General features: G+C 41.0%; 1 protein-coding gene and 1 long non-coding RNA gene across 2 annotated transcripts; both read left to right on the top strand.

Moving 5' to 3' along the window:
* The first annotated feature begins 18009 nt into the window (after positions 1–18009).
* Positions 18010–55560, top strand: LOC148037061 (uncharacterized). Its single transcript, XR_015690573.1, has 3 exons — positions 18010–18175; positions 54909–54974; positions 55103–55560. It is a non-coding gene; the product is annotated as an uncharacterized LOC148037061 (long non-coding RNA).
* LOC148037062 (uncharacterized) lies at positions 43383–54902 on the top strand. Its single transcript, XM_087676014.1, has 3 exons — positions 43383–54281; positions 54434–54484; positions 54660–54902. The coding sequence occupies exon 1, from the start codon at positions 49819–49821 to the stop codon at positions 50374–50376; it is 558 nt and encodes a 185-aa protein (XP_087532140.1). The 5' UTR covers positions 43383–49818; the 3' UTR covers positions 50377–54281; positions 54434–54484; positions 54660–54902.
* Positions 55561–72089: the final 16529 nt, after the last annotated feature.

Here is a 72089-nt window from a genome sequence, read left to right as displayed (position 1 = left end):
TTCTTCGTAGAAAGCCATGGAGGAATGTTGTAGTTGACAAACACTATAGGCCACACACTGTAAGAAGTCGAGCGCAGACCAAATGGGTTCACACCATCCATGGCGAGACCGAGCCGAAGATTCCTTGGCTCTCGCGCAAAGCCTGGGAAGGTAGAGTCAATGTGGCTCCATGCGCGCGAATCTGCTGATATTCGTTGCACTCCATCCGTGGACCTATTCTGCACATGCCACGTTGTCAAGCTTGCCATGGCAGACGTGCGAAACATGTGGTTTATGCGGGGGATGAGCGAAAAGTGTGTGAGGACTTTTTGAGGGATGGTCTGCCCTTGCAAGTCCTATCGATACCTATGAGCACCACACTTTGGGCATGTCTCCATAGTCTCGTATTCATCTCGAAACAATATGCAGTCGTTGATACATGCATGGATGTTATTGTAGTCCATGCCAAGCTTCCGTAAAACATGTCGCGCATCATCACGAGACTCAGGCATGGTGCTTGCAGGTGGCAATATATGATATTTCAATAACCTGAAAAAATCATAAAACACCTTGAAAAATCCATCCATGTTTGCAATAATACTGTTTAAAAAAAAAAACAATGAAGTCTATGTGCAAGGTACCTGAATAACTCAGTCACACTCGTATCGCTCCAACCGTATTTTGCTTGCACACTTAAGAGTGCAAGTAATGTCTTCAACCGAGATACTCGGAACCCTTCATATAATGGTATGGATGCTTCCTCTCTAAGCGGGTCAGATGTCTCAACATCCATGGGAATCAATGCATCGATCATTGCCTCCATCTCAGGCTCCAAGATTGTAGGCAAGTCGGGAAGGTTGTCTGTCTCCTATGGCATTGACGGTATAGATGGGCCTTGCGAGTGGTCGATTAGCTCCTGCAATCCATCCATCACACATCCACGAACTCTTCTAATTGGCTGCAAAGGGTGCACTCCCCCTTGGGTCGAGACATCACCCCCCTGGATACAAAATTTACCAACAAGACCCAATCTTATTGTGTATGGTTTTCAATTAGCTTGAGAGTACAATGCATGAAAAATGCTAACTTCAAATTACTGTTTGCTGAAAGTCTGCAATCGCCTGATCAATGATCTCAGATTGAAACTCGCCAAATCGTCGTACGTGTTCTATAGACAATCGGCGTTTTGATCTAATTGCCAACTTGCATTGAGAGCAAGGACATGGGACACGCTGATTAAGATACGACTCGCGGTCTTGAACAATAGGACCTTCTTCGTTTGCCATCTTATCTACATTACAGCGAACAAGGCTTAAATGGATAGCTTTATGGAGATGTACGTCAAGTTGCAAGTTGACCATAAACCTTGCATTGTATATAGTAGTCGAGAGATTTTTCGATGTTATATCTCGGTCTTGTATCATGCTCAACGATTTGTTTGTCCCGGTAGATAATTTTTTGTTATATCTCGGCTTTGAGTATAAGTAATCCATTTTAAAATTAATGCGCGCCATCTATGAAATTTTATAACTATAGTAATAAAATTTATTTCAATCAATTCTACTCATAGTCATAAGACCTGAGAGAAATTATCCTATACTCAATTTAAGTGTTTCTTCTTCTATAACAATAATTTTGGGTTCATTTTGATGAAGTACGTGGCCGTATGCAAAGCACATTGCATACCATTATCAATACGTATATTATCTTAAATTTCCTTCCCTTCCCTCTCCCTCTCCCTCTCTTTCTCTCCCTCTCCCTCTCTTCCTCTCTTTCTCTCACCCTCTCCCTCTCCCTCTCGTTCTCTTTCTCTCCCTCTCTCATTTCCTCCCTCCCCCTCCCTCTCCCTCTCCCTCGCTCCCTCTCCCTCCCCCTCCCTCTTTCTCTCCCTCTCTCATTTCCTTCCCCTCCCCCTCCCTCTCCCTGTTCCTCTCCCTCTCCCTCTCCCTCCCCCTCCCTCTTTCTCTCCCTCTCCCTCTCTATCTCTCTTTCTCTCTCATTTCCTAAACAAGCAAAAAATAAAGTGATTTAAACATCCTCCAAGCAAAAGGGAGAGGGAGAGATACAATGCACTCTCCCTCTCTTTCTCTTTCTATCCCTCTCTCATTTCCTTCCCCTTCCTCTCCCTCTCACTCTCTTTCTCTCTCATTTCTTCTCCTAAACAAGCAAAAAATAAAGTGATTCAAACATTAAACAAGCAAAAGGGAGAGGGAGGGAGAGAGAGAATGCACTCTCCCTCCTTCTCCCTCTCTTTCTCTTTCTCTCCCTCTCCTATTTCCTCCCCCTCCCTCTCCCTCTCCCTCTATTTCTCTTTCTCTTTCTTTCCCTCTCCCTCTCCCTCTCTTTCTCTCTTACTCTCTCGTTTCCTCTCCTAAACAAGCAAAGAAGAAAGTAATTTAAACATTAAACAAGCAAAAGGGAGAGAGAGAGAGAATGCACTCTCTCTCTCTCTTTCTCTCCCTCTCCCTCTCTTTCTCTCCCTCTCTCTCCCTCTCCCTCTCCTTCTCTTTCATTTCCTCTCCTAAACAAACAAAAGAGAACGATTTAAACCTTCAACAAGTAAAAGAAAGAGAGAGGGAGACTCACCAATGAGATATGGCGAGCGTGGGCGGCTTCTCTTTGCAACGAGGGCTCCTCCTCTCATTCGTGAACAATGACGGTGGCGGTGGCGGCGGCGGCAAGTCTCTTCCTCCTCTTCTCTCACAAAGCCTTGGCTCTCTCCCTCGCTCTCGCTCTCAAAAGGCGAAGAAAACAAAATGAAAACGTCGCTCTGGTTTCGGTCGCGCCAATAGCGACACCTATAGCGACGCCGATATCCGCCGTCGCTAATCGGCGTCGCTATTGCCCCATTCCCTTCTAGTGTTTCTCCACTCCTTTCCACTCATAAAAGCTTAAGGCACTCAACTTTAAAGCTTATGATTTTATTTAAGCTGCTTTTCACTATTTTCATTTTTTCTGCTATGTTCTTGTCTACAACTTGTTTGGATTATAACTTAGTCATATGAACTCCAAATATAGTTGTCCAGGTACTCAAAACGATCGGAACACATTTGGTCGACAAGTTAACGTGGGAAGAATTGCAAAAAATCCATCAAAAATTGACAAAAATAACGATTTTCATAAATCGCATCACTTTTCTCCATCTTTTGTCTTGGACGACTTATTCCCTTCAAAATAAGTCACAGTATTTGTTTGGATCCATCTAAAGTGGGAATTAAGTCATCTAAACATGATACTAGATATTTCAAACTATTCTAGTAAACCGGTCATGTTTCCTATAAATTCTGTAGAGATTTTGTAGTTTTTCCATGTGTGGACGTGTAACACCACGCCATTGTATTCATTTGTTATCATTTGGTTTTCAAGAAGAGCATATTACTTTGCAGCAATATGGACTTAGAGTTATTTCCCTTGATTTCACATGCCTAGGCCAAGCGTGCCCTTAGAAAGCAAAGTAAAGGCTCCATGATTTATGTCATAGAGGTTGAGGATCTTAAGATTGCACTTCTTACGCTAATACAAAAGTACTTTCTGACTAGTAAAAAGAATTGTTTCACCAATGACTATCCACCTTAATTGCCACTATCTAGAGGAGAGTTAGAGCATAAGATCGAATTATTTCTTAAAGTCTCTCCTTTGCATAAGGGACTTTATAAGCACAGCCTACTTCACCAAAAGAAAATTCAGTAACAAGTCACTAAACTCCCAGATAAAGGCCTCATTCATCCTAGTTTGTCACCTTTTGGATCACTCATACTTCTTATTTAGAAGAAAAACAAAACATACCGCATGTGCATCAACTATCAAGCACTTAACAAAGTCATTATAAAAAATTAGTATCCTATAGAATGTGTTAATGATCTATTAAATAAATTAAATGGAGCTTCAATTTTTAGTAAAATTGATTTAAAATTAGGATACCATCAAATTCGAATGGGCACTATTGATACTGTTAAAACTGCTTTTTGTGCACAAATTGGACACCATGAATTTGTTATTATGCCTTTTGATTTAACGAATGCACCTGCCACTTTCATTATGCTTATAAACAAGATATTTATTAATTATCAATGTTTTATCATTGCCTTTTCAATGACATTTTGGTTTTTAGTAAATCAAAAAGCAAACATAAAGGACATTTAAATGAGAAAGTGAATATAAAGAACATTTTGATTTTTAGTAAATAAAAAAGTGAGCATAAAGAATATCTAATAATAGTTTTCAATTCGCTAAAAGCTAATTACCTATATGTTAACCCTACTAAATGTGTATTCTTTCTGGAACAAATTGAATATCTTAGTCATACTTTTTTCACCTAAGGTAATAATCTTGACCCAAAGAAAGTGCTTATTATTTATGAATGGTATGTATGTAGAAATGTGCATAAACTTCATTCTTTTCTTAGATTAGCTAGTTTTTACAATAAGTTTGTGCATAATTTTTCTTTGATTACTTTGTCTCTAACACTTTTACTACATAAAAATGCTCTTTTTTGTTGGAGGTCTAGTCAACAAAAATATTTTGATTCTTTAATATATTTATTGACTCATACTCATGCCTTGCAATTACCTCATTTTAATCAACTTTTTTTTTGTTGTCACTAATGCTGGTGGATTAGGAATAGGTGTTGTCCTTATGCAAAATGACCATCCCATTGGCTACAAGGACCACAATCTAAAACCATCCAGGTAGAGTTATATATCACCTATGATAAAGAGTTATTAGCTGTTGTCCATGCCCTAGATACACTACAAGATATAGACCTTATAGCGACGTTTAAAGCGACGAAAATACAATCAACAAAATTTGCCCCCGTCGTCGCAAAAAGCGTCGTTATTGACGACGCCATAGAATCGTCGCTATAATCGTTGCTATATGCGTCGACGCATATAGCGACGATTACAGAGAATTTGCGACGCTGATAGCGACGGCAATAGCGACGCGTGCAGTGAATTTGCGACGTAAATAGCGACGGTAACAGAGAAAAAAAAATTTGTGGCAGGGCAGCTTGCACTGTGTGCTGTATGAGAGCCATACAAAATAGTTTCTGCACTGCTTCATACAAAGCGTTTGCAAACAAAAAGAATGTATACTGAAATCATAAAACTGATGGATGAAATAAATACATGATATCGCATAAAATGCGATTGGTACAATCATAAAACAATATCACTAATACATAGAAAATGTCTACATAGATCGGGCGACTAAAAACTAAAGGTATGTGAGCTCTAAGGATCCAAGGGCGAGCTACAAATCGTCGTCCCCCGAAACCTCTTCCCGCTGTAAAGGAGCATCAAACGGATTCTGCAGAAAAAGAAACAACATATCAATCCACCATGCAATAATGCATTCAAATATCTCATGGTAACTACGGACAAGAAAGATGAGTGACTTACTGGGCCGCCGCGTCTATACAATCGGTCGATCAATGATCTGAGACCGTGCCTCTCCGCATATCGAGTCTCAAGGCCTTGCGGATCACGATTTGTAATGGAGTGCTGCAAAGAAAACAAAATGCTAACTGTTAGAAACATGATTGTCAGTACAAAGAATATCTCAAAAAAACAAATAAGCAAAACAAAAGAGAATCTTACAAACTCCTCCAAATATGTCATGTGGCCGCCACTCCCAAGATGATGTACCGATCCGGCCTCGATTCGTGCCCTCGCCGCCTCCCACTACTGACTCCAACGTCCTGGCGAATTTGTAGCCTCCTCCCTCAGTCGGTGCCAGTCGTCTGCATCTAACCACTCGGGCTTTGGAGCCCCACTCTTGATTGCCTTGCGTGCGTCGGATCGTCTATGTGACATGTATGCACGCATGCAATCCATCATCCAGCCCGTAGAGAATCTATCCACTGCGGCTGGCACTGGGAACTCCTCGTGCAAGGATGCTACTATGTACTCCTTGCTCCCCTCCGGTATGTTCCTCCAATGATCCAGGACGTTGTGCCGAAAAACTTGTTGGCACAACTCCCTCATGCGAGCCATCACCCTCCTCCCCTCATCATTCATGATGATGGCTCCTGACCTGCCATCCACTAGGTATCCATAATCCCTAGGAGTGTGCCTTGTATGGGCCCTCTCCCATCTCCGTCCACGCTCCTGGGCATATCAAGGAGACCCCTGAACATCCGGTGTACCGACGGGGGTACCCTCTCCCGGAGTGCCACACAAAGGGGTGCCGCCAGAGGGTGTGCCACCAAAAGGAGTGCCACCAGAGGGGGTGCCACCAAAAGGAGTGCCACCAAAAGGCGTGACATCTGCCGACGGCTGCGCAAAAGCCGGAGTAACTGGAGTGGACGTCCCCACAGGTGTGACAAATCCTGGCGGTGACCGAGCTCCAGCTGAACGACGAGACGGAGACACCGCGTCCGTGTCTCCACAGCAGCACCCCCCTAATCCTCCTGCAGTCGCAGTCCCTCCCTCTGGCCCAAGTCGCGAGCGTCGAGATCATCTACTCGAAGCTGAAGCATCTGATCGCGCCGAAGCTGATCTAGCAGAGCGCCCTGACGAAGAACGAGACAGCTCCTGATCTGCTATCTCTCTGAATCTCGCGAGCTGATTTGGAGACATACGTGCCATCATCTCCTGAAACTCCTCATCGCTCATCCCTCAACTCATCCTGAAAATGTCGATACCTGCACATATGAAAAATAATGTTAGAAAAATCAATTTAAACTATACAAAGCACATTAATAAAATCATTTTTGAAAAATCCCTCTTAAAATGCATATCTTATCTACCTTTATGGAAGATCTAAACAACGAATTGAGTAATACAATTCTCCAAGAATGAAGTATTCTATGGTCCCATGTTAATCTCCTGACACAACTCTGCATACACTGAAAGGTCGATAGACATGTCACCACAAAACAACGAGTCTATCTCGTTCTCAAAAAATTCTACGACTTCTGTATTTCCATCATTGTTAGCCGATGCAGGCTCCAAGCTTGCGGTGGCCTCCACCCCTTGTAATTTCGATCCCTCTATTTGCATATTTTCTTCATCTATGCTTGGAACATCGCTTTGATCGTATACTCTCGCACCTCGAGGAGTTGAAGGTATAACATACCACCATCGAGGTTGTCGGGGATTTGAATAGAAGATTATCTGTTCACAAACACTTACAAATCGTCTTCAAACCATTGTGACATAAACCATGTCATATTACAATTAGCAAGCAAATGCCTAGTTGCACCTGTTCACAATGGGCCGGCAACACAAAGGTGTCGCGCAAATCCATCCATTTTTTTTCGGAATCTATTTCGAGAAATCCAGATGGACCTCGTTGAACTGTTGCGCCAGCTCCTCCAAGTACCACTTTGAACCACTGCACGTCGAATATTATCATGGAGAAGCTACGGTAATCCACCGTAATAATACTTTGCAAATTCCCAAAATACTCCATCTCATCCACAACCGTGTTCGGATCCGTTGCTCGTCGCCGGCTCTCTTGCTCAAACCTTGCCATGACACCACAGTCCATTGTGGAGCGCATTTTGTCAATACGCTCCACCCGAAAATGCCGTCCGCGCGACCACGCTGCACTATATATTTTGTACTGCACATTGAAACACTCAAATTAGATGTAGCAAGCAAATTTAGATACGACACATTCTAAACCCCTCATTACCTTTGGACTATATCCCCTCGAGAACTCCCACTCCTCCATTGAGACCTCTGTCCCTTCGCTGGATGCTGCGGTCAAGGCTCCATGCAACCATCGTGTTGACATAAACCGCGGCATCTCCTCCATGCCTTCGGGATATCGAATCGGTCGGTGACGCGTACTGCGTCGGAATTCAGCTCGTGCTTCCTCTCGATCTTGCCTTGCAATCTGGTACTTGGCGAGCCACGTCTCCATGGAGGCATGGTGCAACATACAAAAGCGATTCACCTTCTCTTCCATTGAGGCATCCATTCTTTTTTCTATCCCATTTCCAACCACCATATCTCTAGTCAGCCTATCATCGTCCTTCAGCGTCCATAGCATTTCATTGTCTGGTTCCACCGTTGGTAGCCATTGTGAGATATGCACTAACGCCTCTGACACCAACCAACCTTCCGCCATGCTACCTTCCAGACGAGCTCGTTGTCGCACAAAGCCTTTCAGGGTTTTCATGAAGCGCTCCAAGAAGAACATCCATCGCGTATGGACAGGTCCAACAATCTCCACTTCATCCACAAGATGCACAAGAAGGTGAACTTGTATCGTGAGCATGCTAGTGGGCAAGTATTTCTCAAAGAGACAGACCGTCTCAACTGCTCCCCGCCTTGCGGATTCAATAGAGGACGTCTTAATCTCTTTCTGTGAGATCCATTGTACCAAAGTCGACAGCTTGTAAATGGCCCCGCGAATTTCTGGAGTTAGGCATCCCGCGATCGCGATCGGTAGGACAAACTGCCACAAATGAGAAGGCATTAAGAATAATGGTCACTTTTCAAATTTCAAAATGTCCACGCTAATTAAAATCCATTCTGTTCACAAACCTGACATATCTTATGCCAATCATGGGATTTTAGCCCAGAAATCTGGTCATCTTTAGAAAATGCGGACCTGAGAGAACGCATCATACCCGTCGGAGTGCGGATAGACTTGATTACTTGCTTCACAATGCGCTCTTCTTTGGTAGACAAAACCCAGGGAGCGCGAGGAAGCTGCACTCCCCCTTCAGCACTCGACTGCGGCCAAAGCGCCTCCATCTTACCTACCTCCTTTAAATCCATTCGTGACCCTATAGTGTCTCTCTTTCCTGTGATGTGGTCCCATAGCAAGCTGCCCACATTTTTTAAAATATGCATGGGATCCAACAAGTGGTTGACCTGTAAGTGGGTCCAATATGGCAACTCGTAGAAAACTGAGAACCGCCGCATTCCATTTGGATGTGAATCCGGGTTTACCATTTTCAGCTCGTACCAGCTTGCAGCGTTCATACGTGCTGGAGGTCGTCCAAGAAAACCTTCCCTGAGTTCATGATCCTCCGGCAAGAAAGCGGCGTGTCCTTGATATACCATCTTCTTTATGGTTCGTGACCTTCGGGAGTCTAAATGTGGCCCACACAATGGACATGCTTGATAACCTGAGGTAACGAGACCTGCAAGGCGATCCACGACCTAGTGAATACTTGATTGAATGAAATAAAATATAGATATTACCGGCGAGAACAAAGGTCTGCTCACCTGAGCACTCTCCCAATCCCGGAAAGTCATGCATCGTCCACATGAGAATGGCTCGAATGTTGGCTGACCGCCGACCATCGCGCCTGCTCATATCTTGCACCGTGACCCCCTCCTCCCACAAAATCTTAAGCTCATCGACTAATGGACGAAGATACACATCCATATTTTTTACTTTGTAGCGGCCCGGGACGAGCAAGCTAAGGATGAGATGTCCTTTCTTCGTAGAAAGCCATGGAGGAATGTTGTAGTTGACAAGCACTATAGGCCACACACTGTAAGAAGTCGAGCGCAGACCGAATGGGTTCACACCATCCATGGCGAGATCGAGCCGAAGATTCCTTGGCTCTCGCGCAAAGCCTGGGAAGGTAGAGTCAATGTGGCTCCATGCACGCGAATCTGCTGATATTCGTTGAACTCCATCCGTGGACCTATTCTGCACATGCCACGTTGTCAAGCTTGCCATGGCAGACGTGCGAAACATGTGGTTTATGCGGGGGATGAGCGGAAAGTGTCTGAGGACTTTTTGAGGGATGGTTTGCCCTTGCAAGTCCTGTCGATACCTGTGAGCACCACACTTTGGGCATGTCTCCATAGTCTCGTATTCATCTCGAAACAATATGCAGTCGTTGATACATGCATGGATGTTATTGTAGTCCATGCCAAGCTTCCGTAAAACATGTCGTGCATCATCACGAGACTCAGGCATGGTGTTTGCAGGTGGCAATATATGATATTTCAATAATCTGAAAAAATCATAAAACACCTTGAAAAATCTATCCATGTTTGCAATAATACTGTTTTAAAAAAAAAACAATGAAGTCTGTGTGCAAGGTACCTGAATAACTCAGTCACACTCGTATCGCTCCAACCGTATTTTGCTTGCACACTTAAGAGTGCAAGCAATGTCTTCAACCGAGATACTCGGCACCCATCATATAATGGTATGGATGCTTCCTCTCTGAGCGGGTGAGATGTCTCAACATCCATGGGAATCAATGCATCGATCATTGCCTCCATCTCAGGCTCCAAGATTGTAGGCAAGTCGGGAAGGTTGTCTGTCTCCTATGGCATTGACGGTATAGATGGGCCTTGCGAGTGGTCGATTAGCTCCTGCAATCCATCCATCGCACGTCCACGAACTCTTCTAATTGGCCGCAAAGGGTGCACTCCCCCTTGGGTCGAGACATCACCCCCCTGGATACAAAATTTACCAACAAGACCCAATCTTATTGTGTATGGTTTTCAATTAGCTTGAGAGTACAATGCATGAAAAATGCTAACTTCAAATTACCGTTTGCTGAAAGTCTGCAATCGCCTGATCAATGATCTCAGATTGAAACTCGCCAAATCGTCGTACGTGTTCTATAGACAATCAGCGTTTTCGTCTAATTGCCAACTTGCATTGAGAGCAAGGACATGGGACACGCTGATTAAGATACGACTCGCGGTCTTGAACAATAGGACCTTCTTCGTTTGCCATCTTATCTACATCACAGCAAACAAGGCTTAAATTGATAGCTTTATGGAGATGTACGTCAAGTTTGCAAGTTGACCATAAACCTTGCATTGTATATAGTAGTCGAGAGATTTTCCGATGTTATATCTCGGCCTTGTATCATGCTCAACGATTTGTTTGTCCCGGTAGATAATTTTTTGTTATATCTCGGCTTTGAGTATAAGTAATCCATTTTAAAATTAATGCGCGCCATCTATGAAATTTTATAATTATAGTAATAAAATTTATTTCAATCAATTCTACTCATAGTCATAAGACCTGAGAGAAATTATCCTATACTCAATTTAAGGGTTTCTTTTTCTATAACAATAATTTTGGGTTCATTTTGATGAAGTACGTGGCCGTATGCAAAGCACATTGCATACCATTATCAATACGTATATTATCTTAAATTTCCTTCCCTTCCCTCTCCCTCTCTTTCTCTTTCTCTCCCTCTCTTCCTCTCTTTCTCTCACCCTCTCCCTCTCCCTCTCGTTCTCTTTCTCTCCCTCTCTCATTTCCTCCCTCCCCCTCCCCCTCCCTCTCCCTCCCTATTTCTCCCTCTCCCTCTCCCTCGCTCCGTCTCCCTCCCCCTCCCTCTTTCTCTCCCTCTCTCATTTCCTTCCCCTCTCCCTCCCTCTCCCTCTTTCTCTCCCTCTCCCTCTCTTTCTCTTTTTCTCCCTCTCCCTCTCTATCTCTCTTTCTCTCTCATTTCCTAAACAAGCAAAAAATAAAGTGATTTAAACATCCTCCAAGCAAAAGGGAGAGGGAGAGATACAATGCACTCTCCCTCTCTTTCTCTTTCTATCCCTCTCTCATTTCCTTTCCCTTCCTCTCCCTCTCACTCTCTTTCTCTCTCATTTCCTCTCCTAAACAAGTAAAAAATAAAGTGATTCAAACATTAAACAAGCAAAAGGGAGAGGGAGGGAGAGAGAGAATGCACTCTCCCTCCTTCTCCCTCTCTTTCTCTTTCTCTCCCTCTCCTATTTCCTCCCCCTCCCTCTCCCTCTCCCTCTCCCTCTATTTCTCTTTCTCTTTCTTTCCCTCTCCCTCTCCCTCTCTTTCTCTCTTACTCTCTCGTTTCCTCTCCTAAACAAGCAAAGAAGAAAGTAATTTAAACATTAAACAAGCAAAAGGGAGAGAGAGAGAGAATGCACTCTCCCTCTCTTTCTCTCCCTCTCCCTCTCTTTCTCTCCCTCTCTCTCCCTCTCCCTCTCCTTCTCTTTCATTTCCTCTCCTAAACAAACAAAAGAGAACGATTTAAACCTTCAACAAGTAAAAGAAAGAGAGAGGGAGACTCACCAATGAGATATGGCGAGCGTGGGCGGCTTCTCTTTGCAACGAGGGCTCCTCCTCTCCTTCACAAACAACGACGGTGGCGGCGGCGGCGGCGGCGGCAAGTCTCTTCCTCCTCTTCTCTCACAAAGCCTTGGCTCTCTCCCTCGCTCTCTCCCTCGATCTCGCTCTCAAAAGGCGAAGAAAACAAAATGAAAACGACGCTCTGGTTTCGGCCGCGCTTTTTTTCCCTGCGGCATCGCTATATGCGTCGCAAATGCGACGCAAATAGCGACACATATAGCGACGCCAATTGCGACGCATATAGCGACGCCTATAGCGACGCCGACATCCGCCGTCGCTAATCGGCGTCGCTATTGCCCCATTCCCTTGTAGTGATATCTAGAAAAATTACCTTATTGGCTTAGAAGTTTTAATAAAAATAGATTAGCAAGCCATAAAACACATTTTATCTCAGTCATTAATTTTTTATAGGCATATTAAATGGGCTTCCTTTATTCAAAACTTCCATCCTATGATTCAATATCAACTAGAACATGCTAATGTTGTAGCTATTGCCCTTAGCTACATCACCGTATGATTATGTTGCTACTCATCATATTCTTGGTTTTGACAATATAAAAATTGTTTATTTAAATCATGTTTTTTTAGCAGCAATTCAATCTCTTGATTATATGATATTTACTTACCCTTTTGATCCTAATTTTTGTGACGTATGGAGTCAAATCATAATTGTAACATTACTATTTTCAATTATTATACTCTTGTTAATGATTTTTTGTATTTCCAAAAGAAATTATGTATATTTGCATCATTTAGAGTCATGGCAATACAGAAAATGCATGCACCACCCTATATGGGCCATAGAGGTATTCAATCTACTTAAACTGCTTGCAAATAATTTTTCTATTGGCCTAACTTAAAACATGATGTAGTTCAATTTGTATCTCAATGTCTTATTTGTCAAATGATTAAATGGTATCATGGCAAAATATTTAGTTTACTCATGCCTTTATTCATCCCTATCGGTTAGTGGGATGAGACTTCCATGGATTTCATCATTGGTTTATCCACTGCTTCAACCCATAATGATATGATTTGGACCATTCTTGATAGATTTACCAAACAAGTCTATTTTATTCCATGCAAAAATACTTTAATTACTCCTCAAGCCACTATGCTTTTTATCAGTATTATATTTTTGCACCATGGTTTTTCCCAAATTCTTTTATCTAATCATAGTCATTACTTATTTAACAATTTTTGGGTTGCTTGATTTAAGAACTTGGTTTCTAAAATGGATTTCACATCTACTTTCCATCATGAAAGTAACAGTCAATAGGCTGAGGCTATTAATACCACTATCTTAGATCTCCTTTGATCTTATACGATTGATCAACCTAATTACTAGGACCAATATCTACCTATTTTATAATTTGCTTATAATAAGACACCATACTCTGCCAACTGGCCAATAACCATTCAAGATTGTGTATGGTAAGAAATTGCATATTCCAATGACTACTATAGCTGTTGATATTCCTACTATTGGTACTTTGGCATCTAACTATAAGAAAAATTTAAAGGATATCACTAAACACATTAAAAATCTCAATTGTACTCCACTATTCGAGCCAATAAGAAGCGTAGGGCCATTAAATTTAATAAAAATGTTTTCGTATGATTATGCATAGAAAAGCACCGATTTCATATGATTGTGCATAGAAAAGCACTAAATTGAATAAAAATGATTTCATATGATTGTGCATAGAAAAGCACTGATTAAAATCTATTGATGGTCAAGCATCCAAAAATCAAGTTGGCCCCTTGCTATTACGACCCATTCATATTGTACACAATATTAACTGTAATATTTTCCGATTGGGTATCTTCGTAGGTAAATCCATAACTCTTCATATAAGATTATTGAAACCCTTTAGAGATACACCTCCTATCACCCTTGTAGTTGAATATCCACCTTTATTAGATGAGGATACTTAGATTTTAGTTCCTGAAAAGATAATAGGCAATGGTTTGACCACTACTTAAACTATTAATGAATATCACCAATATCTAGTCAATATATAAAAACCATTCTTTTGAGGGATCCCAGTGGACTCAAAAGTCATATTTATCCCTCACTTGTGATTCTGTAATTGCTACTCACAATTTGCAATCATATTAAAAGTCTGAAAGTCATAGAGTTGTCACATAGAGGTAGTGACTTATGAAAATCCACAACTATATTATTTTACTTTTGAGGCATATACACATTTATCGCATTAAGAGACTACATAAATCTTTTTGTTGTCTTTATTAATTTAGTACAAATTTACCACCTTGAGGTAGTATTTGCATGTGGTTGGCCACCCTTGTATTTATTTTAACCAAATGAGGACAATTGCTTCTTAATTCCTCGATACGTTATCAAAATTTCAAGAAAATAAGATGATGATTTGATTTATTTTTGTGGATTTTCAATATTGTTTAATTACCACATGATCATAGCTTGTTGTGCATAAGCTTGCATGTGACACTAGTTACTTAGGCTTAATAGTTAAATGGCAAGGACTAATGTGACTTGTACTTGGTATGCCAATTTATTAATTGCAGATATTATTTTTCAAAGAGCATTTATGATACACAAGGGATAGTTATTTATTAGATGATTTAGCAACACACAAGTATTATATTATTGATACATGCTCCTTAGCATGATGTTTGTATACACACAAGCACTATGAATTTTCTTGAAGACTAATTTATCAAAGCTTAGAATTATTATTTTATTGATATATATATTGGATAGATTAGGATTAATATTTTTAGATATTCTCTTTAGAAAGATAGTTTACTTTGGAGAAAAGAATTGAGAAAGAAGAGCCATGCAAGGAAGATAATATATTTTGCCTTATTTTTTAGATCTCATCTTTAGGAAAGAGTTCACTATGGAGAAAAGAATTGAGAAAGAAGAGCCATGCAAGGAAGATAAATGATTGGGTTTATTTTGGGATGTCTTTTGTATTTTGAGCACCAAGATAATAAATTTAAATAAATGCATGCATGTGGATATGCTCACCCATGCATGAGGGAAAAATTGTACCCAAATGAGTCTCTCATGAACTCTTGTCTCTTGACTCTATTCTTTTGCAATTAGTGATTCTATAAACTTTCATTAATTTTGTGCAAAACTATAGTGAATTAATACAACATCCTTATCCTTGGCTTATGAATAGTAGTACAAGAGTGTTGGGAGGGTAAGAACACTTGGACCAAGTGTCTCATTGAGCTCCAGCATTTATCTAAAACTCAACTTTTACCTACATTTATACTCATTTGTGAAAAGACTCACCAAAAGGCATGGTTTGACAAAAACGTCAAACAAAGAGATTTCGAGAAAGGTGACCTAATATTAAATAATTTCATCAAGGAACATAAATAAAATATGAAATTTAGAGGACTCTGCTCCCTTTCATATACGTTAAATTAGCAAAACAAGTAATTGGGGCTTGAAACTTTAGAAGGTGAGGGAACTGGCTTATTCAATGGAACTCTCATTAATAAATATTACCTGCTTATCCACTAGTTACATGAACCACTCACCACCAATAGCTTCTGCAAAGTGAGTATCACAAAAAGTGACTCTAAAGACAAGGAATTGATGCAACATGCTTATATTAGGGTCAAAGTCATTGCACAAAGAAAGTACATCCTTGATGCTCTCATTGATGGGGGAAGTGATTATAAAATTTTGACACAAGGTGTTGACACAAATTGGGCAACCTCAATTGATCCCAACAATTGAAAAATTTAGTCCATGTGGGGGTAAATCATACACCCTACTGGGAAAGTGTAAAGTTATGCTAAGCATTAAGATTGAACACCCTTGTATGATTTTTTATGCACTATCAATGTAGAGGGAGTTGCAAAGAAAATCCTATCAACTAGAGCTTTTAGATGATAGAACAAGTGTAACATTGATCACAACACTCAACACATGCTTCTAGCCTTACTTAGTGTAAAGATCATCATAACTTTCAGTATGAGTAATCACATTTCTATGAAACATAAATTGTCACCAATGTCTTTAGCAAAACTTGCCGACACCTTTTGTGAGGCGGGTAATGCCTCACTTAAGGACTTACGAAAATCACAAAAAACAAATGAAAACCAATGAGTAATGTACTTAAACCAAAAAGTGCCAAAAATAAGTAAATCCCTAAGGCAAAAATCAATTGCAATTAGGCTAACCCTCTTACAATATGTGCAACAAATCTAGTTCCTCCAATTTGAGACAAAGATGTCACCAAACTAGAGAGGAATCAACATCGAGTCACAATGGGTTCCTATGTCCTTGTTAGATGCTCAAGGTCACTACACTAGCAACAAATAGATTTGGCTACCCAGGCCTCAAATGACCATTTGATTCTCCTCGAGCTACCAAGACATCCTCACCAGTGACTCAATTGTCTCCAAGCCATCAACAATAACCACATCCAACCACACAATCTCAACTGAAGTCTTCTAACCCAACTAAGAAAGGACTTATTAAACCTGCTATTGTTCACAAAATGAAATAACTAATAAAACCTACGATTGTTTATAGAAAGAAAGAACCTACTATGACAACAACGAATATCTTGAAGTAGTCCCTTGCTATCTCAAGCTCAAAACAAAAGCATATGCTCCAACCACAAGCATTGACCATGAAGAATTTGATGCCACAATAACCTCCCTAGTTGCCAATAAAGCCTCACATGCTCAAAAGAAGGCACCACCACAACCACTTGTTGTAGCACAACTAATTGGCACCTCCAAAGGTAAATCAAAGACCTATAAGGAAGCTCCAAGTACTACCAATTCTCCTTGCACTTCTCTCATTCTTCAATAGTAATCTCTTTTGAAGGCCAAAATTTGCTAGAGCCACAATTTCCAAAGGCTACTTTATCACCCTCCATTGTTGACAACCACCACCAATAGCAACAGAAGAAGATGACAACCATAGTCCCAAAGGAAGAGTCAATTCGGAATCCAAAATATAATCTCAACAAAGGTTAGTTAAAGGTAACCATGAGGTATGTACAATGAGGCATGACCACCCCTTCAAGTTTATGCCCACCATATAAGAGACTATTGATCTTGGAACCAGCCACCAACACAACTGTCAATATAGGTGAAACTATTGTTAGATACATCAAATAGCTCGATAATACATTCTGTTTACATGTTGTTATGATTGAATTGACTTAGATCTTCTAGATAGCAAGACTGTTGAAGTTGTTAGAACCCTTCTCTGTTCACGGGAGGAGTATGAATTCGTATTCACCAAGTGTGAGTGGAAGAGTTAATAGCAACACGAGTCAAGAGAAAAAGCTTTGCAAAGCTTCTTAACCACTTCCTTCAAGCCATGTTGCTTAGACACCACATAAGAAGACCTAGATGATTTGGACCATCTATTAAAATCAAAATCTCCCTTTTTGGGAAATTACTTCACTCAAAGAGTACGATAGAAAAGGATTGACTATCAAATCAATTCCTGCCGCACTCCTCAGAATATCCATGCTTGTCTGGCCTACTGAGGGTGGACACAAGGTCCAGAAAGTGAATCCTTCATCCTTTAGAAGAATCAAACCAATGCTAGCAAATCTTTGGCAAATAGGAGTGGAGGGTCTAACTAAGAAGGCAAGACCAAGAAATCATGTAAACCTTTTGCTGTCATATTAATGTGAATGAACAAATTCTTCCTCGAAATTAGAAACCTTTTGTTGTTGCTGGACTTATGTGAACAAACAAATACTTGCCCGAAATGAGAGATCCTTTGTCCGGGTGATGAGTCTGAACCGTGGCCCTTAGCAACCTTTGGTTAATGGTTCCTGCCCATGTGACGTCGCTCACTGTGGTGGGTTGACGGAAACATTTACTCTTATATATTCCACATCATAAATAAAATGAGAATTATTGATTTAAAAAATCGTTTAGGGTAACCGTGTGAAAACGAAGTTAGAAAAAGGAGTTGGGAGGGGGGCAAAATAAGAAAGCTGGCCCGTCTCTTTTGTGTTTACTTCAGGTTTCTTGGAAAGAGCCTCACATACCGAGCCAGCGTATATTGACGACGCAGCCTGGAAGCTCGGCCTATCTCTTCTCTCGCATTCCTACCTGGGAAAAGGGGAAATCGATGGCGTACCCAGGTCCATATTCAGGATTGAGCACCTTAGCCCAAGTAAGAACTCTTCCTCCCTCTTCCGTCCTGCCCTGTTTTTAACTAACCCTAAAGGCGTGTAGATCCTGCGTTTCCAACAGTTTGCCTGCAATCAACTTTTCCATACGAAGCTTGCATTCGGCTTTACCCTTCTTAGCAACGTGGAAGTGCCATTCATTGTGCGTCCGTCCAGTTTATCTGTCCAGTAGCTCTTATTTTCTGAGTATATGTACTGCGTAGTTGACTGCGTCCTTCCTTTCATGGTAATCAGAATCATCTGCTTTGGGAGGATACGTTTATAACATGCTAATGTGTCTAGAGTAACGAGGACTCTATGTGCCTGTATGTGCTTATAGGTATGGGTATGATGTGTGTATGTGCCATGCGTGTATGCGTACAGCATTTACAAGATAATGTCTCAAACATAACATTTGTGCAGATACGTACGCGCAAGTGCACACGTGTATGTAGGTACGCACCCATTAAGGATATTTTAGTGTCATCTAAGACTTTTGGTCACCATGCTTATATGTCAAGCAAAAAACATGCTGCTATATGGGCTGTGCAAAAGAGTAGGTTGCTCGATGTGTTGTTTGGGTTATTTGGAAAGGGGATGCATAAGAAAGTTACCTTGCAAGGGATATGCAAGAAAGTTGTCGCGATACATAAAGCAAGACTTGTATGGCTGTGCTACATTATCCATGCACCTATTCTTAGGCTTAGGATGCATTTAATCTTAAAAACGATAGACAACTTGGTTTTCAAATTGTTGACTATTTAGTCAAGCATGGTGTCCTTACCTTTATGTGAGGTTGTAGTTCCACTCTCGAGTAGAGAAGATGTTTGGGTGGCCCAATTGTCAATCACTAATATTCTTCGATCCATTTGATAGGATCTTTATTAGGTGTCCGATTTTCCATTACATACAAGTCACTTTGCTTTGCCAATGTATTAAGTTATGCTCACTGAAAAGACAAGTTCATTGTGTATCAATGCTGAAAAGGTAAGAGTTGGATTAACATTTCAATATACATGGATGTTGACATTCTCTTCCATAGAAATTGCAAATGGTTTGAGTTATACCTTAGCAACTATAACTTACAATTGACAAGCTTCTTGTAAGTTTGTGACTAGCTTGACCATATGTAGAAATAATTCCCATTGATCCATTGACCTTCACTTGTGGAGTAAGGGGAGTTCCTAGGAAAATTGACGTTCACTTGTGGATTAAGGGGAGTTCCTAGGAATTGGAACTCTAGAAGCTTGTTCGTATATTTCTACAAATTGAAGAATATGAAAGCATTATGAATCTTCCATTGGTCTAACAAACGAATTTGAAAGAGACCCAGTAATTCTCTTAGTTATTTTACTTGTTGAGATAATTTATAGAAAATCCTAGTTGACTGCCTTATCGAGCACCAAAGATGAAGTCTTTGGTGTTGATGGATTTATATAGGACTTACGTACTCTAAAGAAAAAAAGGATTATATATTAAGATTAAAAACATAAAAAATATGTAACATAAAGAAGTTGATTGTGGTTTTTGAATTTTGACAAACGGCAATTGAAAAATAGAAAAGAGAAGTTGACAAGTTTAGTCTTTTGAATATAAATTGTGGAATTTTAGTCTTTTGAATATAAATTATGGACTCCGGGCTTTACTTATAAAAGTACAATAGTTTTTTGTAAGTAGATTTCTTTGGTAGAGAAACTATTTAACATATTTTTTACTTTTATCGTGATAATAACATATCACTTGCTCAATTGAAGTTTTATTAATTCAATTGATGTGATTGATGGCTATGTTACTTGAGTAAGTAGACTAGTAAATGTCAGAAGTGAAGCAACAATGGAAGTGTCGATATATGTTGTAATAAGCTGTTGAAACACATGATAAAAGAGAAACTCTTAAATCATGGGTGATCTAATACAATACAAGGATACAATAATAATGAATCATAAACCATATAACATAGAACCACCAAGTAGAACCATGGATACCCAAGCACTGGGTGATCAAGCCACCTCCAAGCTGCCTCGGAGAGAACATGATGTCGATGTTGATTGTACCAACTCTTGAAAATAGAGAAGATCATAGTATATCTCTGTGTCTGTCCCAATGTCTTTCAGTAGTATAGATGACCATCTTGTAAAAAAGGCCTCTAGAATATATATGACCATGGATTCCCCGCCTTTGGCCAGTAAACTTCAAAAGCCTTCTCATATGAGCTTAAGGCTAGGAGTCAATGCAACTCTTTGTCAAATAAACAACCCATCATGAACTTGAATGTCAATCCTAGCTCCAAGATTTGAACGTGCCAGACTTCAATCAATGCAACAGGGAAGTCTCTCTCTGGATTCTATGTATTTGTATACATGTATAGATGAGGGGCGACTGTCCCTTCTCACCACCCTCTCACACTCCCTCTGTGACAGTGGAGAGTTGTGAGGGATGCTATCATCACTACTACTAGAAAGTAGTTGAAGAAGGGGCCATCAAGCCCTTCTCACAGTCTGTAGAAGCTAATCCTTTCTGTGCCTTGGACTGCTCTTTGATCTGAGGATCGGAGTCCAAGAGATGAGAACTCGTCGGAGGAGTCCATATCTCACGTCGTCTTCTTCTTCTTCTTCTTTTTCTTAGAAGTTGCTAACTCTTTGTAGTCATTCCATAAATGTTCTTTCTTCCCACATTGGTAACACTGGGTCTTTAACTTCTTTTTCTTCTTCAAGCCCCTCTTTGAAGTTGCAAGAGCTTCACTAGAACCTAATGAAAGCCTCCCTTGTAATTGCAATGATGCCTCGTACTCAAGGAACATGGAGGTCATATGTGTAAAACTAATAGGAGTTGATGATGTCTATGCTCTCAAAGTAGTTGCCACTCCATCGAACACTGGAGGGAGTTTGGAGAGTACGAGTCCAAGAAGATAAGCCTTTGGAAGGGTAGATTGCATTTGTTGAAGTTGGTCTTGAATTTGGGTCACATGAAGTAGAAAAGATTGGATAGTATCTTTATCCTCGAATGAAATTTGTTGGAGCTGTCCACAAAGAGTAACTGCCCTCATGGTGGAAGGTGCTGCGTATAGTAGTTGCAACTTCATCCATGTTTTAGAAGATGTCTTGCAGGCAATAATCATGGGTAGGACTTCTTTCGAAATACATTGAAGTAAGGTTGAGTAAGTATGGGCATTATCCGAATCCCATGCAAGCACTGCTTCCTCATGGTCGTCTTAATCAAAATCAGTCGGAATAGAAGAAGCTTGCTGAGGATGTCAATAGCTCTACAAACCATGTACCATAACCGCTTTTGAATAAACCAAGCCTCCATCACAACACTTCATGTAAGATAATCGGGTCAATGTAACTTATCATCAATGGATGTGTACGGAGGAGCCATCTGTAGAGGATTTAGAAGAGAAGTAGAAAAAAGAAGGTATTTAGAGAGGGAATACAACCAAACCACAAGCGCAAATTGCAAAAAATGAGAGTTCATATGTAGTATTCATTAAAATCTGACTAAAACAAGAAGAAAACTGTTGTGAAAAGTCAAAAAATCAGCCAGACGGGAAGAGATGCAGATACACCAAAACGGTTTGATAATACAATTGTCCAACAAGGAGGAGATGTAGAAACACCAAAACATAGGCTCGAATTGCTACGCAGATAGGAGAGGGGCTGATGCAAGTTGTACAGATGCTGACATTAGCAAAAACGCAAAAAAATAGGTTTGCTTGGTTGGAGCAGTAGTTGCTTGATCAGCAATGGTTAGAACAGTCTTCAAATCAGCAAAGAAAATACAGTAGGAGCATAGAACTTGAAATTTGATACCATTTCAGAAGTGGAGCAACAATGGAACTGTTAACATATGTTGTAATAAATTGTTGAAACACAAGACAAAAGAGAAAGGGAAAGAAAGAACACTGAAAAACACAATACAGATGCGTCAGAGTGCAGCGATGCAGAAGTGTAGGACAAAGACTAAGAGAGAGTGAACATAGAGAGGAGAGAGAAAAGGAGACAGTGTAAAGCAGCAGAAAATCTGCGGTGTAGTATGCTGTGTAAGAGTGCATAAATACATAAAGGGGCATAGGAAAATATTTGCGTATGTCTTAGACTCGATGACCTTGATCTTCGTCAGCCCGAGTACAGTCTGTCTCAGCCAACAGATCTCAAGATCAGAATCTGGAATCATTGAATAATAATGACCAAGTGTGCACCAGGGGCTGGCTATTTATAGCCAGGAAAAATAGCAATCACAGCAGCAGGTCGGCTGTATTAAATGCAGCCGACTGTACATAAAATACTACAGAATCTGTTCGACTGCCCATAAAAGTGGTGCTTGTAACTGCTGTGCCACGTGGCACCCGTACTTGCTTGCTGTCTGATTGCTGACTTGTCTTCTGCTGACCGATTGTTGACGTGTCCTCTGCTGACCGATTGTCCAGGAAATGACACTAATACCCCCTCTCAAATCTTGGACGGGTCAAAAGACTGAGGGATCCGAAATGCTGCCGAAGAAGAGCTTGGGGAAGCGCCTTCGTAAACAAATCTGCAAGATTATCCTCCGTCTTGTAATACTGCACATCAATGGTCCCATCCAGAAGCTTCTCCTGAATGAAGTGATACTGGATCTCAATGTGCTTCGTCCGGGCATGGAATATAAGATTCTGTACTAAGGTAATGTAACTCTCATTGTCGCACCGCAGAAGAGTAGGACAAATCTGGGGCAACCAAGCTCCTCCAACAGTCTCCGAAGCCACGCAACCTCACATGTGGTGGAAGACGCAGGCCGATACTCTACCTCAGTAGAAGAAAGGGCTATCGTGGCTGCTTCTTGCTACTCCAAGTGATAACACTTGTACCCAAGGTAAAACAGTAGCCTCTAGTAGATTGTCGGTGGTCCAATCCGAGTCACTCCAACCTGCAAGAACCAGGTCTGAAGCATCTATACTTGCGGGATAAGAAATCCCTAAGTCAGAGGTCCCCCTCAAATACCGAAGAATCCTCAGGGTAGCCTGCCAATGCACCTGTTTGGGTTCTGTCATGAACCCTACGAAAAGACCCATAGCAAAATAAAGATCAACATGAGTGTTAAGAAGCCAAATCAAGGATCCAATCAACTGACGGTAGTGTGACGCATCCATCACGGGAGAATCTGAGTGAGAAGTGGGCTTCCAATTCGGATCCATAGAAGTAATGGGCCGACAAGTCTTCATCTTAAAAGTCACCAAGAGCTCCTGCATGTACCTTTGCTGAGAGATGAAAATTCCCCTCTGAGACTAATAAATCTCGTGACCCAAGAAGAAATGAAGAAGTCCCAAATCAGTCATCTCGAATGCCTGATGTAAAGCTGTCTTGGTCTCTCGGACCTTCTATGCATGATCCCTTGTCAAAATCAAATCATCAACATATAACACAAACAACACACGACCAACCTCGGAAGTGTGCACATAAAGTTGCGGATCGGTCGTAGAGTGCCGATATCCCAACTTCGATTGAAGAACGAGTCAATCTTCTTATTCCATGCATGTGGAGCTTGCTTGAGGCCATACAAGGCCTTCTTGAACCTGTAAACTTTCCCATCCGAGGATCCAAAGCTAGGAGGCTGCTCAACATAGATCTTCTCTTGCAAGTCACCATTAAGAAAGGCCGACTTCACATCCAACTGATAAACATGCCATCTCCTATGGCCAGCCAAGGCAAGAACAACTCGAATAGTCACCATATGAGCAGTAGGGGCAAAAGTATCATGGAAATCAATGCCTAGGCGTTGAGCAAAACCTTTAGCAACAAGGCGAGCCTTGTGCTTGTCCAAAGAACCATCGCTAAGGTACTTGGTCTTGAAGGCCCACTTGATACCAATCACCTTCTTGTGAGAAGGACGAGGCACAAGAGACCAAGTGCCATTTTTCTCAATAGCCTTCAACTCGGCTTCCATGGCCTTCCGCCAATGATCAAACTGCAAAGCCTCGGTCACTGAAGTGGGCTCTCGATCCTGCATATCATGGGTCAGCAAACAATAGTTGGAGCAAACAAGCTCCGAAGAATGTGCTTGGTTTCTCCGTGACCTCCCGGTCCATCTTGCAGTTCCCACTCCTCAGGGATCCCCTCGATCCTTGAATCTTGGAGTGTGTCACGTGCCCAATGAGGAGGAGGAACCTCTTCTCGTTGTTCTCCATCTGCTGAAGACTTAGGAACATCCACTGGCGGAAGCTCCTTGGGGGTTGTCGGTGGAAGAGAAGACTTTGAATCAGAAGAATAATCTCCAGCAAGAGGCTCTGGCTCCAAATGAACTGTCTCGGGAGCCCAACTCTCCCTTGGATCTCCAAGGATGGGGTGTTTCTCACCCTCCTCTGTGGCCGAAACTTCCACGAACCACACATCTCGGCTCGTGTAGACATCCTGCTTAACAGGATCAAACAAACGATAACCTTGGGATTGGGAGCTGTAGCCAACAAAAACCTGTCGTCGGAAAGCCGCCTCGAACTTATCACGCTGCGTCTTCGGAATGTGCACATAAGCGTCACACCCAAAGATCCTGAAATAAGAGATATTAGGCTTAGTCCCGAAGTAAGAGTCAAAAGGTGTCATCTTGTCAACGACCGAAGTGGGAGATCGATTGAGGATGTGAATTGCGGTGCCATTGCCTCGGCCCATAGAAACTGAGGTGTCTGTCGGTGCTCCATCATGGTGCGTGCCATCTCGATCACACTTCGGTTTTTCCGCTCCAAAATGCCATTCTCTTGGGGAGTGTTGGTGTTAGCAAACACCTGGTGAATGCCCCTATCTACACAAAAATAAGCAAACTCATTAGATATAAATTCACCTTCCTTGTCTGAACGCAAGGTCTTCAGCCGTCGGCCAAAACGGTTCTCCTCAAAGACAACCCAATCCTTGAAGTGAGAGAAAGCCTCGGACTTCAAAGTCAAGAAATAGGCCCAAGTCATCCTGTTGTAGTAATCTACGATCAACATGAAGTACAAGCTCCCTTTCAGGGACTCGATCCTCATTGGGCCACAAAGATCCGTAGATACAAGCTCCATGGGTGAAGTAGACTGCCTAGAAGCTTTGTTGGGAATCGCATCCCGATGCAGTTTCCCACAAATGTAGGAGACACATGGCTGATGGCTCACCACTATGTCAGGCAATCCTCGGACAAACGACCCTCGCTACGCGTTCCGAAGGTTCTTGTAGTTGAGGTGGCCAAACCGAGCATGCCATAACTCGGATTATGTCTGAGAAGTAAGAAGAAGAGAAGTAAGAGTTGAAGAAGACTTCAATTTGTAGATGCCATTCTCCTCATACCCTATAGAGAGAACCTTCCTCGATTGTGGATCGAGGACTCGAACATTTTCACTGTCAAACTCCACCAAGAGGCCAAGAGCACAAATCTTATGGACCGAAAGTAAATGATACCCCAAACCTGGCACATGCAACACCTCAGAGGTGTGTGTACCACCATGTCCATCTGGAATAAGTTGCATCTCACCCCGTGCAACAATAGACACAGAAGAGCTGTCTCCAATGAGAATTTGCCCACGCGAAGGTCGCAAATGGGCAACACCATCGGAAATGTGTCGGGAGGCACCACTGTCCACGATTCACTCTCGAGCCTGGGAAGCTATCATTGCAGCATTAGAAGTCTTCGATGTAAAGTTTTCAATGACTGCTAAGTGTAGAAAAGCAGCTGATGAGGGTGCAGTCACCGCTCCCGAATCCTTCGTGTTCTTCTTCTTGGTATCCTTCTTGTCTTTGTCGGGGCAATCCTTTTTCCAGTGATCGGTCTTTCCACAAATATGGCAAGTCGATTCCTTCTCCTTGTCCTTCTTGGATTTGTTGTCCTTCTTCTTCTTCTTTTGGTCCTTCCCCTTCTTTTGAGAGGCTTGACCAACCAATGCCTTCGATTTGGAAGCATTCTGTCCCTTCAATTGTTCCTCCTGGTCCAAGACCATAGGAACCAACTATTCCCACCGAAGAGTTGACTCCCGCCCTGATGCAATAAGTGCGGAATAAAAAGTACCAAATCGTGGCGGCAACTGGGATAGTAAAGTGATCGCCATGTCTTCCACAAATATGGCAAGTCGATTCCTTCTGCTTGTCCTTCTTGGATTTGTTGTTCTCCTTTTTTTTCTTTAGGTCCTTCTCCTTCTTTTGAGGGGCTTGACCAACCAATGCCTTCGATTTGGAAGCATTCTGTCCCTTCAATTGTTCCTCCTGGTCCAAGACCATAGGAACCAACTCTTCCCATCGAAGAGTTGACTCCCGTTCTGATGCAATAAGAGCGGAATAAGAAGTACCAAATCGCGGCGGCAACTGGGGTAGTAAAGTGATCGCCATGTGTTCGGAGAAAATAGGCTTCTCCTCATTTTGAACTTGCATTCGAAGTTGCCGAAGCTTGTTGATGTGTTCCTGAAGCAAAGAAGACTTATTCGCGGACAAGGTCCACATCTGCATCTCCAAAGAAACCCTCCTCATGAGGGTCATCCAGTTGTACATCTGATCGAGCTTTAGCCATATCTCTCGAGCCACTGTCAAGTGCTCGATATGAGCTATCACGGTTGTGATGCAAGACAGAAACAGAAAAGATTGAATCCTGGCATTTAGTTTGTCCCAATGAGACCGGGCCTTGGTCAACTCCGCACGAGCATTGGAAGAGAGTTTGGACTCATCCCTCACCGAGGGCCTGTTAATCTTCTTTATCACTAGTTCTGCCAAATCATAAGACTCCAAAATGGCCAACGTCATCACCCACCACTGTCTAACAAGATGAGAACTCAGATGTATACTCGAGAAATGGAATCCATATATCCAACACGAGATAGTCTCATACAATAGTGAGTCATTGGTTGTGTAGGCTCCGGTATTGGCTCCACTCCCTAGGAGAAGATCCACAAGTGATGATGAGTGAGTGAGTGATTGACTGATTGAGGAGGAAGAGCTTGAATAAATAGGATAAAAATATGTCCTCAATATGATTAGGTCAGCTAGCATTTAATGTTGGTTGTCTAGCAATAAATGCTCAAAATGACCTTAAAATGACTTTAAAAAAATGCCTAAATGTCCTAAATAATTTATCCAATCTTTGCATGCACACTCACACATGAGCTGACATATTTGCTAATAGTAAAACTCCACCTTTGGCTAAGCTTTGTATTGCAAATCTTTAAACTTGAAGCTATATGGAGTCTTTAAAATAAATTAGAGATCTAAGAACTACCACTTTGATCTAGTGAGCATTGAATTGAGAGAACATGAATAGCCTCACTACCATTTGATGACTTTGGTAATTTAAATGTGAAATCCCTTTTTTATATTGGGATAATGCTATTGTCCCTCGACTAATGCAAGTGCTTATTAGCCTTCTTATTTAGTTGTGCTATGCTTTAAGAAATTCTCTTCTACTTGTTTTAGCAATTGATCCATGTCCTTGATCAATTTATTATGAAATTATTCTCTAGGTACCCATGTCCTATCTCGATTAGCATCCACTTGAGAAGGGTGACTTGGGATCATTGGTCACATGCTTGGTCAATGGTAGGTATATTTATAGTGTACTTGGTGATGGGTGATGTGGGGGATTTATTGATATGGAGTTTTACATGGTAGTGGATCAATAGATGTTTAAGTTTATATGGTAGTGTGATGAATAATATTACTCAAAAGAGTTTTACAATGAAGTTTATGTGGTTAAGAGCCTAGTTGGAGTTGTTTGAAAGGCAAAACAAAATGATATATACAACCTTCTAAAGGTGGTTTGGGGGTGATGTATTGCTACCTAAGGTTGCTCGCTTGAATTGTGAAAAACACATGGCCACACCTAGCGAGCATGAATTAACGTTAGAGCTCTTGATGGCTTTAAGAGTCAGCTTGTAGTTGATCTTAGTTGTTGCAGAGTGAGTGGATAATGGATGTCAAAAGCTCTGCTAGGGTTGTGTATATCGAGTCTTTTGCCCACTGAAAAGTATTTGATAGTGTGGTGTCTAGATGTATCACCTTGTGAGGCTCCCTATAATCTCCTAGACCTTTGAGGGTGACTTGCAAGCTCTACTACTTGGCGGTTGGGCAAGGCATCTAGATTGACTATAGCACAAAAGTTTGCCTCGATGATGAAGATTGTGTCATGCATCTTTGCCTCATATATTAGATGGTGACCTTGGTTTACTGATTGCTACTAGAAGTCCTCCTAAGAAATATGCTCATGCCCCATGTTAGATGCAATTTGTCTCACATGACCAAAGACAATGCTTTGGAGTCTCCAAGTTCTATTGTGAGTAATGCTCCATCTTGTTGCATTTGGGCCGACCAACTCTCAACCACCAAGCCCCTTGTGTAAGAAGCCATATCCAATAGGATACTCTCCTTGGCCGCTAGCTATCCCACAAGCTTTGGTTGAAGGTTCGATGAAATGCATCCATGATGCTATGCTTTGCCCAATGTTTGCTATGTAAGGATACCCAATCCATATCAGCTTGCATTAAAACAGTTTGCCAATCTTGGATGTGTAGGCTAAGAAGCTTTGCGGCTTCTTGGCAACAACAGTGGTCAGCCAAAGGCACTCTTGGATCCCACTCCTGTTCGTTTAGAGGTTAGATCTCCCAAATCTAGAGGTGTTAGTTTTTAGATGTTAGACTAGTGCATGTATGAATCTAGTTGCCAAGTCTTTCCTTGGAGGTCGATGATAGGGATCCTCCTCCAAGGGATGTCAAGAAAGGGCCAAAGGCCACCTTGTTTTTCTTTATCAAGGGCTAGGTGGCTCTCTCTTGTATTGAGAAGAAGGTGCTTGGGGGCACCATTGGGTTTGCTTACCACTTGTAGGAGATGCCCATAGGCGAGAATTGTGCTTTCCACATCTCTCTTGGTTGCGTTGGCTCTTCATGAGGAGGGGTTAACCAATCTTGGGGGATCCGATCATTGCATCAATCTCCCTTCTCCTAGCATTTGTCCCTTTGACATCTTGTGGCTTATTGTAGATCATAGATGTTGCGACACTTTTAATGTTAAATAGGCGATTTTGCACACGTGTCATTAAAGTTTAGGTTGTGATTGGTTTCACTACAAATCATCATATTATGGAGCCTTGGTTTGCAATAGAGGTCGTGCTTCACTTTGACAAGTCTTTAATAAGATTGGGAGTGCCTTATGGTATGAGAGGAAGTGAGAGCTTTGAAAAGCTTGAGGCTGCGAGCAAGAGAGTTTGTGGCTATGGAGACCAAGCGAAAGTTGCTCATGATTGATTGAGGATTGTTTGGGATTGGATAATCATTGTTTTGTGGATACAAAGAGGGTAGGAGAATCCCCTCTTGATGTAGGGCAAGGTTAGGCACGGAGATCGAGGTAGACAGACCTTACGCGCAGTGAGAGAGACAGAGAGTGTGAGTGAGCAGAGTAGAGAGTGAACACGTTTTTCGGTACAATGACAAGAGCACCACTTTAGGTTTTAGATAGATATATGTATGAAAGTACAATGTGCTAAGGGTGTGTTCACATCCATGCACATATAAAAGGCATGATGGCCCTTTATTTCCAACAACCTCCCACCTAAAGGCAATGTGTCTTAAGAGGATAAAAGAATTAGCTAAGTCTAAGTATGCACAAAGCTGAAATAAATATATCTATCCAACTCCCATCATCTGTCGCGGCAATGAGTAAAGCGCTCTGTTGGAAGACCCTTCGTGAGAAGGTCTGCAGGATTATCATCTGTATGCACTTTGACAAGCTCAATGCTCTTGTTGTCAAGTACATCTCTAGTGAAGTGGTACTTCATTTGTATGTGCTTTGTCTTTGCATGAAAGATAGGATTCCGTGCTAGCATGATAGCACTTTGACTATCACAATGGAGAACAGGTAACTCTGTGATGCCAAGCTCTCCTATCAGACGTGAAAGCCATAAAGCCTCCTTGCATGCCTCAGTGGCAGCTACATACTCTGCCTCTGTAGTAGACCTCCAAGCCTTCCTTCTTTGAATGGGTGGTGATAACCTGATTTAAGAGTTAATTACAGCAATAAATAAATGCACATAAAATGAAATACACACTTTACCATAACATTCTTGGACAATAGACACCCTGTTGGCCCCAAAATTGGCGCCCCTTGCGGTATTTCTTTAGCTTTCATTCAATTGGAAGGAGTAGAACTTGAGATTCTTCAATCTCCTCGTGCTAACCAATTGCTCTTGCTGTCATAAATGTCCAGCAAGCCTTTTGGGTCATTTGCCCCTTGTTTCACCTAGGACTTCTTCTCCAATTTGACCCTTGGCTGGCCAAATGCTGCCCCAAATCAATTCGGGATGGGTTGGCTCCTGAATTCCCTTGATAATCTTCAATTATCAGCTGCTGATTTCAATCCCTTGAGCCTTCAATCTTTGGCACGGATCCCAAGGTGGCTGCTAAACCCTAATTTCTACTGTGAATTAGGTTTTATTGCAGAAATTATAGATCAGCCCACCAAAAATGGCTGAGATCTCCTCCGAATGGCTGAGAATTGCTGAGAATGGCTGAGCATAGGCTGAAGGAGATGAGAGAGTGCTGTAGAGAGAGAAAATTTTGAGATTTGTCGCGAAGAACTGATCAAAATCAGTTGCTGCCCTGCTGTACCAGTCCCAAACGGATCCACCAACAGCAATAGGAGCATCAGAGACTGTGATCTTCAGGAGAAAGTGCATCAGCAGCAATTGTCAGCTTCCCAAGGTCAAGAATATGCAATCTTCGTCACCAAAATGGTCTCCAATGGCTGGGAATTGGCCCCAAAAGCTGGCAGTAACAGTCACCTCTTTCCAACAGCTCCAAAATGAAAAAATGAGATTTCCCTCTCCCTTCAGCCCTATTTAGCCTTTTCCCCACTTGCATGGGAAAGTTTTGCCAAGTGGCAGCTTTCTTAATCCATTTTCAACAATTTCCAGCCATTTAATTAATTTTCAGAATTAATTAATATTGAAAATTAAGTCAGCCCTTAATCCATGCCCAAAAAATTGACTTTGCCTATCCAAAAATTAATTGGCTAGGCCATTTGCAACCCAAAGTGGTCCCATGCATTAATTGACCCTTGGACAAGCATTAATCCATTAATTAATGCCTAGTCCCTAGTGTCACCAATTAATGGTCCTAGGGGCAAACTGACACCAAAATTCACCTAGAATCTAACAAGTGTAACTTGTTACAACTTTTGCCTTTGACACCCATATTTTTCATAGGGTATTTCGGTCTTCAACTGTGAGAAAGTAGCTTGCACCTCACATGTGCATCTTTTAATTGCACATTTGATTAATCCTTTAATCAAATGCCAATTAAACATACTCTGCAACATCCATGACTTGTCGTGTGCCTTGCAGCGACGGCTGCAAACTGTTGTTTGTTGCTCGTCGGACTCTTGCAACACACGAGCCTGTTTGCAACTTGCTCGTTGCTTCTGTCGATTGCCTCTTGCCAGCTCTGATACTAGCTTGTAGGGCAAGGTTAGGCATGGAGATTGAGGTAGACAGACCTTATGCGCAGTGAGAGAGACAGAGTGCGAGTGAGCAAAGTAGAGAGTGAACACGTTTTTCGGTACAATGACATGAGTACCACTTTAGGTTTTAGATAGATATATGTATGAAAGTACAATGTGCTAAGGGGGTGTTCACACCCGTGCACATATAAAAGGCACGATGGCCCTTTATTCCCAACACTTGATTGCGATGGAGTGGCACTATCACTATTGGATGTGGCTAAGGCTGGTTTAGGAGAGGAAGTTAAGTTATAGGTGTGGGTAGAAGATCCTTGTTCTTTGAATGGTAATTGTCCTCAATGGGGCCTTAGTTATAAGTGTGGGTAGAATATCCTTGTTCTTTGAAAGGCAATTGTCATCAATGTGGCCAAGTCTTTGGCAAAGTCCAGAGTACCTATTTTTATTAGGCATGTATAGCTAGCTAGATCTTGGTTTATGTTCTTCCTTACCACTCTATTTTTCCTTCATTGAGGTAGACAAATCATTATCATGAGAGGGGGTCCTTGCTTTTGATCAATTAGGAAACATGGAACAATGTGTAAGAGCAAGGTTCCCCATGTAGTGGTACTAGGGGACATTGTAATGCACTTGCAACTAATGGGGAGTTGCATAGTGTGTAGGTGGATTTTCCAACAACGAAGCACCAAGATGCAAGGTGGCACATTGGGGGATAGTGAGAGGGCAATGGTAGTGGGCCATCTTGGCCTCGCTCGTATCTATGAGGCAATGATTTTATGATGGTGGGTTTTCACATGCATTGACTTACTTGGCAATATTTAAAACTCTAAAGCTAGTGGGCCTTTATGTCCACAATTGGATTGTTCGACAATGAGGTGCGAATTAGCAATAGAAGAGAAAGAATCAAAGTTGAACATTGAGAAGAATGATTAGTGAAAGAGAGAACAAAAGAACTCAAATAATCTTTGAACGAGCAATGTAATCCACAACATAGTATATGAGATGTATCATACAAACAACACGGGTGACAAATGAGCTAGTTTTAAATGGGTTGCCTAACTACATGTTTAGGCACCCAATTCTAAGTCTAATAAAGACCCTTATATCCATGTAATGTATATTGCAAATACCCTCTTGAATCATGGGTGGTTAGTACAATAAATGAAACACATTGGGAACAAGCCTCGAGGAACCATCACCATATCCCATACCACAACATTGATTTGCTAGAGACATGTACCACCATAGTACATACAACAATGACATATTGATGTTCGAAAAAGATGACTACATGTTGTACAAGGCTTTTATTATGGACCTAAAAGCAATAAAACTAGCTCTAGGATGTGAACAACTAGACTACATGGATGCATGTAGAAAGTCTCACTCAAGGTCTAGCACACCATATAAGTGTATGGCATGTTGAAGGGTCATCTCTTGTATGAGCAGGTGGTGGGAAGGATGGGCAAGTTGATAATTGGGTAGCGCGATAGTCGGATAAGGCAGCGTGAGTGAGGTGGAACTTGATACTACCTGTTTGTGTATTTATTGTTGTAGGCTGGCCATATGAGCATGGTAGACCCGATCCATTTTCGTGTCTATTCACAGGTTGCTGGCCATGTGGTTGTGTACACTTCGTTAGTGAGAGATGGTATGGTCTTTTGAGTGTTATGGTGTTGAAACTCACCCGTGTATCCACTTTCGCAATGCTACACTTTGACATGGTATTATAGTAGTGAAGGGAAGCAAGGTGGACATATCTGAAGAGGAGTTCCAATGTATTAAAGGAGGTGCATTTTCAATATATAAGGCTATGTATAGAGCGTGTTGAGGAGCACATCCTTAGAGAAAGGAATATTGTTTTGTAGATTGAGCGGGCTGCTTAGACTTGTATGGTGTTAAGAGTAGGCGTGCAGACATGATTTTGTGAAGGAATCAATAAGAGATGTGCTTAGAAGGCTGCATTCTCAGCTTTTGAAGTAGATTTTGCATTTTCATTACCTTTGGTGGTAAAGAAGACATAGTACTCAAACATAGGAAGTCCTAACCAATCGTGTTTGTATAGTTAGAGGACTATCAAAGAAGTGCGACAAGTTTAAGGCAGAAAAAGGATGTCTAACAGCTTAGATATGGATTTTTAGGCCTTGATGGACTGCAAAGGTCCTTGTTCTACATGGTTGTCCTTGGATCAAAAGTTGGATGGAGACAACTTTAACATTTGGAAGATGATCGATGGAGGCCATACTAGAGTCCCATGTCTCGTGGAGTTGGTGATACAAAATTCAAGTGTCCAATAATTGAGGATCCCAAAACTCTTTGTACTTCCTAGAAAGCTGATTTGGAGGGGGTTCATGTGCATTGGGATAAGTTGAACGCATGCATTTTCTCTTCCAGCGCTCTTATGTGTACCAATCTTCATTATCATCGTGCATGTTAAGTATACAATATGGTTGCATTTAGAGCAGCCTTATAATTGGATGGGTGTATACAGACCATGGATCCCAAAAAGCTTGCATCCATGTAGGATCACATTAACAAGTTGCAACAACTTTAGCATGAGATTCTCAATGCAAGGAAGGTGGTCTCCTTTATAGATATCCTTGTTTTCTTATTGGGATAACTAATTACGCGGTTTAGTGGGTTTTATTTTTCTTTGATAGCTTTCGGAACGGGTTGATACCGTAACATGGGAAGAGTTGGTGCCCAAAATGTTGGATTATGAGGACTGTTTCAAGCTATACTCTCCTTCGAAGAATAATTGGAGGATTTGATGGGTCATAGTCCACAAATAAAAAAGGGGTAAGGATTAAGAAGGATGACAAATCCAAGGAGGGAAACTCTAGCTACCACAAGTGTGGTAAGACAAGCCATTAGGAAAGAAATTGTTTGGATAAAGACAAGGAGGATATGAGGGAGACTTTCAAGAAGGATTTTGAGCCTTTTCAGAACATTGGTTGCTCCAACCTTAGTAGTGTTCCTTCATTTGGAGATATTTGAGACATCTTTATCAAAGCTTGCAGCATTGATAGTAGTTCCACGGAAATTGGAGGCTTTGACGGGCCACAATCCAAAAACAAAAAAGGGGTAAGGATTAAGAAGGATTACAAATCCAAGGAGGGGGACTCTAGTTGCCACAAGTGTGGTAAGATAAGCCATTGAGGGAGACTTTTAAGAAGGTTTTTGAGCCTTTGGAAATATTGGTTGCTCCAATCTCAATAAATATCTTCATTTGAAGATATTTGAGACATCTTAATCAAAGCCCGCGACATTGATGGTACTTATGGTGCGTGAATGGATCGTGGACAATAGCACTTTCCGCTACATGATTCCATCCAAAGATGACATTGAGCACTTGTATATAATACAAGGCAATGTCTATAGTGGAGATAGTTCTTTGGTTCTTGTTTGGGTATTGGTGAGATTTAGATGGTTCTCGATGGGCACAATGGTGCTTTTACATTGGAAGTTTTCTAGTGTCTGATGAGCAAGATTTGTGGCCCGAGTCTTTTGAATTTGTGATAGTTAAATGAGAGAGGTGGTGTGCCAAGGTTGTGAGAAGCATGGTTTCTACATAGTACAAAGTGAAAAATACATTTTTTACTATATCCTTTCTTCTCAATCCTAGTTCGAGCATTGCCATGCTCAATTTGTTCACTTCAACCACAAGTACTTTTGGAAGGCAGCTCGTGATAAAATTGTTTATGGCTTACTAGAGGTTGGGTGAGCCAAAGTTCACATGTCTCTCGCACCAAAAGAAAGCTGCAATGAGATTTCATTTCCAACGAGACATTTGGATGGACATAGCGTTGGTAGCAACGACTATCCATATTTTTAATAGATTCGTGACGCTAGCAATTTTGGGTGTTTTATGTCTTGGGACGTCCGGATAGGCACTAGTAGCATTGGTCATTGTGGTTATGAAGTGACTTAGTGTAAATGTTCTAAGAATACCTCAAGGTTAGGGCAATGGTCATGGTCCTTAGTGTTGCTAGCTTCCAAGCTTGGAGGTGAGCCCATTTGGCTCTATGATTGGGAGATGAGTCTAATCTGTAGTCCCTTTTATGGTGAGTTTAACTTGTGTGTCTCGTATACATGTTAGATCTTAGGGGAGCATTTTATTTATATTAGAGTATTAATCTAAATTGGACTTGAGACTCGATGATGTACTACAAAACCACTTGTGCTTACATAATTGTGATAGTTCGTGCCTAATAGGTATATCTTTTTCTTGGTTAAGAGTGGTATGAGATAAGTCTAATGCTCGGTGCATTATGACACTTCTATAAAATTTTCTTACAAATATCCTTCGGACACACACTTTACCTTATTTACTTTTCCGTCAACTTTCTGTTAATAGCCAGCCTTCGACCATCCAAACCACCTAAGCTTCTTGGAAAGCAAATCTTACGAGAGTGAAGATCATTTCACAACTACCTTTGAGAGAAAGAGAAAGAAATAGGTCAAATTTTCAAAGAAAGACAAGGCATTGACTTCACGAATTCAACTAAAAGCATTAGCAATCATATTGGTTGCATCCTTTCTATAGTAATTTTCAAAGTAAAAAACTTGCAAAAGTTTCGCCCGTCCCATCTTGTGGCCACGGAGATCGGACTGATCACATAGGTATTGCAATGAGTGGTGGACTGTCCAAATAATAAATCGAGTGACATATGAGTAATGACACCATACTTTAAGCGCATGGATGATCGCCAATAATTCCTTTTCTTGAGTAGCATAACATATTTGGGTATCAATGAGCTTACAGCTCTCAAAGGAAATAGGTGGGTTATCCTAGTAAAGAACAGCACCTAAAGCATGATCACTCGAATCGGTATGAACCTCAAATTTAGTCTAATCAATAATCTCCAACATTGATGCAGTGATAACAAGTCGTTTCAATGTTTGAAAACATTAAAGCCATTTCAATGTTTAAAATCATTAATCAAGCTTACTAGTCCAAACAATAAGTGAACTAGCATGCTTCTTTTTGCTTCGAATACCCTAAAGTAAATGTATTAAGGATTCATGGTCATAGAAATAAGCCAATCAAGCACTAGTACCTTTTTAAGATCTATTTAAATTATCAACTAAGATGACACAACCCAGATATAACAACTTCATATAAAAAATTTCACACTTGGATAGTTTAGCAAACAATTGTTTTGGTCTTAAAAGACGTAAGACGATACATAAGCGTTTGGCATGCTCCTCCAACGACTTACTATAAATAAGCATGTCATTAAGAAAAACGACTATTCACTTTTCTAGATACAGACAAAATAAATCATTCATCATTTGTTGAAAAGTTACAAGAATATTGGTCAATCCAAAAGGTAGGACCAAAAACTGATAGTATCCATACCGTGTTCATAATGCGGTTTTAAAAATATCCTTCGAAGCTATCCACATCTGATGGTAGCTAGACCCTAGATTGATAATAGCATGCATCACAAAGCCGATCTATAAGATCATCCATTCTTGGCAACGGATATTTATTCTTAATAGTCACTTTATCGAGACCCTTATAATCAACACAAAAGCACATCTTGCCATCCTTTTTGCAAGAAAAACAAGCACACCCAATGGGGATTCACTAGGTTCAATATAACTCTTAGCCAAATATTCTTGAAGTTGCCTAGTTATCTCGTTCTCCTCTTTATAGCTAAACCTATAAGGTTGTTGAGAGACAAGATGGTTACTAAGTAAAGTTTCAATACGATGGTCTAAGGTTTCGCAAGATAATAGAAGTTCATCAAGTAACTCAAACGGAAAAACATCAACATACTCATGTAATACTAAATCCAAATATTCACTTACATTTGAATGTATATTAAGATTAATACTAGAAAAAATTAAATTACATTGATTATAAAAAAATTAAACTTTTTCAACAAAAAAAATGTAAGGAGTAATAGTTGGATCAAAGAAACTTTGAGAATACTCCATTACAAAAATCATATTTATATTATTGTTTGTGATCATGAAGCATAAACAATCCTCAATCACATGAAAACAACCATCAAACTAAAAAGAAAATACATGATTTTTACAATCAATATACAAAGAGAAATATTTTTCAAAGAACCACAGCATGCCAAGAATGACATTCACATGGTTAACACACATCGACTTTTTCACAACACGTAGCTTATGGCATCTACACCTCATTTGCCCGAAATAGTAATCCAACATGACATTCATCACAACACAAGCTACCATCTGCCCCACCATAATTGTGTTATCAACGCCTCTTCTACGACTGTACCCACCTCTCTGCTTCTCACTATTATTCATGGCCACAACAATCCAACCATCTAACTACCAACAACCATCTTCTCTTATCGACCTACATCCGTCCTCTCTCTCCACGACTCAATAGTCTCAATAGTCTTTCCTCTCTTTCCACGGTTCAATAGTATTTCTCTCTCCACACAATAAAATGTTGGCGTTCTCTCTTCCAACATCCACATTCAAAATACTATACTAACATTAAAATTATAATGAAAACGTTGACATTAAAATTATTGATAGCATTAATATAAATGTTAAATATTAAACCAACACCAATATTTAGTAATATACTAACATTAAATTTAATGTTAACATTAACATTAAATGTTAATTTACTGTCAATGAAATTTCTTTGATTCTCAATCAGGTCACAAAATTTTCAATTTTCAACCTCGAAGTAGCAACTCCCCAATCTCCAACAATCAAAACAACTAAAAAACTTTTGTGCACTAGCATCATCCCAACACAAAACCTGAACACCAATACGGAACTTACCTTACTCTCGTATCCACCACCTGCAACATGGTGGTATACACCAGACTTTGACCTAGTTTCTCAGTTTTTATATTGGCCGTATATTAAGACTATGGTTGAGTCTTGCACATGAGTGCTCGTAGTATCAACTTAACAAAGTTAAACAACATAGACAGGTAGGGATGTTACATCCTTTACAAATTCTTGAGAGGAAATGAAGTAGCATTTCTATGGATTTTGTAGTAGGATTGTCCTATACAAATCGTGGTCACGACGCAATTTGGGCTATGGTCGACCAATGAATAAAAATGGCTCAATTCGTTGCTACAGAGACATTGTGAAAAGTCATGAGATGGATGGTTGGTCTCTTTATTGTACAACTTTATAGACTTTATGGTTTGCCTCATGAAATAGTTAGTGATCGGGATCGTAAGTTGATTCGCCATTTTTGGTAAATGGTCTTTCAAAAGTTAGAAACTCGATTGTCCTTGTCGTCCTCGGAACATCCAAAGATTGATGGGCAGATCGATAGGAGAAATCAAACCATGGAGGATATGCTTCGTGCATGTCTCCTGTAGACAATTTGATTGGGAATGCTAGCTTCCTTTGATTGAGTTTGCTTATAATAGGACTAAGCTATTGGTTATAGCCCGTTTATGCTTATGTATAGTTATGAGCCGTAACCACCCATTGCCACAGAGCTCAGGGGGGTGAAAATGCAATTCATAGTCGACTTTTTGCATGATATATAGAAGATGATGACTATTGTGAGGGAAAGCATTAAGACAACCCAAGATTGTGCTATATTTTATACTAACCAACATTGCATTTCCAAAGAGCTCTAGGAGGGCATGTGGGTTTACCTTAAAGTCCCAAAGGACTCCAATTCAATGACTATTGGCAAGTGCTATGAATTATCTTCGAGGTATTGCGGCCCTTTTCTAATTACCAAGAAGATAAGTAGTGTATCCTATGAGTTAGATTTACCATTAGAAATCTGAGTTCATCTTGTGTTCCATGCGAATCGTTTGAAGAATGACGGGGGCAAGGTGAGTAGATTGTTCTGATTGAGAAAGTCTTGCGACTTGAGGATACTACTTTTTACATTCCACTTGAATTTGAATTGATTCTTGACCTTAGGACTAAATGATCTTGCCGGATCATTTATCTTGAATATTTGGTCAAGTGAAAAAACTGCCTAGAGGCAAAGGCTAGATGGGAGTCCGTATGCTCATTGAAGAGTTGTTTTCCTTGCCTCATTCTGTAGGATATTGCTGAGGATAGCAATCATTCATAAGGGGGCAAGTGTTATGTCCTTGGACATTCGGATGGGCTTTAATAGCATTGGTCATAGTGGTCATGAGGTGTCTTGCCTCATTTCTTGGTGTGAATGCACTAAGCGCACCTTGGGTTTAGGGCAGCTGAGTCTTATAAATAGGACTCAAGGCTCTAATGAGCACATTCATTGCTTGATCACCACTCTTGGACTCTTGGCCTGTTGGCCGATGCATCCGTACATTGGGATGGTGTGGGTTGGTTGTATGGGACGCCAACCCTTGGGATGTGGTTATGTCTTGGAGTGTTACTAGCTCCTTGGCTCGGGGTGAGCCCGTTTGGCTCTATGACTGGGAGGTGAGTTTGATGCCTAGTTCCTTTTATGGTGAGTTCAACTTGTGCCATGTTTTGTGTGCAGGTTGGATCCTAGGGGGACGTTTCAGGCGTGATGCTGTTTGAGGTGTATGTTACAACTATACTTGATGTTTCTTATTTCAAGATCTTTGGGTGTGATGCATATGTCCACATTTCAGCAAGGAAAGATGTATCCGAAGGCCTCATGTTTCTTGTTTGTGGGCCGCAAAACCCAATTAGTGGGTTACCACTTGTATAAGACAGAAACTTAACATGTCTTTACCAGTAGAGACGTGTGCTTTGTGGAGATTCAGGTGATAGGTGGTTGCCTCCACCAGTCCAAGTGGAGCTGTTAAGAGACTTGGCTGTAGAGCAACAGGTGGCTGATCCAGATCCAATTTTTCAGATAATGGAGTGAGAGGAGTATCAGCCTCCTCTTGATAGGCTTGCCAAACCCTCAGAGATGCAGGTATTGAGGGTGTCCTAGAGAGTGGGAGTGGCAGGATGGGTGAAAGATGACTTAAGAAAAGAAAGAAAATGATGAAGCCTGAAGAAGAATAGTTCTCCTCTGTGAGCACAAGAGTCTGTTTCTCCTCCCAACCTCGCCTAGATAAGTGCTAGCTCCTCTCTCCCCGCTTCCTCTGCGAGCCGTTCACTTTTGGTGAGTCCTACTATTCTTGGACTCTCTTACTTTCTAGGCTCCCCTTAACCCCATTCGGGCGCCCAAGAGCCCGGACGGTCATTCTCATGCGTGTTTCCCTAGATTTACCTTAATGTCACATTAAATGTCACTTTAATGTCACATTCAATATTTGTGACCTTAACGTTACATTAAATGTCACTTTTAATGTCACATTAATGTCACATTTCCTTCCCCTTAAGAATCGGTTTCGTCCTCGAAAACAATACTTGGAAGGTCTAACTGTAAATTGGGAAACCTTTTCTTTAAAGTACTTACTCGCTCCCATGTTGAGCTTTCTTCTGAACAATCTTTTCACTTAACCAAACATTCTTGATAAATAGTATTCCTTGTTCGTCTATTACGAACATTTAATATTCTTTCTGGTTCATGTGGATTAGATTGGTCATTGAATAGCTCCTCAATATCATCATTTAAGATTAGATTATCCAAATCACCCAGCTTCTTCCTTAATTTACTTACATGAAAAATTGGATGTATTTTACTACCAGCAGGTAGTTGGAGCTTGTAAGCCAACTCTCCCACATTTTTAAGTATTATGAAAGGACCACAATACCTTGGTGAAAGCTTTGGACATTGTCCCTTTTCATAGTTTTAGTTTGTTCAGGCACCTTAAGATAGACCAATTCTCCTTCTTTAAAGGAGATGTCTCTTCGGTGAGGATCTGCATATGCTCTAGCTCGATTTTGAGCTTTTTTAATATTTTCTTGAGCAAATTTTAACATACTATTCATATTCTCCAAAAAGTCTTTAGCTGCCTGAACCTTTTCCTTATGCAGTCCTACTGCAAAAGGAGCTCTGGGCTGAAACCCATACATTAACATAAATTGACTATATCCAGTGGAAGAGTGCTTGGCATTGTTATATGCAAACTCTGCTATCGGTAAATACTCTTCCCAATTAGTTTGCCTTTTACTTACATATGCCCTAAGCATATCTTCAAGAATTTGGTTAACCCTTTCAGTTTGCCCATCTGTTTGCTTATGATCCGCCGTACTCATGCTAAGTTTAGTATCCAATTTCCTAAATACCGCACGCCAAAAATGGCTATCAAATTTTCTATCCCGATCAGAAACTATATTTGCCGGAAGGCCATACAATCGGTATATGTTCTCTACGAACAATCTAGTCAATTCTGGTGTTTTAACATCAGTTGAAGTTGGAATGAACCTAGCCATTTTGGTTAACCTATCCACAATCACCCACACAGAGTCGTGTCCCCTCTGTGTTCTAGGTAAAGCAAAAATAAAGTCCATGGAGATACTCTCCCATTTTCCTGAAGGAATTTCTAGTGGATGGAGAAGTCCTCCCATTTTTAATCTTTCAGCTTTATTAACCTGGCATTTATTACATTTGACCACATAGTCAAGGATGTCCTTATTCATTCCAAGCCAATAGAACTGCCTTTTAATAAGACTATAAGTCTTATTAACTCCTGGATGTCCCGCGCTAGGGGTATCATGACACTCAAAGAGTATCTGGCGCCTTATTTCTGTATCTTTCGGGACACATACCCTACCCTTGTAGAGTAAATAACCATTATCAATGGTAAAATTCTTCCACTTGAATCCAGTTTGAGCAACCCTTGATACTCCATTTCCTTGTTGAACATCCTCAGATATTCCTTCCTCAGTAGAAGCACTTTCATTTGGATCCCCATTTTTTATTGCTTCCCATATGTTGGAATATGCCGGATCAACCTGGCATTTCCCTTTTAAGGATTCAAGCAAGTTGGAAGTGAACTGAGTAAAACTCAATTCATTAATGATGGGCATTCTGCTGAGTGCATCAGCTACTATATTATACTTTCCTTTTCTATATCTTATCTCATAGTCGAACTCTTGGAGGAGTTCGGTCCATCTGGCTTTACGCCCGTATAAATCCGGTTGATCATTAAGCCACTTAATGCTTTCATGATCCGATAAAATCAAAAGTTTGGCACCATACAAATAGTGCCTCCATTTCTTCATTGCATGTACTATTGCATACAACTCCCTCTCATAAACAGAATAATTCTGTTTTGCACGGTCTAATTTCTTGCTTTCAAAAGCAACTGGTCGACCTTCTTGTAATAAGACCGCGCCTATTGCCTTATCACTGGCATCAGCTTCAACCACAATGGTTTATTGGGATCCACTATTAATAGTACTGGAGCTGTAGCAATAGCTACCTTAAGTTTTTGAAAACTTTCATTTTGGTCTGTTCCCCAATTATGCCTTATCACTGGCATCAGCTTCAACCACAAATGGCTTATTGGGATCCACTATTAATAGTACTGGAGCTGTAGCAATAGCTACCTTTGTTAGTAGTCATGTTTGTCATGCCTTGTCATCTCCTACCTGTGAGCCTCAGTCTGAGTCAGACGAGGACATTAGGAGCTCTGACATGTCTGTCATGTGTTATGATGGAGGAGGCTAGTCACAGTCTCGACTGGCTGTCAGTTAGCATTTCTATGCATTCCCTTTATTTGTCGGGGTCTAGTGTGCATTTTTAGGGCAGTTTCTGCATTTCCCAGGCTGCCCACACCTGCCAGGCATTGTTCCCCTGTTTCGGGATTTTTTGGCCCCAGATGTGCCACGTCAGCATTTTGCGACTGCATTAAATGCAGTCGGCCCATTTTTAGGGCCCCTGGGGCAGGTCGGCCAGTTTTGGGCTCTTTTGGCTATATATAGCCAGCCCCCCACACTTGGCTGATCATCTCTCTTCAGCAAGTGCACACTCCGACGTCCTTCTCCTCCGTCTTTGGTGCTGCCATCGTCATCAGCGTGATCTGATTCCCTTATTGACGCTTCGGGCTGCGTGCAGGGACTGATCAGTCCATTTCAGTGTATTCAGCATTCATTTCAGTCAGTGCAGATTTTCTTCCTTCATTCTCTGCTTTCTCTCCTCTCCTCTGTGTTCGTATTTCCTCTTCCGCAGCGCACTCTCACATGGTATCATCGCCAAACTGAGAGCACGGAGGTCTTCATCGACTGGAGAGAGACCACACCTATCATCTGTTGCTGCCCCCCTTCTCTCCAACAGCCAGGCGGCCCCTCCAGGTGGTCTGAATATTTGCGTTTGCTGCATAGGTGGTCTGAATATTTGCGTTTGCTGCATCAGCCCCTTCCAGAGGCTGCCACGTCATCAACCAGCCCCTGTTTCCTTGCGTTTTCAGCTGGGCGACTCCCCTACAGGCTGCGTTTTGCATCCAAGGTGGTCGTTTTCCCTCCTGGCGGCTCATCTCCAGCTGGCGCTTCTTTTCTGGGCTGCGTTTTGGTGCCTGGCAACTTTCCCTCCGGATTTTGTGCCCTACACAGCTGCGTTTTCACCTCCTGGTGATAGGCGACCTGCTTTCCTGGAGTTTGGTGGTTCTTTTGGTGGTTGGTGACCCATCTGGTGGTCATTCTTCGGCATCGGCACAGTTTTCTTTGGTGTTTGGTATTTTGCAGATTGGAAGATGTCTTATCATCAGTCTACAGGTTTTGATGATTCAGATGACGAGCTTTTGTCTCAACACTCATCTGAACGGAGGCGTGATTTCTATCGTGAGGATCGTCCTACGGAGTCTATTCCTCGTTCCCGTCCCCCTTCTATTCATGTATCTCGGCGAGCCCCTTCCAGTGGGCCAAAGATGCAGCCTTTGGTACCCCCTGTACAGGTACCCGTACTTCCTCAGCTGCCCAAAGAGGACCGGTTGGATGGCTCCAACTTTTCTCTATGGTCCTGCAAGGTGGAGTGTATCTTGGACTCCTTCGATCTTTGGGAGCTTGTTTCTGTTCCTACTCCCCGGCCTATGGTGGATCCCGCAGATGGGACATCCCTGGATCATGCAGCCTTATGGGATCGGCTTAATTCTAGAGCCAGATCTTTCCTCTTTCTGAGTTTGTAGGATTCTGTCCTTGTTTATGTTCACAGGTTGAAGACTGCAGCGGATGTGTGGAGAAAGCTCGCGTCTCTCTATCAACAGAAGACGTTTTCCCACCGGATATCTCTTGAAAAGAAGTTGCGGATGCTCGCTATTGATGATAGTCCTTCCATGAAGGACCACATCAACAGATTACAGGATATGAGGGATGAGCTTGGATCCCTCGGTCGGACGATATCTTCTGAAGACATGGCTATGATTCTTTTGACTCAGCTGCCATCGCCTCGGTTTGATGTCTTCTACACCAGCCTTCTTACATCGAGGACCCGTGAGAAGCTTCTATGGGAGGAGCTATCCCCGCTTGTCTTGGAGCATGATGAGCGACTCAGAGAGGTTAGTGCTAGTGGATCCGACTCCACTAGAGCCTTTGTTGCAGGTTCGGGAGGACAGAAGAAGAAGAAGAAGTCAAAGGCTAAGCAAAAGGACAGTTCTTCAGGCTCTGACTCAGATTCAGAGAGAGCGAAGTGCCCACACTGTGGGAAAGGGACACATCCCGAGGAGAAATGCTGGAAGAAGTACCCTCACCTTCGTTCGGGAGCGAAGGGTGGATCTACATCGGAGCCTTCTTCTACCTCTACACCCGCTGTTACCCATGAGTCAGTGTTCCTTCATATCCATGCTTTGGAGGAGGATCCTTCTTCCGTGGCTGCAGTGTCTTCTGCGCAGCCTTGGTTAGTGGACAGTGGTGCTTCGAGTCATATGACTCCCCGAGGTGATTTGTTACAGGATCTCCGTCCATTAGAGGGTTCAGTCTCACTGTTGGTGACCTTTTATCGGTGCCTATTAGTGGTGTTGGCACATTGCCTTTGTTTACCGACCGACCTTTGAGCTCCTTTTCACAGGCCCTATATGTTCCGGATTTGGGCCTTCCCCTCCTCTCAGTTTATGGCCTTACGAGGCTTGGCACACGAGTGATCTTTACCGAGCATGCCGTTGTTATTGAGGATTCTTCTACAGGAGCTGTCTTATCTACAGGTTGGCAGGAGAGCAGGCTTTACAGGCTCCATTCCCCTTCTTTGATGCAGGGTCCTCCGCGGCAGTCTATTGCTACACCCGTTCCCGCTTGTGCACCTTCTATTCCACAGGTTCCTTCCCATCCCCCACCCTCTCCTCCGGTGGTTCCCTCGTACCTCCCATCCCTTTTAGACGGGGACGATCTTGGTGATGCGGCTGTGGATTCCTTGGCCCCTAGTGTTTTAGAGGGGAATTCCCAGGATCGTGAGGAGCTCCTTCAGCGGCAGTCTACATCGACGGACTTCATTGACGTTGGCATTCCTCTTGCCACCCCAGGATCCGTTTCTCCCTTGGCCTTCAGCCACATCCAGGATCTGAGAGGGGGTGTTAGCAGTCATGTTTGTCATGCCTTGTCATCTCTTACCTGTAAGCCTCAGTCTGAGCCAGATGAGGACATTAGGAGCTCTGACATGTCTGTCATGTGTTATGATGGAGGAGGCTAGTCACAGTCTCGACTGGCTGTCAGTTAGCATTTCTATGCATTCCCTTTATTTGTCGGGGTCCAGTGTGCATTTTTAGGGCAGTTTCTGCATTTCCCAGGCTGCCCACACCTGCCAGGCATTGTTCCCCTGGTTCGGGATTTTTTGGCCCCAGATGTGCCACGTCAGCATTTTGCGACTGCATTTAATGCAGTCGGACTGCATTAAATGCAGTCGGTCCATTTTTAGGGCCCCTGGGGCAGGTCGGCCAGTTTTGGGCTCTTTTGGCTATATATAGCCAGCCCCCCACACTTGGCTGATCATCTCTCTTCAGCAAGTGCACACTCCGACGTCCTTCTCCTCCGTCTTTGGTGCTGCCATCGTCATCAGCCTGATCTGATTCCCTAATTGACGCTTCGGGCTGCGTGCAGGGATTGATCAGTCCATTTCAGTGTATTCAGCATTCATTTCAGTCAGTGCAGATTTTCTTCCTTCATTCTCTGCTTTCTCTCCTCTCCTCCGTGTTTGTATTTCCTCTTCCGCAGCGCACTCTCACAACCTTAAGTTTTTGAAAACTTTCATTTTGGTCTGTTTCCCAATTAAAACTTTTTCCTTTCCCTTTAAGTTGGTCTGTCATTGGAACAGCTATTTTGGCATAATCTTGAATGAATCTACGACAAAATCCAGATAAACCTAGGAAGATCTGCAGCTCTTCCAGGTTTCTTGGAGGTGGCCATTCAATAATTGCCCTTACTTTTTTTGGATCCATGTTGATTCCCTCTTTCGAGATAATATGCCCCAAATATTTGACCTCTTGTGCAAAGAATTCACATTTAGTTTTCTTCGCATATAGGGAATGTGTTCTTAACAGTTGGAATACTAATTGTAAGTGTTCCAAATGTTCTTCTCTTGATTTACTAAAGATCAAGATATCATCCAAGAATACTACTACAAAATGTCCTAGATAGGGCCGTAAAACACTATTCATCAGCTTCATAAAGGTAGCTGGTGCATTAGTGAGGCCAAAAGGCGTCACCAAAAAATCATAATGTCCGTATCTAGTACGAAATGCTGTCTTGGAAACATCTTGTGCCTTAATTCTTACTTGGTGATAACCTGATCTTAAATCCATCTTTGTGAAGAATTTTGCCCCTTGTAATTGATTAAAAAGATCTTCCATTGTGGGCATAGGAAATTTATTCTTCACCGTTATTTTATTAAGTGCTCTATAGTCAACACAAAGTCGCATAGAACCGTCTTTTTTCTTTACCAATAAAATTGGTAAAGCCCAGGTGAATTACTGGGTTGAATAAACCCTTTATCCAGGTAATCCTTAATTTGTCTTTCAACTTCTTGATGCTGTGTTTCGCTTAACCTATACGGTGGTTTTGAAATAGGGTGTATATTCTTATTTATATCAATTGGGTGATTTATATCACCCCTATCTGGTGGAAGGCCACTTAGTAAATCAGAAGGAAACACATCTTTAAAATCATCTAACAAACTACTTAATTCATTATTAATATTCAACTCACAAACATAAGAAAATTGTTGCTTTATATTACAAAAAGTAAAAGTATTCTGTACAGGAAGAGACCATAACATATATACCTCACAAACTTCCTTTTTTATCAGCTTTTGAACTTCAGTAGAACACAGCAAAGGATTATCAGATACTTCATGTTCACCTTGAATAACAAAAGTCTTACCATCCCTTTCAAATTCGAGTGTATTATGGTGATAACTACGTTTTAAGGATGGTTCCAATCCCCATAGCCACTTCCTCCCTAGAGCAATATCAGCTCTTTCCATGTTCATTATTTGGAAATCAAGTTTATCTTTATATCCTTGAATCTCAATTTTCAAATTGGATACCATTGTATCCCATATTTTATTGTCTTGGCCTTGCATCATACGAACAACATATTGATGCCCACTCTTTTGTTGGGGAAGTTTCAATTTTTTGACAAGTGCATAATTTATAAAATTATGTGTGGCAGAGTCATCAATTATGACTCTAACCCTCTTTCCAGCTATGAATCCATGTACTCTAAGTAAATCATGTGGCCCAAAAGTAGGTTGCCACATAGAAGTTGACATACAACACTTATGTTGTACATCCATGTGCAAGACCTCTAAAGATTTATACTTTTCATGGCCCTTTAATTCTAAGGTCTGTACTATATGGATTTGTTTTTCTTTTCCCTTGCCCTTGTCCTTATCCTTTTCTTTGTCTTCCCCCTTTTTCTTTTGAGGGCAATTCCAAGCAGCATGGTTAGGGGATAGGCAATTGAAACACAACTTTTCTTTTTTGGCCTTATCAAAGTCATCAGGACTTAACTTTGGCCTTACATATGGTTTCTTTTCAAAAGGTTGTTTTTTACCCTTAAAAAATGGCATTTTCCTTTTAAATTTGCCCACAAATTTTGAGGTTTCCAATTTCTTAGACTTAGGCTCCGTATCAGTGAGACTAGTGAGTGTACCTGGACGCATATGTTAGCAGAGTATTTGTCAGCTCATGTGTGAGTCTGAGCTTGATCTGGGCTGGGCATTTTTATTAGGTATTTTAGTTTTTTTCTGGTGTGGCATTTTATGCCAGTGGAGCATTTTATGCACCAGTGGGTCAGCTTTGATGCTGTCCGACCAGCATTATTGCTCCCCACTTTTTCAGCCTATTTATACTCAGTGACTCCTCCTCAGTCAGTCACTTCATTTTCGCCATCTGCAGACTTTGTGGAGAGAGGAGCCAGTGCCAATGCCCACGCAGCCAGTGACTCACTGTTGTATGCGACTGTCTCGCGTTCAGATATATGGATTCCATTTCCCGTGCATACATCTGAGTTCTCATCTGTATTGTGTTCTTTTCTTTTCTCTTTTTGTCTTGTGTTTCAGCAGTTTATTTCAGCACATGTTTATGCTTCCACCGCTGCTCCACTTCTGACATGGTATCAGTTTTCAGGATTTGTGTTTCTGCTGTGTTTTCTTGCTGATTTCAGGACTGTTTTGTACCCCTGCTGATCAGACGACTGCTGTCGCAGCCAGGCGACCTGTTTTGGGGCTGTTTTCAGCCTGCGTTTTTTGCAGTTTTGCCATCGCCTGCTGCCTATGTACCCTCTGCTGCCTGTGTTTTTCATTTGCAGCTGCTGGCGACAGTTTTCTACCTGTTTTTCTCCAGTTTACAGCCTGCGTTTTGCTGATTCAGCATCTCTCGTGGCTGGGTGACTGTTACTTCAGGCCGTTTTCTCTGTTTTTGGCAGTTTTTGACTGATTTTTTGACTTTCTGCAGCAGATTTTGTCTTCTATTGATCAGATTTTGGGTTATATTGCATGTGAACTCTCATTTTCTGCAGTCTGTGCTTGTGTTTTGGCTGTGTTTCCTCTCTCAATTCCATCTCTTCTCTACTTCTCTTCTTATCCTCTCCATATGGCTCCTCCGTGCACTTCCACTGATGATAAGTTACATGGACCTGATTATCTCACATGGAGTGCTGTCATGAAAGCTTGGTTTGTGCAGAAGCGGCTATGGTACATCGTCTGTGGAGCTATTGCTCGACCTCTTCGTCCTTCTCCTCTTCCTGAAGATTTTGATGAGGACAACCATGAGGAAGCGGTGCTCACATGGGACTCGGACGATGCCTGTGCTTACTCGGCGTTGCTTCAGTGTATTTCTAAAGCGCTCTTACCGGCGGTTACCTCTTGTAGGACATCTCCTGAAGTATGGCAGAAGTTGCAGCAAATGTACGAGGCACCTTCCACCATGCGGGCCGTCACACTTTATGGCCAGCTCTAGCAGATGAAGTTTGAGCCGAAAGATACTATTCAGTCTTTTCTTCTTCGTGTTACGCAGGTACAGGACCAGCTTCGGCACATGCAATCTGCTCTTCCCGATGCGCATCTTGTCGGGACGGTCCTCTACAAGCTCCCTCCGGAGTTTGATGGAGTGGCCAATGCTTTGCGGGCACAGACATCACCGACTCCTGTCAATTTTACACATATGACCTTGATGCTTCTTGAGCATGAGGCATCCTTGAGATTACAGGGGCAGCTTTTGGCACATTATGGAGGTGAGGCTTATGTAGCTTCAGAGAGGGGTACCGGGAAGACGAAGTCGAAGGCCCAGTGTTACCACTGTGGCAAGAAGGGACATTTGCAGAAGGGCTGCAAGAAGTTAGCGGCTTCCAGGAAGAAGGAGCAAAAGACGAAGCGGGATGCTGACTCTACCGATGAGTCCTCTCCTTCATCAGACTCCGACTCCGATCCTCCGACCAAGGTGAAGTCCAGGGCGCGGAAGGGATCCTCTTCTTTGGATCGCGGGAAGGGCTTGGTGGCCCCTTCCTCGGCTGCTTTCTAGTGGTGGTGATGAGGTCATCCCTCACGACTCTCTTGTACCAGAGGGAGTGTGAGCGGGTGTTCAGATGGGGCAGCTGTGCCTCATCTATACTTTTATACAGGTGCACAGGTTCCAGAGAAGGACGTCCCTGACGCATCGACTTCAGTCTGGCGGAATCAAATCCTGGAGCTGGGATTGATATCCAGGTTCATGATGAGTTGGTTATCTGACAGAGAGCGGGGGGCTTTCGTCTGGAGCTCACATGAGGGGACACTTTGGCGGTCTGGCCAAAGGCAGGGACTCCATGGTCACCTATGTTCAGCGGCATTTTTGACAGGCTGGTCTTGTATGCTACTGCGAGACATTGGTGATGGACATAGAGACATGCTATGATCTTCTCTATTTTCAGGTGTTTGGTACGATCGACATCGACATCAGGTTCTCTCCGAGGCACCTTGGTGGTGGCTTGATCACCCACTGCTTGGGTATCCATGGTTCTGCTTGGTGGTTCTATGTTGTATAGTTTCTGATCCCTTTCCATTGTACTATTGTATTGTATCAGATCACTCATGATCTGAGAGAGGGTGTTAGCAGAGTATTTGTCAGCTCATGTGTGAGTCTGAGCTTGATCTGGGCTGTTAGGTATTTTAGTTTTTCCTGGTGTGGCATTTTATGCCAGTGGAGCATTTTATGCACCAGTCGGCCAGCTTTAATGTTGTCCGACCAGCATTATTGCTCTCCACTTTTTCAGCCTATTTATACTCAGTGGCTCCTCCTTAGTCAGTCACTTCATTTTCACCATCTGCAGACTCTGTGGAGAGAGGAGCCAGTTTTAGTGCCCACGCAGCCAGTGACTCACTGTTGTATGCGACTGTCTCGTGTTCAGATATATGGATTCCATTTCCCGTGCATACATCTGAGTTCTCATCTGTATCGTGTTCTTTTCTTTTCTCTTTTTGTCTTGTGTTTCAGCAGTTTATTTCAGCACATGTTTATGCTTCCACTGCTTCTCCACTTCTGACAGCATACTATCTTCATGAATTAATGCAAATTTAATTGCCTCTTCCAGCGTCTTAGGTAAACTCCGTTTTACTTCCTTTTTACAGGCTTTATCTAGTCCCCTAATGAATCCTCTTGTTTTTTGGAATTTATCTATTCCTTCCAATTTGAGGATTATCTCACGATATTCCTCCAGATATGTCAGCAGGGGTCGTCCCTTTTGTCTGACATAATCCCAATCTTCCCAATTTCTTTCCATTTAATTTTTAGGAAGGAATTCTTTCAAAAAGACGGATTCAAATTGAGCCCAAGTTTCAGGTATTTTATTTGCCTCCTTTAAAGTTCGCCACCACTTATATGCTTTGGGCCCCAAAGTTAAACTAGTCTCCAGTGCTTGGAGATGTGGTGGGGTATTTTTTAGTTTATGTAAATCTTCCCATTTTTGGAGGAAATTAAAGATTGTGTCTTTATTCCTATCTTTTTCCTCCCCGTAAAATTGAGGTGGTTTCATATCCTTTAGAACTGGATTATCCCTCAATTTATGGTAAGGTTGGGGTTCCTTAGGATCTCGCATAGTCACATCTAAATCTTCCGATGAAGATGGGACATTCGAGGTTTCTATCTTATTTTTATCTCTTTCCAACAATAAAGTTAATTGAGATTTTATTTCAGTGAGTGTTTGGGTTAAAAATTCCATTTGACCCCCCTGAGCTTGCACACGAGCAATAAGATCATTGAATTGCTCTTGTGTAGCAAAAAATTCTTCCCATTGTTCTTCTTGTATTTCTGGTTCATGGGGATCTATCATAGGTTGGTCCCCGGAACTAGAGCTTTCCATTACCCTTTCTTTCCCTTTTTCTGCCATTAATACACTGGAATTGGAAAGCAAAGATAAGAAATTTGCATACAAAGTAAAGTACTTCCCTGATTTTAATGGCAGACAGTTGTTGCTGGTTTGGAAATAAACCCGAAGAGTAAGGAATAAATTTTATCGCCCGAACAAAGTCGGTCACGCAGGAAATGGAGCTTCTTTGCAGAAACGACTAGTATTCAGCCCCCTTCTTTAATAATCACGTAGGCCATCAATGTCCCTTTCCTGAATTTGCTTTCTGCTGAACTTGTACTTGTGATATAAATACAGTCGAGGCTGAAAAGAAGAATTCCGAACACGCAGTCGACTGATCAAACATGTATCAGAAAATAACTTCAACTTCAGCCCGTGAAAAGGAGAAGAATGCGTGTTTCGTTGGTGTGTTCATGGAGGGGTATTCACGGACAGGCGTGGCCAGGATTCGGTGGCCCACGATCAGCCTACGGGCGTTCACGGACAAGTGTGAAAAAGTAGCTGCCCTTTCGATACGTTATGTGACCAAAATTACACGTCACGTCAAGTTTTTCGTGACGTGTCACCTAACATTTGACCAGCTTTACGGGTCCGTCGACTGTCGACTGAATGGATAGTGGGGCACTTGACATTTGACCAACGGCTTTACGGGTCCGTCGACTGTCGATTGAATGGATAGCGGGGCACTTGAAAATCCGTCACTGCCCTTTCGTTGAAGATCTCCAGGAATCCACATTGCTCTGATACCAATGAAAGATGACTTAAGAAAAGACAGAAAACGATGAAGCCCGAAGAAGAATAGTTCTCCTTTGTGAGCACAAGAGTCCGTTTCTCCTCCCAACCTCGCCTAGATAAGTGCTGGCTCCTCTCTCCCTGTTTCCTCTGCCAACCGTCCACTTTTGGTGAGTCCTACTATTCTTGGACTCTCTTACTTTCTAGGCTCCCCTTAACCCCGTTCGGGCGCCCAAGAGCCCGGACGGTCATTCTCGTGCGTGTTCCCCTAGATTTACCTTAATGTCACATTAAATGTCACTTTAATGTCACATTCAATATTTGTGACCTTAACGTTACATTAAATGTCACTTTTAATGTCACATTAATGTCACAATGGGTCATGATGATCTTGTTAGCATTAGGCCCGTTCAGGAGAGTTTCTTCACAGCAACTATGGGTTTATGACTCGTGCTATGATCAACAGGAGCTCTAATCGGTTGAAGAAGCCTTATAGCATGACCATTGGTGGAGAGCAATGGAGCAAGAACTAGAAGCCATTGAGTGGAAGGGTATGTGGTAGCTGGTGCCTCAACCACCCAAACAGATGTCGAAAATGCATGTGTGCTTTTCTAGGCTGAAAAAACAAGGCGAGTGGCAAAATTACAAGTGGCACACTTTTCAGTATGCATCAAACGGACAGGTCTCTCTTTTTATGTCTAATCGAAAATTGCCTTTATCATGCTTATAGTGGAACAATTCAAGAAAATTCCAGAAGTGAGTTGTGATCAGCTGAGAGCTGTATGTTATGCCATTATGACATAGTTTGCAGATGATTCCCACTACTGTCTGGTGTTCATTTCAAGGTTTGCTTAATCTGTTTCCACCAAAATGAGACTGACGATTCCCACTACTGTCTGGTGTTCATTTTGAGGTTTGCTTAATCCGTTTCCATGAAAATGGGACTGATGACTGCAACAATCTCGTCGTACAAACATAGATTAGATATTTCGTGATCCCATTATTGTCTCTCTCTTTAAACCAGTTCTCTCCATGCTGTGAGACTCATCATGGAACTGCATCAGTATAGTTCCAAGGCCTTCAATTCGGATCACGAGTTGTCTGCCGAGGTTAGATTTTGTTACTTGTGCAGGAACACTGGTTGCAGAAATAAACTTCGGAACACAATTTACACTGATTGGAGCCACAAGATTCCTTTTGAACTGTTCTAATACCATGCCACTTTTTGCAGTAACCAGGCAATGGAGTGTGCTAAATTCTACAGGAGTTCTCCAATGAAGATGAGCTGTTAATTGTAGTGATACTATTCCTGCACATACCTCTCCCAAGATGCAACCCAGAAAGAGCCAAGGTGCACCTTATCTGGCATAAGTTTAGGGTCACCTCTGATTGCTCACTTTCCACATCATGCTCCCAAGACACAAGCCTGGAAGATCGAATAACTGTGCAGTTATATGAATATGATTCTAGGGTAACCTCTGATTGCTCACTTTCTTTGTCCAGGCATGTCCTGCAGTTCTTGAGCCCACATAACTGGATCTTTGTACTCAAAAGGTTTGCCACATGACTCTTTCCAGATGGACCTCGCTACCAATTTAGTTTCAAATAGCTGCTACAGAGAATGGAAGCATAACCTGGAGAATTTTAGGTCGTTTTTTGAGTTTTCTAGACAAAGATCATGCTGCAACTCTTGTTAAAGACTATATGCGGCTATGATGCTTGTGCACAGGCTCAAAAGCTGGAGGATGCAATATCTACTCTCTCATGGCGATGTTCATCTGTCAATCACCCTCTCAGACATTTGAAAATAGTATAGAGACAATATGCAGTCTCTTATTCTGTAGTTAAGCTTTCTTTTCAAAGCTTGTACATGATGTTATCTGCATTTGATTCTTGCTGTTTTTTGAGATGGACTGTTGCTTGGAGACTGGTGAATCATCAAATACATTCTGGTTTCTAAAAATATTGAGCTATGCAGGTGGCTAGGGCGACAGCTTTTGTATTGGGCCTCACTTATGGCACAGTAAAAATGGCGTACTATCGGGTAAGGTTTTCAGTAGAGCTATCTAGTGGATTAACGCAATGAAATACTAGGTTTTATTGTTGTTATTATGATATGTAGCAGTGTGGCTTGTTTACTAATAATGTATAATCTTTTTCAAATGATTTCAGGCAGAAGCAAAAGCACATAGAAAAGCAGTAGCCAATGCTCATCAGTAACGATGATAGCACACAGCTGTAAGCTATTGACTGGTTGATTTTGAGACTGATATTCACTTCGTGTTGATGATGGAACTCTTTCAGCAGTGTTGGACCCACTTAATTGATGTCCTCGTCAGAGATGATCTGGAACAGTTTGTGGGACACAATTCATGACAATAATTGGACAAAGTTGGCCATTGGTCATTGTTAATTTTTTGGTGCGTTCCTTTAGCACTGAAAATTTGATAATATGGTTTGGTATGTACTCAGTAGCCCGTGTGAAGGACAGTGGGCTTTAAACATTTTTCCGTGATCTGTACTACCACAGAGGATGAGGTTATAGGCTTTTCGCAATCCTTTCCAGTTTAAAATTTTGAACCCCAGGCCATATTTGAATGCTTCACTTTTTCAGTGGATTGTCTTTAAAAGGGTAGTTTTCTGATTGCTGGTCTGAAAGTTTTGTTGTTAATGGTAGTTGTAAAGAAAACTTCATCGCCTTATGTTCTACACCCTGGGGTCGCCTTCCAAGCATGAACCTATCATTGATTGCCAATTTCAGTTCTCTGTATTGATGTTCTGGCTAACTCTTATGAGAAGGAAACATGAACTCGAGGTCCTTGTGTATACAGCAATGTCCTAGCAAGCTGTGGGGTCTGCACAATAATCATTGCTTTGAGGCTCTTGTATGATTATGGTGGTCTTCTCAGTTCCAATGGTCCTGTGGCTCTTTTTGATTTCTTCTTTAAGAGAAACTTGGAGCAGGCTCATGTTATCTTAACCACAAGACAAGGCAAGAGATGATAAAATTGTTTCAATAATGCAAGTATTTCATGTTAACTTGTATCTTATACACTAAGCTTTCACCTCAATTTTAATATTTGAGCCAGCAAAGAATGGAGCCTTAAATGAAAGCTTGCATCTACTTGGGAGCCGTTAGTTCAAGAGCTTAATAAGCTTTGGATTTGAGCTTGTTAAAGAGAGAAGCCAGATCGTAGAAAGATGAGTAATAGAGCATTTTCCTTGCTAGGGGATCTTTGTACCTTTGCTTTCTACATTGTGTACTTATAGGTTCTCTTAGTCTGCAAGCAAAGGAAGTAGGCTTGCGATTAAGCAAAACTTGTAAGAAGCACTGGTGTGTGTGGCGGTAGCAGATCATCATTACCATTGTTAAATTTGGTCCAAATTAGGGAGATGCCTATACTGTTGTGCATATCGATCCCTATTAAAAAGATACAAATCATGTAGTGCTTTTTATGGGTGTATTGTAGGAGTGTTGGAAGCTCATTGTTGGTATTTCCATCTCTCTAGTAGTGCTAATCTTATTAGGCTTTATTGAGGTGATACTTGATGAATGGTGGCTACTAAAATAAGATGCCGAATTTCTCAGGTTCAATAGTCTTGTATGAGAAATTCATTTTTGTGCTCTTTGTTTGCAGAAATTAACAAGTCTTGAAGGATAATTTGTATATTTGACTTAAATGTATAGATTGCGATGTTTTAATTACGCATAAGTCTTGAGCTAGTTAATGGGCTCAAAAAGGTTTAATTTGATGCTAGCAAGAAGATGATATGCCACATATATTGTAATAAGCTTACTAAGCAAAAGCTTTAACCTTGCAAGTTTTGTAACTTTCTCAATACCCCAATCATATAGTGGGACCCTCTAGCATGAATCATATTTAGTGGATCCTTTTGTGTGTTTAAGTGAAAGAACATTCCAATGGAGATTCAAAAAAAAGTCATTATTGCATTTTTCAGCGTACAAATATCATAGTTCATAAAAAAAAGTAGGAATGTCTTACTATATTTTATGGTTTTATTGCTAGATTTGAATGATTTTGACTACCTGTATGCCTCATAACTCTATAGTATCACATCTTTTGTTCTCTCCTTTTGTGGGGCTCATTCTTACCTTTTGATTCAATATTCATCGAGTTTTCATTATCATGATTCTAAGCACTTGTTGATTTGGACCTTAATTTTCTTATGCTTCAGCTCTCATTTTTATAGTAGTGCATTTTCCATGATCCTTGAGCTTTCATTGATGTGACCCTTTTTTAGGCAAATAGGAAGAATCAAAGATGAGGACAAAATGGATGAAGAGAAGAACTAGCAGAGTTTATGGTTGTGCTCCCTTGCCCATATTGGCCCTATAATTCTAACTCACACGATTCAACAAGGTATTGCTTTTGAGAGAGAGAGAGAGAGAGAGAGAGAGAGAGAGAGAGAGAGAGAGGAGAGTGGTGAGGGAGAGGGAGAAGAGATGAGAGGGGTAATGAGAATTAGAGAGAGGAAGTGTAGTGAGAGCTAATATGAGAGAGAGAGAGAGAGAGAGAGAGAGAGAGAGAGAGAGAGGATTGAATAGTGAGATTGAAAACAAAAAAAAAGAGGGAAAAGAAGTACAAGTCCACACCTTCATTATTCACCCAACTCCTTGTTCTATCCTTGTTGATTCCATTCAAGGCTCTAGCAAAAAGAGAGATTTGCTAAGCCATTTTTGTGCCAAGAGAAGAAAGTGGGGAAGGACCACATGTGATAGAGACAACATCAAAGCTAGTAAGGCCATAATGATCTCTTTCATGGGAACCACCAACGAGGGAGTGTTGACCTTCCATTGTTAAGTTGATGAGTCCAAGTTTGTCATAGCATTGATACGTTATACTCAAGATTTCTTGGAAAGAATTGTATGCATTATGTTGGTATGATTGCTTGTTGATTGTGCTTGTGCTTGAGGTAGTTGGATTCATGTGACTAACTAAGGCCATTGATCATTGGACTAGCCCTAAGGTCTAGGGGGAATGTTGGAGAGAATGAGCTAGATTCCCAAAAGGCACTTCTTGGATCAAGAGCCAAGTGGTGAAGAAGGCCAAGCATGCTGTTACTTTATTACCTTAGGTGGAGGAGCTTAAAGGGGCTTTGATAAAGTAAATCCCTTGGTGGCCTATGATAGACATGTGAGAACTTTGTGATCCCCATTTCTTGGATAGGGACACAAAAGACCTTGAATTATAGATGAGGTGAAATGACTTCATGGGACCCATGTGTGCCATGGGGAAAGGAACCGAACTCTAATACGAAGAAACTATTTTTCAATAGTTGAGTATTGATGTGTTTTGCAATAAGGACTAGGCAAGAAGGAACCTTGTATAATGGCATAATTAAGTAAGTTGATTGTATATGTCAAAATAGCATGGTAGTATAAATTGTTTAGATGACTCAAGTTTGTTGGGTGCATGGTATGAAGAATGCATGGATGGAAGTTCGAATGACGCTATCATATGTATAGGTGAACTTGATAAGTTCGGTGAATTTCTATGTGATTACTTAGGTTTAGAGTTTATTGATAATGATCACCTAAGTAGCAAGATAGAACCCAAACAAACATTGTTTTAGGGAAAAATGGTAGTAGAGCGCTAGTCCTTGAGGCCATGGAAGCAACTGCCATTTTGTATGACGCAAGTGTGGTGTTAGTTACTTTGGTCCTTTAGGGGATGTGAAGTGATCTCTTTAAGAGGTGTGTTAGATGATTGTTTTAGGTTGTCAAAAATTAGACAGCTATTCCTTATTACTATCAAAGTTGATTGTTGTAGTATATAAGAGATTTATGAAGGTGATCCTTGGATCACACATCCAAAACTTGATTTTTTGTTTATCACCATGCATGTGAAAGCCGCTTATCATAACAACCTATAAAGAAATGACCACACATAAACAATAGCGTTCAAACCCAAGTGCCTTCCGAAACATTAACAAAAGTTACCTTGCTTTTATTGCTTTTACTGTGCGTAGGAAGATCTTATATTTTTTAGGGATCATCAGGTTTGATCCTATTGGATTGAGGCCTTGCCATTCGTTGTGAGATAGCCTTGAAGATTGCACGATCGAATAAGTACATGCATTTGATGGGGTACAAAGGGTGTTGTTCGTGAGAGATATTGAAGTGACTAGTGAACAATGACTTCTCTAGCCTAACTAGGGTTGATTACATCGTCACATGTGGCATTAGAGTATAAGTTTATGAACACATATGTGATTTATTCTTATTTTATTAATTACATATTAAAATAATTGTTTCATGAAAGGACATTCATTTGAATTACTTAGTGAAAACTTACTCCATCCTGGTGGAAACTTAGTTCAAGCCATTTCCAAGAGGGTTTGATTGAGAAGTGAAGAGTAGTTTGCCTATGAAGGAAGAAATTTCTCAAATTAAGGTAAGAGAAAGAAGGGGTAATTGGAAAGAGTTGGTAAAATGAATTCGAGGGTTTGAATTAAGAATGTTTGTGTGGATAGCTAAATCAAGTGTGGAGTGTGATAAAAATGTGTCTAATGAAAATAAGGATAATTAGATTACCCTAGCTCTTGTTGAGGGGCGTCTTGACTTCTCTAAGGGGGAGAGAATGTAATGTTCCCAATATTTCATATTGGCTTTATTATTCATGGGAATATAGGAGGAAATGGGCTCTTTTTAAAAAGGCAATAGACCTTAGCAATTTTTTGAAAAAAGGAAAAAAAGAGAAAAATTCGCTTCATCATTTTCCTCATCATCATCACAAAATCATATTTGTAAAGCTTACCAATCAATCATGAATCCATAATGATTGACTTGAAAAGCATAGACATGGATGAATCAAATGATGACTAGTGAGTAGATAGAGATGAATGAAGAGTAGCAGTGAGACACTCTGTAGCTCCCTCCCCCCACATACAATTGAACAAGGCATTGGCTGAGAGAGAGAGAGAGAGAGAGAGAGAGAGAGAGAGAGAGAGAGAGAGAGAGAGAGAGAGAGAGAGAGAGAGAGAGAGAGAGAGAGAGAGAGAGAGAGAGAGAGAGAGAGAGAGAGAACAATGAGAGAGAAAGAGTAGAAGGAGAGATGGTGTAAGAGTTAATTAGAGAGGGGAAGTGAGAGAAAAAGAGAGTATGTGAGAGTGAGAGTAAGAATGAAATAGAAAGAGAGGGAGGGGGAGAGAGTAGTGAAAGAGATAGAAAAAGAGAGTGAAGTATAGAGAGAGTGAGATAGAGGGAGGCATTGGAGAAGTTATCTTAAGAGGAGAGAGAGAGAGAGATAGAAATTAGATAGTGAGATTAGAAAGATAAACGAGGGGGAAAAGAAGGGACCACTCTAATTCTTCACCTAGCTCCTTATTCCATTTTTTGATTCTGTCCAAGACTATCACGAAAAGTGATATTCACAACCCATTATGGTACCTAAGAGAAGAAGGGACGTGGGAAAGGAATCCATGTGCCATGAAGAATATATTGAAGCGGTTGTAATCATCTCAACCATGGGAGCCAACAACAAGGGAGTAATTGACCTTTCATTACCAAGTTGACAATCATAAGTTTCTCATAGTGTTTACATGGGAAAGGAATCCATGTGCCATGAAGAATATATCGAAGTAGCCACAATCATCTAAACCATGGGAGCCAACAACAAGGGAGTAATTGACCTTTCATTACCAAGCTGACAAGTATAAGTTTCTCATAGTGTTGATACACTGTAATTCATATTGTCAATATTTCTTGAAATTGATTATATCTATTGCAATAATATGATTGCTTTATGATTATGCTTGTGATTGTGAGGAGAAGATTCAAATTGATATATGAGATACATATCTATCAATATAAGTGCAATACCTAGCTCTACATTGGTGCCATGGAACACTAACAACGGCTCCTTACTTTACAACTACATTGAAGTGTTGATGGCGTGGTCTTCTTGCATGTGCTTGTTCTTTACTTTTATCTCCTTTGCTCACACAACTTGTATGGGTTTCCTCTTTCATATATAAGCTATCAATAAAAGTAAAAATTACTTTTCCCAAATGGGAAACCCAGATGTAGTTCGTAGAAGTTGAAATGAAAATCCTATCAATATTCCTTACATAATGCAAACTAATTGCAATATAGCCACTTGTGTTCCATCCAATCATTAAAGGTTCTTGATAGATGGTCCAACTACTTTTATAGGGTTTTCTTATTTCCTTTTGCTATTTTCTCTTTGAACACATAAAATTGCAAAAGATCTTGCCATCTAAAGGAACATCCCTCCATTATTTGATAGTATGATGCTGAACGAGATTGTCAACTAGTAAGGAAAAGTGCAAGTTTGTCTAAAGAGATATTGCCGACCCACAAGTTTTTCCAAAGACATGCTTATGCTTTCAAAGGAGGAAGATGTCACATGTGAGCTTGCCATGCATTGCTTATTTGTGATATCCAACTCATTGTGTAGTGAAGAGTGCCAACATTCTACTTTGGGTTTGGATCGTTGTGAGCAAGGTGCTCTTTTAACATGTACATCAGATATTGCTATTCCATAAACCATGTACTAGTAATCAATTTGTTACTTCTAAAGAACCTTGCCTAAGATATGCTTTCTCTTCCAAGGAATCCTCTTCATCTAGCTCGGCTATCCAAAACAATCCTATATTTCTCTATTCAATCATTGGGCTAATCTATGGAGCTTAATTGATCGCCTTTTGGGTTTCAACCATACTTGATATTTAAGGAAACTAAAACTATACCTAGTTATGAGGCTTTAGTGGAAGTTTATGTGTGCTTGACAAATATCCAAGAAGCATAGCCAATGTTGATTGGATTCATTTTCATAAATATTCAAATTGATTCAATTTATCTTGGTATTATGATGCATCCTCTTCTTCTTCTTCTTCTTCTTGTAGTGCAAAACTTCTATCTCTCAAGCTCGTTAGTCTCTTGCAAGATAAACTTCCTTCACATTGCATCTTTAGTAGTCAAAAGTCACAATTATCATCAATGGGGAATCAACTTCAGGTTTTCTTTGTGTACCTTATTATAAGAGAGAAATAGTCCCAAAAGGGTTGTGTAAGGGAGGCTATTGATTATGATGTTTTGTATGTTCAAGTTCTCTCTCACATATTAATGGCAAAGGTAGGCATGGTTGCATTCACAACTCACATGTCACAAGGATATTTCTTACTTTAGAAGGAAAAGTTGAGCTTAAGTTATTATTGAGAATCTTGGCACTATCATCCTTCTCATTCATTTAGCCACATGTTACCACATCCATGCCACATCAGTAAATTGATAGTCATTTTTGGGCAAAAAATGCGAGTCTTTGAAAGTCTTTCATTTCTCGATATTTTCTTTTAGTTCTCAAAGTATTGTATGATCCAAAAACTCTTTTATAAGAGTAATTCAGCTCTAAATTGAAATGGATATTTTTTTCCTACTCACATTCCAAAAATACATTTCAACTCCATTTTGCCTAAAAAACATAGAGTCCTTAAAAACATAGGATGTGGTTGTATAGGCAAACTAGCTAACCTTGGGTGCAAAGAGACTATCTCATTAGGGGTAAAATAGACTTGAAAGGGGTGGTGTAAAGGAAAGGTGCATTAGTGAATATGATGTATAGTGAGTGTTAAGTTGAAAAATATGGTTTCTTTTTCAAAAGGTTAAAAATAAGAAAAGTGGGTATGAATGCATTTTATAATTGGATTTTTAAAAATAGGATGTAGTAAAAAATAATCAATTTCCCAAAAGATCCTTGGTAATGAGAAATTATGTTTTTGAAATCATTATGTTGAATAAAATATATGTTCACAATTTGGCCTTTGTGGATGCTGTTTTGAAAAAGATGGGTGTGGGAGGTATGATCCCCAGCTTGCACTCAAACCCGTTCGCATATGAACTTTAAGAATCTTAATTTGGACCCCCATCTTTATTGGACTCTAGAGGAATCTAATTGCCTATCCCACTTGGAAAAAACAAAACCATCAATCAAGCAACAAAACATAGTCTATCATATAAAAGGACTAAAAATCAACACCTTCCTCCAACCAAATTGAAACTTGTAATAATCCATACCCACACTAGAGTTAGTATTGATGTCGAATTAGTATTGGAGCTTATTGAATTCACATGAACATCTAACTCAATACGACATCTTAACAAAACTATTTAAAAGCCTCAAGGGATAGATAATAGTCAAACCTAGAACAAAGATGTACTAATCCACATAGATATTCTTCTATGTTTATTTGCAAATATATGGTTAGAGAATTCTTCACATCTACATTTGGAGAAGGTCTGGATATGGTGGATTTTGTGCATAGAGGCGACTCATGTGTGGAAATTTGCGGGATCTAGAGCATGGCAGTGGCTATGGTGGATGAAAGAAGAAGAATGAACTCATGATGACAGAGACACTTAACTTGACTATTACACAAGTGAATTAGGTTCCAAGATGGAGAATTGGACTCATAAACACAATCTTGTGTATAGACTGACAATGATAAGACACTAACTAAAAAGAGAAAGCATCATGCTATTGCTTCCTCATATATGGAAAAGTGGTAGTCAAGTACAATGCTTTATAGTTGCTGGATGGGTAGTAGTTTCCCTTTCTATGCATATGGGATTCAGTCTACTTGCATGTCCTAAGCCCATAACTACCTCATACAAAGAGGCTACAATAGGTGTGATTGCAAATATCTCAACACCCCTCCTCAATCACAACCAGAAAGTACAAAGTGTGTAGAGGCTTTAGTGAAAGCAACACCTGTAAAGTGTGGGCACACCATAAACATGGCAAACACTAGAGGCTATCGCAAAAAAGGCTAAGTGTGGGTACCACAAACATGATGAACATCCAGAGGTTGTAATAGGGGCCTCACAAAGTGTACAAAGGCTGTAGTACAAGGCTACATGAGGAGTTTACAAGCTTATGCCAGAAGTGTTAGGGCTAGGCATTACAAAAGCTAAAAAAGTCTAGTAAAAAATTGGGTCAAGGACGGGCAGGCCCTTGTAGTTTTTAGCATTTATTTTGGCATAGATCTTCAATTTATTGTAGGTCTTCTTGTCGATGTAGTCCAACTTCTTTTATTGATCTTGTACTTGTTCTTCACTTTGCTATTTTGGTCCTCCTGGTTGATCTTCTTCTTCTTCTTCTTCTTCTTCTTCTTCTTTTCCTCCACTTTGCTCTTTTGGTCCTTTCCTTTATGGTCCTTCTGGTTTGCTTCTTTATTGACTTTTCTTGCATTTGTCTTCATGTTCATGTCCCCGTCAAGCAAAGGTATCATCTTTGAGGCAATGGAAATGTGTTCAAAATCTTGCACTTCTTCCAAGGTAGCAAGTAGTTCTACAAATGGAGATATTGATGGCATTTGGATATAGGCACATCTTCCATGTCTTCCTGCAAGTAGAATAAACACATATTCTATGTGGTATAAGAAAGTAGAAATGATTGCACTACTGTTTATGAATGGCATCTTCATGAAGGTCTTCATGTTTGTCATTATAATTACTCAGAATCAACCTCAAATATCTCATTTTGCAGCAGAAGAGTTGAAATAATTTGTGTCAAAAAACACAAGTCCAAGGTAGTGTGAAGACACACTTTGTAGTATCAAGAGATACTATGTCTGGACTTGATCTTGATGATGATTCTTGATGCTTGTCTTGTCCTTCGACTTGAGTCCCTTCCTTACTGGTAAATCACTTGAATTCTTGCTAAAATGAGGTTGTGTTTGTTGAATACTAAGAAATTCTCAGTAGCAAAGACTTGAGTTCACCAAGATTGGGCCACGAGAAACGAGGCTTGAATGTTAATGACTATGGTGTTGATGTTGCTGCTTGAGCCTTCAAATTTGCCAAAAACTTCAAAGCATCTCCAAGAACTTCCCCTCCTTGATGTGTGGATTTGCTAGAAACTTCAATGCTAGGGTGGTTATGCTTTGGCTTGGTTGGCAGGAGAGAGAAACTGAAGGAAAGATGAAGCTTTGATATTGTAGCTATGGAGTCTCTACAACTAGGGTTCTAACCTGACTAATAAACTAGCTCGTGCAGACGATTGGCGCAGCAATTAAGGAAATAATTAGTGGGGAGAGAGCTTATATTAGGAGCTTCAAATGCCCTATACACGTAGGGTAAGGCATAGCACAGGCGGGCTCCACAAACTATATGACTAGACTGCATATCTGAAATGGTAGCAACTGACGAATTGCATAATGCTAGGCTCAAGGCACACCAATGTTGGGGTCTATGGTAATAGGCACAGATGCCCTGGGTTAGGAAATATTTTTGTAGAAGAAAGCATGAGGAAATATAGCCGGTAGAAGGAGATCAAGAAGCTCCAAGACAAGTGGGTGCAGGCTGGCTATGGCTAATAGGTAGAGAGAGTGACATTCAAGTGAGGAGATGAAGTTAGATACTCAACTTGAGCTTGGACTGAGCTGGAGAGGGACTGAGAGAGCAAAGAAGAACTGTGCCATGCCCAACTAGGCTCTGATACCATGTGGAAATTTGTGGGATCTAGAGCATGGAGGTGGCTATGGTGGATGGAAGAAGAAGAATGAACTCATGATGATAGAGACACTGGACTTGACTATCACACAAGTGAATTAGGTTCCAAGATGGAAGCTTGGACTCATAAACACAAACTTGTGTATAGATTGACAATGAAAAGACACTAATTGAAAAGAGAAAGTATCATGCTATTGCATTCCTCATATATGAAAAGTGGTAGTCAAGTATAATGCTTTATAGTTGCTGAATGGGTAGTAGTTTCCCTTTCTGTGCATATGGGATTCAGTTTGCCTACATATCCTAAGCCCACAAATTCCTCATACAAAGAGGTTACAATAGTTGTGATTGAAAATATCTCAACATCATGTAGGGTATCCATCACTAGCATTACATTTCCCTACTTGCACACTCATCATCACACATTGTGAAGTGGTGGTCAATGCACTTTGGAAAAACATGGCTGTTGATCCTCCTTTAACATTACTACCAATCATTGGGTAGGGAGCATAGAGGAAAAAAAATTAAAGGCCAAATAATTATATAAATAGGTTATCCACTACAAAATTACCCCTATGGGATATAGGAAAGACAAATTAACTTGAATACCATAGAAAATTCGGTGCAAGGTGGAGTGCTCAAGGAACTTTTGCACGCAACAAGGAATGTAATGGATAACATAGTTGGAGGAGATATTTAGCCTATGCATAACAATAAAGGAAGCTACTCAAGTCATTCTTGCATACAATAAGGAATGCAATGCACAACATAGTTGCAGGAGATGTTCACCCTATGCCATAACAATCAAGGAAGAGCATGTATGCATTCTAGGGAAACAATAAAGCCTGATGATCTTATTAACATTGTTAACAAACCAAGGGAAACTTTGTTAAGATTAATGGCATTTGAATGAGGTGTTCAGGAACATCCAAACATAATCAACTCTTCAGTGTTATCAACATTTTTAATTTGATAGAAATTAGCTAAAAAGTATACGACTATGTATTAAATGATTAAATTTACTCACTTGAAGGAGAGAGGTGTAGATGTCTCAACCCTACCAAGGCCTTGGAATATAAGGGTGGCTTGATACTATGTGAATATAAAAGTATAAGTGTTAATAGGAAAGCTTGCATTAACTGAAAAAACAAGCTAGCGTCTAATTTGGAGATTAAGGATGCTTTCTCTGTTTCTTATACAAAGCTTAGTAACTTTTTTGTTTGAAAAATTGTAGGTAGAAACAATGAAGAAGTTCTATACAATGTAGTGTAATTGTATGTAGAGCCTCTTTAACATTTATATAGTGTTTCTTGCAACCTTTTTAATATTTGATAATGTGTTGCATAGTACGGTGGTAAGTTGGATTTTATGATAAATATGGATGAGTGGGAGGATCTGATCAAGAGGCATAGGTATGAGAAAATAAGCATTACACAAATGAGAGAAACTTTGGGGCATGCTTTTGATGAAAGTGTGATGAGGAAATTTAGTGTGCCATTAGAGAAGGATATCTAATGGTTGGAGTTTTTCCAGGTTCCAAAAAAGAGCCGCAAAATATTCTAATGGATGTTTGCCAAACCATGTATTTTAGACATTATCAAGAAACAACAAAGTGGAACTTCCCTTAATGTCCTAGATATTGGTTATTTTAAATTTGAGTGTCATCATGTTCAAAGTGGAAGTGCAAGATTAGGATCTTTGAAATGCGAAGTGGCATGAGATGAAGATTACCATGGCTTTGGCATACAATAGTATATTGGGGTATTTAACTTGGCTCTCATGGGATTGATGTTGGATCTTGGCCTTACATTGGAAACAAAGACTTTGCAAGTGACATCGCTTTAGAATTAGATTTTCAAGGATCCATAGATTGCATAAAATTAAGAGTTGTTGTTTAAATGGACTTAGCTTGTCAAAGCACTCCACATTTTAAAAAAGAAATAGATGTTGGAAATAAACATAGAGTGATGATAGGACCTTGAGAACTTGGCACTCTTATTTCAATGACAAGTGATTTACAAACTAAATATAAGCCTACTTATCGAAAGTACAATGAGTTTTTAATGAAGCTTTGGTCATGGTTTTTTCTTTCCCCCCCAATCCAACCATGCTTCAAGGCCTTATGACAAAAAACACAATAAATATTCGAGGTCAAAATTTACAAAAAGGGTTGCTACAGTTGGATGCTAATGTTGATGTGGGGATGGTGTGCAAAATTTTCAACACTTCATCACTATTTCTCTTTCAACCAATTGAGATGTGCTTTGCCACCCTTCTTCCATTAAATGGTCGATGTTGTTCATATAGCTAATGTTTATGGCCTATCTATTAGTAGTTTTGTTCATCATCTTTCACTCTTTAAAATGGGCTATTGAGATTTGAGCATGATTCCTTTTATAAGTTGCTATCAATTAAATAATAGAGTTTGGTGTAACCTATCCACATTGGCACCTTAGATGTTGTATAACATTCAACAATACAAGTTATTAGGATGCTGGAAGTTTTGTTGCGTATGAGTAAGGTTCTAGAGTAATAACATTTAGGGATTTTTAAGATCTCATTTTTACCCATTTTAGAGAAGATATTGGTAGGAAATTTTGATTCAAGAACATGGAGGTTAAAATTTGGCCTTTTAAAGATCACTCAAATACTCAAGATGAAGTGATAAAATTAGAGAGTTGGTTGCCACACTTCCCATACTTCAAATGGATTTGCATTCCTCATTTCGAATTAAAAGTTATGGACCTCTCAATATAACTCTATGAAGCGAGAAAGAACCTTCAATCATGAACATACTGATTCATTGAACTTCCTCTCTCTATTCTGTCCCTTGTAATCCTAAATGACAAAGAAAATAGCCTAAATGCAAAAGGGAAAAGTAGAGCATGACACAAATTGGATAGAATCTTCCCCATGCATTGAATGTTGCTTTTAAATGCATGCATTTCCCTAAAATAGATACCCTCACCCATTAATTGGTCCACTTACCACAAAATATGGACAAAACAAAGCAAATCCCATAATGTAGGATTCTATTTTTGTATGACTCTTGAGATGGCTCCTAATTTATTTGCACAATTTAATCTAGAAATTGAAGAATAATAATATCCAATAATTTATACAAATAAATCATAGGCTAATTATTTTCTCAAGTCTAGAAATACTCTTCAAAAACATTATTTAAGCTTGATGCACTAGAGATAATATCTAGACATGGCCTTCAACTAATCAATACCTTTCGTGATCCCACAATAAATGGCTATGAATGGTCATAAATATTATCGATAAAAATTCAACTAGATCCATGACATAGGTAGATCATCAAGCTCTGCCATACTTCTATAGTTCCATTGAATCTATCACAAATACATGTTAGTGTGAGAATTAATAAATCAAAATTCCAATCATATTAAAAATAAGACTATTGGTTAATGTGTATTCTATGGAATCACCCACTATTGGCATCGCCCAAGTACACATTGATGAGTATCATGCCTAGAAAGGACCTGTATCCCCATTAACCCTTTGGTCAAATGTGAATCATACAAAAGGCACTCATCCCCTTGAGAAAATGCTCTGACATTAAAGAAGAACCATTTAAGGTGCTCATTTAGTTGACAACCCACACAATAAAGAACCATTTAATCCTTGAAGATTTACAGTCTTACTTTTCCTTCTTCTTGTTTTTGCTTCAACAAACCTGCTAGCTACTTGAAATCCTTCAGAGATGTCCCTTCTTGTTAAGTTCTTGTTGCAAATGCCCCACGATCCTTGCAGCAAGCTCAAGCAAGCTCAAGCCCTCTCCGTCAAGCTCCATCCTCCATAGCCGTGCGAGAAAAGAGAAGAGAAGAGAATAAGAGAAGATGAAAGAGAAGATGGGGAGCTTCTTCTCCACGATCCCTCACTCTCACACACTCACACACTCACTCCCTCACACTCCCTCAATCCCTCACTCAAGCACAAGCAAGAAGGAAAGAAACAAGAGAAGAAGAAGAAGAAGCTTTGGCCACACGCAAGAATGAGCTTCTTATTCACCTTTCAACTTTATATACAAAACCCTAAATCCCTTTTGGGCGGTCATCCCCTTATCCCCTTTTTTACATGGCCAGCCATGGCCAAAGCCCTTTTTCCCATTGTCCTCCTATCTTCCTAGCTTCCTTTCCACCACCCGTCTACATTTACAAATTGCACGGGTGAGAGCCCGGCACTCTTCAAATAAATCATGGTGCCCTTGCCCTTTTTTACAAAAGTATTGACTTGCGCCTTTCCTTGTGTGCCTTTTTCCTTTATTTAGGACTTTTCTGCACCTCTTGCATTTACATATTTTTCTTGGCGCGCCTTCGTCTTCCATTTCACTTTTGCCTTGGCCTTGTCTTCTGCTTCAACTTTTCCGGATTTTCCACCTTTGTTCGTTTGAGGGTTAACATTACCCCCCTCCTAGACGAGTGCCAGTCCCATGGCAATGTGATGGGGAGTAGTGGGGTAGTTGGGGTTGTTGCTAAGTGAAACTCGTGGATAGATGACCACAATCAAAAGGTGCTGTTGTGAATGAGAGGTGATGGAGTTTGATTAACGATGACTGGGAGAGATTCCAGTGTGCTTTAGACTTCATGAAGATACTCAGCATTTCTCACACAGTTGTAGCTCCCATTCTGTGATGGCTGATAAAGGTTTTTCATGGGCATCTCTAATCCTGTTCATTGCCAGCTGGCTGTTGAGAACCATGTAGCCGGGCATCCTGTGCTGATCCGAAAGCACTTAATCAATAAGCAATCCGCAGGTCTAGGGGTTTGAACATACATTTGGAGAATATGAGGTTCCAAATCTATGCCAATGGTGAGCCCATCACTGAGTTTTCCTTCTGCTTGATTTGGTTCAGTCATGGTAGCCATCAACAGGCAAATGGTCGGCTACATCAAGCATATTGGTCCATCCAACCATTGGAGTATGCAAAAGCTCCTGAAGCTGTTGTAGTGGTGTCCTGTCTGACTCATGGAAAAATTCCTGGTCATTAGCGGATGTCGTGGATAGTCTTCTTTAGTTGGGTAGCCATTCATTGAGTCACGATCATAGCTTGCAAGAGAAAGTTGTGCACCCCCTAAGGGGTGTGTCTGTCTCACGGTGTGGTGTAAGTGCATGTGTAGTGGAACTGGGAGATGGGTCTAACCTTGGATAAGCCCTTGGTAATGTCCCACACTTGAGGACTTAGTTCGTGTGTTGTTGGAGGTGCAGTGCAAAACTTAGGGTGACAGGTTTGGAAGTCCCGCCCTTGATGTGCCCTAAGCGTGAAGTGGGGGAGGGGCTAGGTCTAGGTGTAAACCCTAGGTGTAGTGAGTGAAGTGAGCCCTCGTGCTTTTTCTTTTCTCTTTTTCTTTTTCTTCTCTTTTTTTTTGAAGAATTGCATACAAGGAAGATCTCCTAACTAATGCCTATCACCTTCAGCTGGATTACGAGGCGGTTGCAAGCATTCGGATAGGAATGCGCAATTTTGTGGATATTCTTTAATATCGGCCCGGGCCTTCAGAGGTGTGGATGACAAGAAAGGACGATTGCACCTTGTGAAGTGGGTATCACTGATATACTCTAGGATTTCTAGGCAAAAGGAGGGAAGCAGGGTTGCCCTCATCATTACTCTAGTCATGGCTCTACTATCTATCCCTAGGTTGATATCAGAAAAGAGTGGAGGGAGGTGGGCTTCCTCGACTGTGGGTCTTTGCATTAGTAGGAACTTGATAAGCGTAAGATAATTACAGGTAGTTAAGAAGGGTGGATCTGGGCAAGAAGAAAAATCTACGAGGAAGCGGGAGGCAAAGTACGGTCTAGAGAGAGTGGATAAGTAAATGAAAGTTCAAATGACCTCGTATGGAACTCTCGTTGACGCCATATGAACAATTCCTGAGGGCAATCGATAGGATGGGGATCGCCCCCATAGTGGCACAGGCTCTTCAGGGAATTGTCTTGGTAGTGATTGTGCTCTGCGTTGGGCTTCCTCTGCTAGTTCTTGTCTTTTTCTTCTGGCTGCCACAATGAGCTCAGGCATATGGGCATCTTCGGGCTCTTCAGGGGGGAGGTCTGGTAGAGGCAGATTGGGCATTCTTTGTTGCTCTTCTTCAGCATCCTGCTCAAAGTCCGGACCCTCTTTGACATTCTGCTCGATAACTGATGGAACCGCTTGTGGTAGTGGTGGTGGCTGCTCCTACTCTTCAAATCCAAGTTTCTTAAGCTCAATAGTGGAGAGGTCGGCACGGCGTAGGTAGTGAAATTGCTGCTCCTTTGTGATTCCTGTGCCTGTTGGAAGCTCTTGGTCTTGAAGGCCATACTTTAGTGCTCGGGTGATCAGTTTTAGATTCCTTCTTACCTTCTCACTGAATCATTGCCCTCCGACTGGGTGACGTGTAGTACTGTGTTGAGGAAGGATTACCTTTGTGTGTTGGCACATACATCAGCTACTTCTGCCCTAGACTGCGCAAGCACTCTCTCGCACTCAGCTATCGTCAAGCATTCTATTAAATCCCTAACTCTTTCAAAATTGTTTCTTTCCCACTCACTGGCTCTCTCGTCGATCTTCTTTCTTTCCTCCTCCAGCTCACTTGCCAAGGTTGTCACAACCTGCTTTGCTGCTCATTCGTTAAGAACCAAAGTTGGTTCCTTTCCCTAGATTTTCGA

The sequence above is a fragment of the Lygodium microphyllum genome, chromosome 4, assembly GCF_053477565.2.
Source record: "Lygodium microphyllum isolate KBCC chromosome 4, Lygodium_microphyllum_v1.1.10, whole genome shotgun sequence".
NCBI lineage: Eukaryota > Viridiplantae > Streptophyta > Polypodiopsida > Schizaeales > Lygodiaceae > Lygodium > Lygodium microphyllum.
The sequence above is the reverse complement of the archived record's forward strand: the minus strand, read 5'-3'. Positions and strand labels throughout refer to the sequence as shown.

Excerpts from the sequence above, each read along its gene's own strand:
- LOC148037062 (XM_087676014.1), top strand. The coding sequence starts at position 49,819 with ATGAAGTTTGAGCCGAAAGATACTATTCAGTCTTTTCTTCTTCGTGTT.